This window comes from Carassius gibelio, chromosome A13 (genome assembly GCF_023724105.1).
Source record: "Carassius gibelio isolate Cgi1373 ecotype wild population from Czech Republic chromosome A13, carGib1.2-hapl.c, whole genome shotgun sequence".
Classification (NCBI taxonomy): Eukaryota; Metazoa; Chordata; class Actinopteri; order Cypriniformes; family Cyprinidae; genus Carassius; species Carassius gibelio.
In genome coordinates this window covers 3,498,871-3,570,959 of record NC_068383.1, presented here as the reverse complement: position 1 = coordinate 3,570,959, position 72,089 = coordinate 3,498,871, and the positions used below count along the sequence as shown (strand labels likewise).

The 72,089-nt window shown below is 36.7% G+C and overlaps 1 protein-coding gene and 1 long non-coding RNA gene across 11 annotated transcripts in view; both read right to left on the bottom strand.

Annotated features, from left to right (window-relative positions):
• Window positions 1-14,871, bottom strand: part of LOC128026666 (uncharacterized) — a 23,359-nt gene extending 8,488 nt beyond the window's left edge. Inside the window, exon 1 of the long non-coding RNA XR_008186477.1 lies at window positions 14,653-14,871. This is a non-coding gene — a long non-coding RNA (uncharacterized LOC128026666). The remainder of the gene's footprint in view (window positions 1-14,652) is intronic.
• A 7,822-nt stretch (window positions 14,872-22,693) lies between these two features.
• LOC128025896 (fibroblast growth factor receptor 2) lies at window positions 22,694-70,091 on the bottom strand. Of its 10 annotated transcripts, none has more exons than XM_052612491.1 (18): window positions 69,282-70,091; window positions 66,633-66,892; window positions 57,615-57,881; window positions 56,091-56,165; window positions 52,944-53,113; window positions 51,594-51,717; window positions 47,710-47,900; window positions 47,326-47,464; window positions 43,913-44,109; window positions 42,777-42,916; window positions 38,617-38,738; window positions 35,742-35,852; window positions 35,191-35,381; window positions 34,016-34,138; window positions 32,018-32,088; window positions 27,611-27,748; window positions 26,098-26,203; window positions 22,694-24,443 (listed from the first exon to the last, which is right to left on the bottom strand). In XM_052612491.1, exons 2-18 carry the CDS (start codon window positions 66,814-66,816, stop codon window positions 24,279-24,281), a joined length of 2,514 nt encoding a protein of 837 aa, XP_052468451.1. In that variant the 5' UTR covers window positions 66,817-66,892; window positions 69,282-70,091; the 3' UTR covers window positions 22,694-24,278. The 10 variants fall into 10 exon arrangements, with proteins under 10 accessions (XP_052468451.1, XP_052468449.1, XP_052468447.1 ...); XM_052612489.1 differs by having other exon boundaries at window positions 43,907-44,106; window positions 69,282-70,090; XM_052612487.1 differs by having other exon boundaries at window positions 43,907-44,109; window positions 69,282-70,089.
• Between the last annotated feature and the right edge of the window lie 1,998 nt (window positions 70,092-72,089).

Genomic DNA, 72,089 nt, shown 5'->3' with positions numbered 1-72,089 from the left:
GAGCATCAATATTGGTTAAAAAAAATAATCTTTTTTAAATTTATCTAATTTATTTTGTTTTAATGTACACCAACTGAAAACCAACTGATTTGTGGTATCATAGCACAAATGGTTTACAATGAATTACACAATAATAATAGTTGTGATGCCTTACAGGAAATGCTTGAGAAAAAAAAAAAGATTTATAATTATTAAACTTACTCAGAAAAGTAAAGTTAGTTATCTAAAATCTGGCCAGTGGTGGACGAAGTACACAAATCAAGTACTTGAGTAAAAGTACAGATACGTATAATAGAATATTACTCCAGTAAAAGTAAAAGTACTCCTTTTTCAATTTTACTCAAGTGAAAGTACAAAAGTACTAAATTTTTTATGTACTTAAGTAAAAAAGTACTGAAGGATAGATGTTTGCAATTTTATATAGGCTCATTTTATTTTATATTAGCACATATATTATAAAATAATATATATATATTTTTGTTGTTGATATGGACTACACTGATGAGAGTAATGTTAACTGTGAAGCTTACACTGTGATGTACCTGAGAGAAAACAGAGATGACCATCTGATTTTCACCAGTAAGAACAAAGTATTTTAAAGTTTGTTGTTTTACAGAACATCACAGTTATATATGACATGATAATAAGGCCTGAAGATTTTAAGGAAAATATAATTATATTTTCATAGTGATTTTTTCCTTCTCAAACCTTGTCTGGGGTGTAAAAACACCACTGGCCAAACGGGGTGCATCTCTTCCCCTCTTTGATAATTACTGTAGTTACCATGTTCTGAACATCACATCCTTTCTTTTCTCCCCAGATGTAATCTATATATATATATATATATATATATATAAACAATATTTACTTATTTTCAGTACGGTTATGAATAACGTCCTTAATAACAATGGATGAAAAGTTTAGAGCTCTACTGATGATTAAGTCTAGAGTGTGTCCACCTTTGTGTGTGGGTCCATGTACATGCTGAATCGACAAGTGAAAAAAAATCCTCAAGTCCAAATATTCATTTATCACCAATTAACTGTTTGACAAACACTTCCTGCTTCGATGTCCAGATCTGAATTTAAAAAAATCTCAAACATGCCCCGATGTCCCGATCTGAATCAACCGAGTCGCGAACAGGTTCCGAAGTGCCGATCTGAATCAACCGAGTCGCGAACAGGCTCCGAAGTGCCGATCTGAATCAACCGAGTCGCGAACAGGCTCCGAAGTGCCGATCTGAATCAACCGAGTCGCGAACAGTCTCCGAAGTGCCGATCTGAATCACCCGAGTCGCGAACAGGCTCCGAAGTGCCGATCTGAATCAACCGAGTCGCGAACAGTCTCCGAAGTGCCGATCTGAATCAACCGAGTCGCGAAAAGGCTCCGAAGTGCCGATCTGAATCAACCGAGTCGCGAAAAGGCTCCGAAGTCCCGATCTGAATCAACCGAGTCGCGAACAGGCTCCGAAGTGCCGTTCTGAATCAACCGAGTCGCGAACAGGCTCCGAAGTCCCGATCTGAATCAACCGAGTCGCGAACAGGCTCCGAATTGCCGATCTGAAAACTTCGACCAAAGAATGTAAAAAAAAAAAAAACTCAATTTCTCTAACTCTATACTCTAATAACTCTACAAATCTATGAAAGACTCAGATCACGTGTCTAAAAATAAATCGCTATAGTAAAAGAGAAATAATAAGAGGAGTGATTCCTACCGTTCTGCTGTGTTTGGTCCTCACGCGCGTCTGACGCTCCGCGGCGCGTCTCCGCCCCTCACACGCGCGTTTACAGCGCTAAATTAACCATCTTTGCTAATTATTATACATTTACTTCATTGTCAGCTCCAGGTACTTCATTTATTATTGTTCATTGAACTGTTTGAAACAAAAAAAGGTTGTATTTCAGTAATAATTCTAAATTATCAAAATAAAATATATAAAATAATGGTTTGTATTTTAATATCCTTTAAAATATAATCTATTTCTGTGATGTGCAGCTGTATTTTCAGCATCATTCCTCCAGTCTTCAGTGTCACATGATCTTTAGAAATCATGAAAATATGATGATTTATTATTAGAACTATTAATAGTTGTGCTACCAAATATTATTTTGGGATCTGTGATCTGTGAAAGTGTTTTAAAGTTTGTGGTTTTACAGAACATCACAGTTATATATGACATGATAATAAGGCCTGAAGTTAGGAAGAACATTTTAAGGAAAATTTAATTATATTTTCATAATGATTTTTTCCTTCTCAAACCTTGTCTGTGGTGTAAAAACACCCCTGGCCAAACGGGGTGCATCTCTTCCCCTCTTTGATAATTACTAGTTACCATGTTCTGAACATCACATCCTTTCTTTTCTCCCTAGATGTAATCTATATATAGGTGGTTGAATAAAAATATTTGGACATTATTTATAAAAATTACCTCAAGTTAGCACCAGCAAGCATGTTAGCTAGACATTTAGCATCAGCTACAATATTTACTTATTTTCAGTACTGTTATGAATAAACATTCATGTCTGTCTAACGTTACTCGTCTAGTTAATCCAAACAATATAGATATTGAGTCGCGAACAGGCTCCGAAGTGCCGATCTGAATCAACCGAGTCGCGAACAGGCTCCGAAGTGCCGATCTGAATCAACCGAGTCGCGAACAGGCTCCGAAGTGCCGATCTGAATCAACCGAGTCGCGAAAAGGCTCCGAAGTGCCGATCTGAATCAACCGAGTCGCGAAAAGGCTCCGAAGTGCCGATCTGAATCAACCGAGTCACGAACAGGCTGCGAAGTGCCGTTCTGAATCAACCGAGTCGCGAACAGGCTCCGAAGTGCCGATCTGAATCAACCGAGTCGCGAACAGGCTCCGAAGTGCCGATCTGAATCAATAGAGTCGCGAACAGGCTCCGAATTGCCGATCTGAAAACTTCGACCAAAGAATGTAAAAATAAATAAATAAAATAACTCAATTTCTCTAACTCTATACTCTAATAACTCTACAAATCTATGAAAGACTCAGATCACGTGTCTAAAAATAAATCGCTATAGTAAAAGAGAAATAATAAGAGGAGTGAAGTTTCCTACCGTTCTGCTGTGTTTGGTCCTCACGCGCGTCTGACGCTCCGCGGCGCATCTCCGCCCCTCACACGCGCGTTTACAGCGCTAAATTAATCATCTTTGCTAATTATTATACATTTACTTCATTGTCAGCTCCAGGTACTTCATTTATTATTGTTCATTGAACTGTTTGAAACAAAAAAGGTTGTATTTCAGTAATAATTCTAAATTATCAAAATAAAAATATATAAAAAAAATGGTTTCTATTTTAATATCCTTTAAAATATAATCTATTTCTGTGATGTGCAGCTGTATTTTCAGCATCATTCCTCCAGTCTCAGTGTCACATGATCTTTAGAAATCATGAAAATATGATGATTTATTTTATTAGAACTATTAATAGTTGTGCTACCAAATATTATTTTGGAATCTGTGATCTGTGAAAGTGTTTTAAAGTTTGTGGTTTTACAGAACATCACAGTTATATATGACATGATAATAAGGCCTGAAGTTAGGAAGAACATTTTAAGGAAAATATAATTATATTTTCATAATGATTTTTTCCTTCTCAAACCTTGTCTGTGGTGTAAAAACACCCCTGGCCAAACGGGGTGCATCTCTTCCTCTCTTTGATAATTACTAGTTACCATGTTCTGAACATCACATCCTTTCTTTTGTCCCTAGATGTAATCTATATACATATATATATATATATATATATATATATATAGGTGGTTGAATAAAAATATTTGGATATTATTTATAAAAATTACTTCAAGTTAGCACCAGCAAGCTTGTTAGCTAGACATTTAGCATCAGCTACAATATTTACTTATTTTCAGTACTGTTATGAATAAACATTCATGTCTGTCTAACGTTACTCGTCTAGTTAATCCAAACAATATACATATGTATAACGTTACTGTTAATACACAATATAAAAACAGATGTCATGGTAGCATTTTAATAAAACTGTTAATATTACGGTAGCGGGGAATTTGGACATGCATGAGTTATTTTATTTAATCTGTGTTAGTTTAAGGTTATTTAATTTTATTTTTTAACCTAAAACACAGAGACGCTGATTGATGTGTCTGCGTTTGCACTGGAGCATTTCAGTGGGCTTAAACAGATCACTCTTTACAGCGGATTTAGTTCCCAAACAACTGACAATTTTGACCTAAATATGATTTTCAGTTACAATAATTAATCCAAAATTTCGACATTAATAACTTACTTTTAACAACATCAGACGCACGCTCACAAGATCTGCCGGTTCTTACTTCTGTAGACTCGCACTTAACGGTTCATTTGAATCAGTGAGTGGTCGACTCCAGAACAGCTGCAATCGGATCATTCTAATTCGTAAACGAATCGTTTGGTGCGATTCGCGATCCGATTAAAGTTTATTTTGAAAAGACTCAGTTCGTTCATGATGAATCAGACACCGCTTCTGCGTGTCGGAGCACGTGATATATTATAGGGAGTAACGATATGTTTTATGAAATGTAGTGAAGTTAAAAGTACGATCTTATGCTTTGGAATGTAGTGAAGTAAAAGTAAAAGTTACTAAAAATAAAACTACTCCAGTAAAGTACAGATATTTGAAAAATATACTTAAGTACAGTAACGAAGTAAAGCTACTCCGTTACTGTCCACCACTGAATCTGGCAGCCTGCAATGGCAAGTTTAGGACAGATATAGAGGTGTGAAATTAGTAACCCCAAACCCATTACTAGTTCCGGAGCTCGTGGCACCATCCTGTCTGTGAAGAACGGGCTGAGAGCCGAGGTGATACCATCACAGCAGGACCAGTGAAACACTAGCTCCCCCCGAAAAATGATGCAGAATTCCAGCACACAGGAGCATGAATGATTTGAGAGAAATTCTATAAGCCCAGAGAGCCTGCAGTAATGGGCCGAGAGGAGCAGTTAGTCATGCTTGGTTACATGTGACTAGTTATCACTGCCCTTATGCATATGGAAAATAAAAACTGAAAAAATTAAGTTTGAAGTCATGTGGAAGCATAAGCATTGGAACACTAAAGTAAGTTTGGGTCTCAATGCTCTAAAACATGCTCAGAACTCCTTAGAAGACATGCCAACATCCTCTGGCATCACAGTGGTCAGTTATTCACCAGGGTTATTATCATAAACTAAAACTATTTTAGCAAATAAATAATATAAATTAGAAATAAGGCTGAAATGAAAAACTAAATGGAAATGACTTTATGGGTATAGAATTTAAAACTTAATCAGAATTTAATTAAATAAATAAATTAGAACTAAAAAGTAATATTAAGAAAATATAATACATACACACAAGTATTACAAATTCAATTAAAAATAAAATGAAAATACAAAAATATCTAAATTTTTCATTCAAAATATTATTAGAAAACTATTTAAAAAAATAAAACATACATACACACACACACACATATATATATATATATATATATATATATATATATATATATATATATATATATATATATATATATATATATATATATATGTATGCACATAATAATTATACAATTTAACAACATTATTAGAAAACTATAATAGTATATAAAAATACAAAAATAACACTGTGCAGAAACCACTCATACTTTTATTCGAAAAGTAAAAATCTAGATTAAATGCAGCTGTAATGGTCTGATATTAAACATATTTCTGCTGAAGAATTAAAATGACCAAATTGAGTGATTTTATCTAAAAAGGCTTTTAATGTCACCACAGTTAAATGAGGCCAGTCTGTGGTTAAACCAACTGCACTGTTAATGACTTTAGACTTCCTGAACTCACATGGAAATTACTCAACAGGCAACGAGTGCAATGCCAACATTAACACCACTGTGTGCAAACAAGTACACAAAAACACTACGAAACAGCTGAACTGCTAATTACCTGCAAAATCACACAATCTGTAGCATAAATGTGCATTCTGAAACACATACAGCATGCTACCAAAATGCATTTATTTATTGTCTGTATTACAAAAGAATGCTTGGACGTGAGCTCCAAAAGAGGGATTGAAAGCATGTGTGTGATGTGACTGTATTAAGTCCAGATCTGTGTTTTCTTAGCATGTTTGCATTCATGATTGTGTGAATGAGCGTGTGTGTTTCATTTGTGAGTTTGGGGCACATTTCTCTGTTTGCGTTGGCCATTAGGAGTAAAAAAGAAAAATAACAGCTCTCTTAAAGCAAACACATATTTCACACTTCCACCCCAGAAAGAGATAGAGAGACCAAACAACCTCTGCCATAAATTACGTACACACACATACTTTCTCTTATTTTACTTACATTGTTGTACTGATGTTTGTAATTATGTTTTTCTTTATCAGAGTAATCAAAACAGCTGTGCGACAGGTCTTTGGTGTTGAAGTCTTTATGAAGAAACAACACTATTTCCATAAGAGATACAAATACACTAAAGTGTGCACAAAATAAATAAATGAATAAATAAACAAAAAAGAGAGAAAAACTATGCTTTTTTTTCTTTCTTTCAAATCTCTCAACATGTGGCATCTAGAGAGTGCCAGCTGTAATTACAGTCATTTGTAAAATCCCCACTTCCAGATTTGGTTTCAGAAAATCTAGCAATACTCTGTTTTTTATTTCTCTTAGCAAATCCACCCAGACAATGATGTCTATCAAATATGATTCACCCTCTACAACTTCATATTTACCTAATTTATATTAGTCATTACGAGGATTAAACCTGTCCTACACCTCACAAAGGTCCTTCTGTTTCTCTGAGTGCTGGCAGTGTGTGTGTGTGTGTGTGTTTAGATGGGGCGATGAGTTTGTCAGCAGCACTCCACACACTCCTTCTCTAAACGCTTCAGTTACAGTGAAAAGCTGAGGCCATCAGTAAAGCGCGACGCCTGCGTGTCCACTGTGCAGCAGAGCAGGGTTGTTGCTCATTTATGAGCGTGTTTATTTGTATGTACGCCCTCATGTGTGATCAGAACAGTCTGTGTGGTCTTTGGGGTCGTGGTTTGGCTCTCACTGGCGCAGTGAGGGAAGTCTTACAGCGACCAGGTCTCAAGGGTCTGTGTGGTTCTGGTTCATGCCCAGTGCTCCACGCCAACCCACATTCATCAAGGCCACGGCCCTCAAAAATCTACCCTCTACTTGAAATCACTCACCATTTTAACTAAACAGTATTAGAGTAGTATTTTACCACACAAAAAGAACAATCAAAGAACTATGGTAAAGTGATGGTATCAGATGCTAATTTCATGGTATGATGACACACTGTGGTACTGAATCTAGGATTTATAGATAATATAGAGTACAGTATTATTTCAGCATCATGTACAAAAAAAAAAAAAAAAAAAAAAAAAATTACCGGTAGGTAATTCCATGGTAATATATGAGATACAGTACTATGGTACGGAATTTGGCATTTACATTATATGGAACTTCAGAGAACTTAAGAAAATACATGCTCAAAAAACATGGTGTTGCCATGAGACATTTGCAAAAAACATAGTACTAGCGTGGTAAAATGTATAAAAAAAATAAAATAAAAAAAGAACTTATTATCATGTTGAAAAAGCAACAACATAAAATCTACAGCAAATCAAGTCACATTTATTTATTCATGTCCAACTTTTAATATATCGCTGGGAAATAATAGACAGACAGATAATATAGAATATACTATTATTATAGCACCATGTTAAAAATTGTATAAATTAAATAATTAAAAAATAAAATGAATAGTGCTGTCGGTTTATCAAAAAAAAAAGGGGAAAAAATTCTGTAAAAAAAAAAAAATAGAAATCAGTTTAATCACAAAAAGTATTAAAATTTTTATATTAAATAACATACATATTTAAAATGATTTACTTTTTAATACATCACTGGACGATATATATATTATAGATTATAGTATTATTATGGCACCATGTAAAATAAAATAAAATAGGTAGATACTAACATACTACATGTCCAAAAATAAACGTTTTTTAAATTAAATATTACATTTTAAAGCTAATCAAAAGCTGTTGCTAAAAATATTATAAAACATTCTACATAAACATACTAGCTGAGCTCATCAATCAGCTGAAGTACAACTAGTTGACAGTTTGATACAATTCTAATATGCATGATAAAAAATAAAAGTAAAAATCTCTTAACCTCTGAATTTTCAGCCACCTGTTATATAGAGACACTTTTCACCATCAAATTGAACCCCAGTGAATTAAATCAGTCCTGTCCTAAATTTGGTCTAATTTAATATGCAGTTTCACTCTGATATACAGTACATTACTTTCCAGAATGGGCTGTGTTGTGTTTTTATGAATCTGTCATGGCCCTGAAGCAGTACTCATCGGAGGTGCTGATATATAGAGAGAGGTGAGTCGTTGTGAAACACATGTCCAGTCTGTTGGGTCTCTGGTGCCTGTACATCCACAGGACGTCCAGTGCCCCGCCACTTCCCTCTGACCTGTGTACTGACATGCTCTCGTCCCAACACGACACTTAGCTGCTTAAATTTACAACGCTCTTCAAACCAAGAGACCAACACAATCTCAGCTCTCAGTGGGTGGAGAGGATGAATGAGAGTTCATTCATAAAAACTTCCTGACATAAAACTGTTTACATCCTCAGCATATTACTTATACAGTTACACAAGTACAGCTGAAGAATTCAAGTGTGTTTATTATAGCTCATATTACCACAGTGCATCCAATCAGATTTCAGACCCAGAACTTTATTTTTATCTAAACATTTAAAGCATCTTAAAAATAAAGATGATTTATCACGCTCAAAAGAATGCCGCTGCATCTCAATTACTTTTACTATGCACTAAAATTATTAGTTAAAAAAAGAACATATCTTAAGTATATAGCAAGAAAGTACAGTTGAACTGAGGAAACCAATATTGAACCCAGTTGCGTATAGCATTTGCATAAAGCTAAGTTCATTTTTTTGTTTTCAAAATTAGCTGTTTCTTGACACTTTTCACTAAAATATCACCACTGACAATTTTCAACATAAAATATATAGCCTAGTTCAATATACAGTGACTTAGTATGTACTAATTCCTAACAAACAACATGCAATATAACACATAATAGTGCACAAATCACTAGTTTTAGAGTACTTTATATAGACAGTGAATATTTCTGAATATCACAATTCTGAATTAAAGCACCGTTTCTATCCCATATGACATTTCCCGTATAAACGGTTTTCAAAGTTTGCATTTTGTCATGTAAATGAACGGCCAAAACATATTAAAAAATATATATATATTTTTAGTAAAAACAAATAAAAAATAAATAGTGTAAACACCCCCTAAAAACAACATGCGGGTGAGTAAATGATAATGATGAATTTGTTTAAACTACTCCTTTAAATTTCCTTTACGTTTCTCAAACAAAACTGTCTGTCTTTGTCCAAATCAGATCAACAGTTAATAAGAGCCATGTGGAACAAACTACAAGTCAAATGCTCAGTGGAGAGATATGATGCTATCTATAGTTTTGGGCTGCGTTTTGCTGCTTATCTTTAGACAGGAAATGCTGTAGTCAGAGGACTGACATCACTCAGGCTGGAGTGTGCATGAACACACACACACACACACACACACACACACACACTAACTGAAGGGATCACTAACCAGAAGTCTCCTGTCTGGAGTCTCTCTGGCTCAGCAGGGTACAGCTTTACAGGATTTACTTCAACAGATAATAAATCAAACAGAATTATTCTGAGAACTTATAGGAACGTAGAGTTGTAAATCTGATAACATGTTAGGAGGAATAAAAGATATTAAATTCATGACTTCTCTTTAACCCACGTTGAGGTCAGCCATAACTTGTGCACATATTAGTTACTTATCACTTAAAAAACACTTTTATTCCACCGGTTAATCTATCACTGCTTGAATTACAATATATCCGGCTATGCTGAAGAAATCATTTCACATTTCACATAATCAAGTCTAGTGGTTCTCAATTGGTGTTTCAGTTCTGACAGCAGAGAAAAAAAACAATGCTAAATGCAAGTAACAAATGCAACTACACTGTAAAACACTTTTTTTGAAGTTTTTAATAAAACAATATTATTAGAGTTTAACAAAAAAAACTAATACTATTTCAGTATTTGTACAAAATTTCATGTTTATTTCAATGAGTAACTTGCCATTTCTTTGTAATTATTTGTGAAATTACTAGTCATTTCTGAGCAAAAATCGATTCTCATTCTAGAACTTTTGTAAGTCTCTTTTGATAAAAGTGTCTGCTAAATGCATAAATGGAAATGCTAATTTTTGTATTCGGCACATACACAGTTACTGTATATACAGGATGCAATTTAGTGAAATGTAAAGCTGGTCTACTCAAATTGTAGGAAATATATACAGTAAAATATAAGGTAAAATGGTTAAATTGCCATTAAAACAGCATGAACATTAGAAATAATAAATGACAAAAATAAGTAATTATAATCATAATAATAAAGTGATAAGACAGCGTGTTATCAAATGTACAGAGCAAGCAAAAAGAGCACAACGGACAAAGATGAGAGCATGTTATGAGGCAGTAAAACTACAAAATGCAGTGTGCAGTGAGAATGACTGAAAATACTGAGCATATTCAGGCAATTTGCAAGCCCCACTTGCATAAAGTGTTTATGATTCTGGCTTTGATTATAATGTCACATCAGTATTGACAGTAATTAGGCAGGTCATTAAAAAAGTTTCTCTCAGCCTCTGGAGGGATCATATGATCTCCTTTCTGTCCTGTCACTCTGTCAAAACACATGGGACCTCAAAGTTTCCAAAGTCTATTTACAGCTCAATCACAGAGGCGTCAATAGCAGTAAATCCCACACAACAGAGGAAGATCAACAGGGTAAATCCCTTTCCAGCTGATAGGTCATTGACAAAATAGACATCATTACAAATGAGGTTAACTGAGCAGTAAATGAATGACTGGTAAACAAGTAAAAGGCCCAGACATTCAGTCTGCTTTGAGTATCAAGATCTTAACCTATACAGAACACATATACACATATATACATTTACATTTAATCATTTAACAGATGCTTTTATCCAAAGAGACTTACAAATAAGGACAGTTGAAGCAATCCAAAACAACAAAAGAGCAATAATATATAAGTGCTATAACAAGTCTCAGTTAAGTTAAATGCAGTACAAGCAGTGGTGGACGAAGTACACAAATCAAGTACTTGAGTAAAAGTACAGATACGTATAATAAAATATTACTCCAGTAAAAGTAAAAGTACTCCTTTTTCAATTTTACTCAAGTGAAAGTATAAAAGTACTAAATTTTTTATGTACTTAAGTAAAAAAGTACTGAAAGATAGATGTTTGCAATTTTATATAGGCTCATTTTATTTTATATTAGCACATTTTTTTTTTTTTATATATAATTCTACTGTTCAAAATACCTGGGATTTTTTCCAAAATAACCACTATATGGAGTCATGATATATTTTTGTTGTTGATATGGACTACATTGATGAGAGTAATGTTAACTGTGAAGCTTACACTGTGATGTACCTGAGAGAAAACAGAGATGACCATCTGATTTTCTCCAGTAAGAACAAAGTATTTTAAAGTTTGTTGTTTTACAGAACATCACAGTTATATATGACATGATAATAAGGCCTGAAGATTTTAAGGAAAATATAATTATATTTTCATAATGATTTTTTCCTTCTCAAACCTTGTCTGTGGTGTAAAAACACCACTGGCCAAACGGGGTGCATCTCTTCCCCTCTTTGATAATTACTAGTTACCATGTTCTGAACATCACATCCTTTCTTTTCTCCCCAGATGTATTCTATATATATATATATATATATATAGGTGGATGAATAAAAATATTTGGACATTATTTATAAAAATTACCTCAAGTTAGCACCAGCAAGTTTGTTAGCTAGACAGTTAGCATCAGCTAACAATATTTACTTATTTTCAGTACGGTTATGAATAACGTCCTTAATAACAATGGATGAAAAGTTTAGAGCTCTACTGATGATTAAGTCTAGAGTGTGTCCACCTTTGTGTGTGGGTCCATGTACATGCTGAATCGACAAGTAAAAAAAAGCCTCAAGTCCAAATATTCATTTATCACCAATTAACTGTTTGACAAACACTTCCTGCTTCGATGTCCAGATCTGAATTAAAAAAAATCTCAAACATGCCCCGATGTCCCGATCTGAATCAACCGAGTCGCGAACAGGTTCCGAAGTGCCGATCTGAATCAACCGAGTCGCGAACAGGTTCCGAAGTGCCGATCTGAATTAACCGAGTCGCAAACAGGCTCCGAAGTGCCGATCTGAATCAACCGAGTCGCGAACAGGCTCCGAAGTGCCGATCTGAATCAACCGAGTCGCGAACAGGCTCCGAAGTGCCGATCTGAATCAACCGAGTCGCGAACAGGCTCCGAAGTGCCGATCTGAATCAACCGAGTCGCGAACAGGCTCCGAAGTGCCGATCTGAATCAACCGAGTCGCGAACAGGGTCCGAAGTGCCGATCTGAATCAACCGAGTCGCGAACAGTCTCCGAAGTGCCGATCTGAATCAACCGAGTCGCGAACAGGCTCCGAAGTCCCGATCTGAATCAACCGAGTCGCGCACAGGCTCCGAAGTGCCGATCTGAATCAACCGAGTCGCGAACAGGCTGTGAAGTGCCGATCTGAATCAACCGAGTCGCAACAGGCTCCGAAGTGCCGATCTGAATCAATAGAGTCGCGAACAGGCTCCGAATTGCCGATCTGAAAACAACTCAATTTCTCTAACTCTATACTCTAATAACTCCACAAATCTATGAAAGACTCAGATCACGTGTCTAAAAATAAATCGCTATAGTAAAAGAGAAATAATAAGAGGAGTGATTCCTACCGTTCTGCTGTGTTTGGTCCTCACGCGCGTCTGACGCTCCGCGGCGCGTCTCCGCCCCTCACACGCGCGTATACAGCACTAAATTAACCATCTTTGCTAATTATTATACATTTACTTCATTGTCAGCTCCAGGTACTTCATTTATTATTGTTCACTGAACTGTTTGAAACAAAAAAGGTTGTATTTCAGTAATAATTCTAAATTATCAAAATAAAATATATAAAATAATGGTTTCTATTTTAATATCCTTTAAAATATAATCTATTTCTGTGATGTGCAGCTGTATTTTCAGCATCATTCCTCCAGTCTTCAGTGTCACAAATATGATGATTTATTTTATTAGAACTATTAATAGTTGTGCTACCAAATATTATTTTGGAATCTGTGATCTGTGAAAGTGTTTTAAAGTTTGTGGTTTTACAGAACATCACAGTTATATATGACATGATAATAAGGCCTGAAGTTAGGAAGAACATTTTAAGGAAAATATAATTATATTTTCATAATGATTTTTTCCTTCTCAAACCTTGTCTGTGGTGTAAAATATCCCCTGGCCAAACGGGGTGCATCTCTTCCCCTCTTTGATAATTACTAGTTACCATGTTCTGAACATCACATCCTTTCTTTTGTCCCTAGATGTAATCTATATATATATATATATATAGGTGGTTGAATAAAAATATTTGGACATTATTTATAAAAATTACTTCAAGTTAGCACCAGCAAGCTTGTAAGCTAGACATTTAGCATCAGCTACAATATTTACTTATTTTCAGTACTGTTATGAATAAACATTCATGTCTGTCTAACGTTACTCGTCTAGTTAATCCAAACAATATACATATGTATAACGTTACTGTTAATACACAATATAAAAACAGATGTCATGGTAGCATTTTAATAAAACTGTTAATATTACGGTAGCGGGGAATTTGGACATGCATGAGTTATTTTATTTAATCTGTGTTAGTTTAAGGTTATTTAATTTAATTTTTTAACCTAAAACACAGAGACGCTGATTGATGTGTCTGCGTTTGCACTGGAGCATTTCAGTGGTCTTAAACAGATCACTCTTTACAGCGGATTTAGTTCCCAAACAACTGACAATTTTGACCTAAATATGATTTTCAGTTACAATAATTAATCCTAAATTTCGACATTAATAACTTACTTGTAGCAACATCAGACGCACGCACGCTCACAATATCTGCCGGTTCTTACTTCTGTAGACTCGCACTTAACGGTTCATTTGAATCAGTGAGTGGTCGACTCCAGAACAGCTGCAATCGGATCGTTCTAATTCGTAAACGAATCGTTTGGTGCGATTCGCGATCCGATTAAAGTTTATTTTGAAAAGATTCAGTTCGTTCATGATGAATCAGACACTGCTTCTGCGTGTCGGAGCACGTGATATATTATAGGGAGTAACGATATGTTTTATGTAGTGAAGTTAAAAGTACGATCTTATGCTTTGGAATGTAGTGAAGTAAAAGTAAAAGTTACTAAAAATAAAACTACTCCAGTAAAGTGCAGATATTTGAAAAATATACTTAGGTACAGTAACGAAGTAAAGCTACTCCGTTACTGTCCACCACTGAGTACAAGTAAGGGCTTTTAAATAATATAATAAATGAAAAGAAAACAGATGGAATAGAAAAAGAATAGAGCAAGCAAGTGGTAGAGATAAACAATATCTTACCAGAAACTTCTTGTGTTGGGTCTTTCATTTTATGCAGTACCTCCTCCTAATCTGTATTCATTTCAACTTGATTCATAATTTAATGGCAAGAAATCAAACAACATGGAAATAAAAAGCTCACGTTAATCAAGGCTCGTTTTATCAAACATAATGTTTTTGTGGGCAACAAAACAATTAACAACATAAAACATCACAGGAGTCATTCCAATCCATAGCCAGGATTTCCCTCCAAATGATCTCATGATGTCACTTCCTGTATGATGATGTCATTAAGGAAGCAGATTTTGTTATTTGATACATAATACTAACAGGGTTAAAAGTGATTTTGAAGGAAGAACATAGAAATTGTTTAATAATTAAAACAATATTCACAAGAAAAATTTGTTTGATACCTTTTGATCAGGGGACATATAAAAAAAATGTCTTTTTAAAAATGATAAAATTATCTTCTGTGTTTCACTTTTTTGTAGAACAGGAAACAAGGGGAAATAAATTAATAAGATATTTTAATATTGTTATCTAGACTAGTAGGCCTTTATTAAGACATATTTAATGGGGACATGAAAATATAAAATATATAATATATGATTAGTCCCATCCAATTTTAGGAAATATCAGCATTTGAAACTTATTTAATTATGATTTTTACTGTATTATTTTGCACTGTAAGTCTTTTTTAATTAGCTGGACCAAAAAATAAAAATACAATTATATATATAGCATGATTTTATGATACAGAATCTTGACAAACAGATTTTCCCAGAGTCATGTTGAAATATAATATATATATATTATATCTATATGTCTGGAGGTTGCTAACATGGTCCCAGAGTAAACTGACTTTGCTTTAACACAAGTATGTCATTATTACAGTATCTCATGAACCCCTGCAGTTCCATTAAGAACCTCTAGGGGTTTGTGAACACCTACTTCAGACCCTGACCTAGACCTCTGAAAGGAAAGCAGAGGTGCCAGCGAAGAGAGAAACACACACACACACACACAGAGAGAGAGCCAGCTGCCACATGTCCGCTATTAGCTAAGTGCTGGTGTTTATGGTCTGCACTGTGTTGCTCTTAAGTGGCGATTATGTCACTAACCAGCTCGAGACGGGGAAGCACTTCACACTGGGGTAAACAGTAACCAGGCAATGAAAGGCCATCGACTGCGAGGAGCACGCATGACCTGGCCATTCCCATATGGAAATAATGTCACTCCTAAAGAGCACAACTTCATTGGTTCTGGAAAGAGACCATTTTATAATGTTGAATTAAGAAAATAGATTTGTTGTGATGGACTGATCCCTCACTCACATTCCTCTTTCAATATGGTTCACATTTCTCAACCCGTACTAAATGCACCGTGAATCATCTGTCGTCATAATCATAGACTGCAGACTATTGATCTATATAAACACTTGCATCCTCAGGGGCTTGATTTCTGTCACATTCACAAACTCAGACCATTGACAAAATGAATGCTGAAGCCACAGACAATTGAAAGCGCTCGGCGGAAAACTTTAATTACTCTTGCTCGTGAATCTATGCGACAGACTTCCATTTGCTAACCATTAACTAAGCCAGATTGAGATCATCTTCCAAACCGACGTCTGCTTGTCCTCCACTGAAGTTCAAACCACACAGTTGTTGAGTTGAATGGATTTATAGCTGCTGCGTTTCAGGCTTATCAAAGGAACCGGGGGAAAGTGTCTTACCAGAAGTCGACACTTCTCACCAGCCATTTTATTGACGCATCTGACACGTTTCTGAATGAGACCGAATATTCAACGTGATTTCGTGTGAAACAATAAATGTGAGGCAAAAAAGAGCAGGAACATGCGCTGAGAAAGTAAATAGGGTTGATTTTGATGTGTGTTGACTTTAACAGTCGCAAACATGCATGCAGAATTCCAAATGAAACAAGGAACATTGACGTCGTTGACAGACACAGCAAATGTGTCATCAACATCATAAATCATTTTTGATGAATTTCATTCGTCCAGCACAAACTCTTCAGTTCATGGGCCAAAACCTTTCAGTCCATCAGTGCTATAAAACATCTAGACATTCATAACTTCCATGTCTTTTCACTTTTTCTAGCACAAACGTCTTAAAGCTCAGAGGGGCCCTCGTGAAAAAAAATAAGTGCACTTAATAGTCCTTAATGCACACTTGTAGTGTGCTTCAAATATTAAAAGTCTGTTTTTAAAACACTGTACTTGCAGATAATGTTATATTAATTAATAAAAAATCCACTTATGTGTACCTAAAGAGTTTCATGACTATATTTCTTAACACACTTAAGTACACTTAAAAGTGTATTTTGTAATGATGTCAACTTTGAGTTATTTTGTAAATGATTATTTTAATAATCATTTGTTGTGCTTTAATGATGTACACTGTTATTTTTGTATCATTGAGATTATAGTTTTATAATAGATTGTTATGCAATTATTAATATTTTGAATCAGTTTTTAATTTTTATATAAGTTACACTAAATTAAAATGATAAATGTTTAATTGGCAGATAGCTCAAATAAATCTTTCATTTATTTTATTTTATTTTAGTCAATGTTTATTTTATTTATAGCAATTACATTTTGTTAATGGTTTAAATTTTAGTTTCAGGTTTACTTATTTTAGTACATCAAAGTATTAACCTTGATTTTGATGTGTTGACTAACATACTAAATCACATATAAATTACAATTATATATATTTATACAGTATTATAAATAAATAATTATTCTGTGTGTGTGTGTGTATGTATTTACCGTCATTACAAATATATTATAAGTAATATATTTAAATATATTTATTTAAAAGTATACTATAAATGTATATTCAGCAGTGCACCATGTTTCAAAGATGACTTATGCAATTATAAAATTACATATGAAGATGGGTCACTCTTAAGTTCCATTAATTGCACTTTAACTAATACACTTTCATTTACTTGCGAGTGACATGCAATGAAGTGTCTGTAAACATTCTGTTTGCAGACAGGGTTTTTTAATTTAAAGCATATTTGTTTTGTAATAAATTATGCTAAGTGTACTTGTCTGTGTCCCCCATTCGGTTTGTTTTTCCATCAGTGGTGGTTTCTTGCAGTTAGTGCTGGGCTGGGTTGAGGTGTTGAGCCCAGCGAGGGCCTGGACGTCTGCCTAGAACCACATTCGCTGAGCCTGCGTCTGTGTCAGCCGGGAGCCCGGGACAAAGCACCTTTTCAGCACTCGCTCTCCTTCAGACTCACTTCTTTCCCCCTTCACTTTGATCCAGTAAATTTATAATTATCATGTTTCCATTACATCTTTCATCCTCCACAGACTGATGGGTGAGGATGGCTGTGTTCAAGGCGTACCTTTTAGATCAGCATCACTTCTTTAAGAAATGGTTCACACGGAATGAAAATCCAGTCATTATTTACATTTTTAACCTTATATCATTCCAAATATATATAGTCTTTTTTTCTTTCTGTGGAACACAAAAACCTAATGCATCTCATTTTTACACAGACAATTTATAGTGACCACATCTATCAAGTTTTCTATCAACTTATCCCATAATATCTGTTACAAGAACAAAAGCAGAAAATCATTTAAAAGAAAACGTAAAAAAAAAAAAAAAAAAAAACTTTTATTATTATTCACTTATTATTATCTCAGTTTTAGTTTTAGTAATTTCAGTTTTTCAAATTTCGATTTTAATTTGTAGTTAATTTTTTGCGTGTCATCAAGATCAACATATCCTTAATGATTTTTCAGCTTAAGGGTTAGGGTTAGGGTTAAAAAAAAGTTTAACTTAACAACACTGATTTGTAGCAGACAAAACTGTGAACCTTGGATTCTCTTAAATAAAAAAAATAAAAAAAAGGTGCATGAAACTTTGTTTATTGCAATTTCTGTTTAAATAATAATAAAATAACTATAGAGAATAGGGAGAATATTTTTTTTATAAATTAAAAATGTAAAATGTTATTTATCATTATTTTTTTTTTATTATTATTATTATTATTTATTTATTTTTTTGCATGAATTACTCCTTAAAAGACCTCTCTTTTTTTGACAATTTCAGAACAAGTTACAGTTATTTATTTATTTTTTGGCTACTCTGTTCAGCCTAGGGCACTTGAACAAGAAACAACAGAAAGAGGTAAAGAAAGTTAGGGGCGACTATAGTTGGAAACTGAAATGAGCGTTTCTTGCCAGGACAAGATGGGAGAAGTTCTTGTCCTCACAGGTAGACGGCATTAAGTCACAGCCAGGAAGAAAACTGATTTAATTACATTCTAACCCCAAGACAAGCACAGACATTCCTGAGTGTTTGGAAGGGCAGCTCCTTCAACCTGCAGCCGGCAAGCTAATTATCCACACAATAGACACTGTGTCCAGGTAAATTACTTTAGATATTGAGATTTAGCTGAGGGGAAAATTGCAGGGAATGGGAGCGGGAAGGAGGTCATCCTTTTCTTATATAGTGTTGGATCATCCTTATGTTGCGGATTCTTTGGCTCATCTGTTTTCCTGCTCAAATAAGCAGCTGTCTCTGATCTGTGAGCTACAGACTAATTAAGTCATGCTAAAACTGAAGCCGCCTCGAAGCCAGTAAATATCACTCAAAACATTCTAAAAATAAATAAATAAATAAAAAGTGAGGAATCAAGTACCAGTTTTAATTTTAGAATGTATACAGTACAAAGTGATTTTCATGATTTATGGTTTTGTTTAGAGTCACCAGTGCTAATGTTAACATTAAAGGGGGGGGTGAAATGCTATTTCATGCATACTGAGTTTTTTACACTGTTAAAGAGTTGGATTCCCATGCTAAACATGGACAAAGTTTCAAAAAATAAGTTGTACGTTTGAAGGAGTATTTTTGTTCCAAAAATACCTCTTCCGGTTTGTTTCGGAAAGTTTCTTTCGAGTATGGCTCTGTGTGACGTTAGATGGAGCGGAATTTCCTTATATGGGTCCTAAGGGCACTTCTGCCGGAAGAGTGTGCGCTCCCATAGAGCAGAGACATTCACTGATCAAAGCGAGAGCGAAATCACAAAAGAAGTGTGTTTTTGGTTGCCAGGGCAAGACAACCCTGCACAGATTACCCAAAAAAACATACCTCAACATAAAGCTTTTACATTTCTCTTGGGTAGAAGATCTCTGTACTAAAGGAAAACTATAAACGGGGTGCAAATTATGAGCAATTGGGAAAAGAAACTAAGTGATTTTCTTGAAAAGTGCATAATTTCTGTCACACCAAACAGAATTGCTAAAATAATTATTGTTTTCAAACACGCTCAGTGTGCACTTCCGTCAATGGTCAGGCAAACTGATAGTCCCGCCCCCAAATTCAACAAATGTACTGTTTTTAAAAGACCACAGAGATACAGTAGTAGTAGAATTCCTTTAAAAAAATGAATTGATATTGCTATACTTTCCCCCATTACACTCACCCCCCTAAACCTCACTCCCATCCGGGTCATGGCACCAATGTAACCCCTCTCTCCCATGTCCTCACTGCCACACCTCGTTCTTGTTCCAAGTTTGTCTCGATCCCAGGTCTCTGGCATGGGAGGCAGAAGCACTAACAAGGAGGCTAAATGACTGCAGACTGAAACCTACTCACTGGCCTCCATTACACATATATTTCCATAACAGATATCCATGCGAGCACTATTGAAGTGGAGATTTCTGGCTCAGTTTGAGAAAAATACACACATCTTTTAAGATTATCCTAATGCACTAATTTAGGTTGTGTGAGACAGTCCTCTGAAAGAGTTTGCAAAGATATGAAAGCATCTGAATCAGGTGCCCAACGTGATGTGGTTTACGTTACTGATTAACTTTCTCCCAGCTTCCCGTGTGTTATCTGTGAGTGTGGGTCCGTCTTGCCCGCTCACACCCGACTCATGTTGACATTCCAGAGGACTGGGCCTTGTGCAAACAGCCTCTGACAGATGGAGGCTATGAGAACCAGTAGATTGAGATGGCAGTCAGTGCTCTGATGAGCCTTCTCACGTATTTCAACAGCTGTGAGCTGAAAAACGTTGTGACAGATGCTCATCACAGTCTATCATTTAGGAGATCCTTCTAGATGGTAAGGAGTAGTAATGAGGTCTGAATGCTGCAGTCACTGAAGTTCATGACAGGTCTCAGTCACCATAGTTTTTATTTTATTTTTTCAGATGGGGGGAAGGTTTTGTTCTTGTGAGTGGTGGCACTGGACTGAATGGCTTTCAACTGTTTTAAACTGACAGCCACGAGAAGAAGAAACAAAAAGAGAAAGACCTGTAACCAACAGTATTTGAGAAGGAATGCTGTTTACTACAAATAAAAAGTTATTTCTTTAGTGTCACAATTTTTCTATCAGGTCTTAAAACTGCTCTAAGTGGACATCCATGACAGATGGGGTCCCACAAGGGTCAATTCTTGCCCCGCTCTTGTTTAGCCTGTATACGCTCCCACCAAGTCAAATAATGAGAAAGAACCAAATTGCCTATCACAGCTATGCTGATGATACCCAGATTTACCTAGCCTTATCTCCAAATGACTACAGCCCCATTGACTCCCTCTGGCAATGTATTGGTGAAATTAATAGTTGGATGTGCCAGAACTTTCTTCAGTTGAACAAGGAAAAAAATGAAGTTATTGCATTTGGAAACAAAGATTAAGTTTTCAAGGTGAATGCATACCTTGACTCTAGGGGTCAAACAACTAAAAATCAAGTCAGGAATCTTGGTGTGATTCTGGAGACAGACCTTAGTTTCAGTAGTCACGTCAAAGCAGTAACTAAACCAGAATACCATCATTTAAAAAACATTGCAAGAATTAGATGTTTTGTTTCCAGTCAAGACTTGGAGAAACTTGTTCATGCCTTCATCACCAGCAGGGTGGACTATTGTAATGGGGTCCTCACCGGCCTTCCCTAAAAGACCATTAGACAGCTGCAGCTCATCCAGAATGCTGCTGCCAGGATTCTGACTAGAACCAGAAAATCTGAGCATATCACACCAGTCCTCAGATTCTTACACTGGCTTCCAGTTACATTTAGGATTGATTTTAAAGTACTTTTACTCGTATATAAATCACTCAATGACCTAGGACCGAAATACATTGCAGATATGCTGACTGAATATAAACCTAACAGACCACTCAGATCACTAGGATCAAATCAGTTAGAAATACCAAGGGTTCACACAAAACAAGGGGAGTCCTCCTTTAGTTACTATGCTGCCCGCAGTTGGAATCAGCTTCCAGAAGAGATCAGATGTGCTAAAACACTAGTCACATTTAAATCCAGACTCAAAACCCATCTGTTTAGCTGTGCATTTATTGAATGAGCACTGTGCGCTGTCCAAACCGAATACACTGTATTTTATGTATTCACTGTATTTGATGTAAAATAATTTTATTTTATCTTTTATTTTTTTTTAACTGTTTTAAATTCATTTTAAATAAGTCAATTTTTAAATAATTTCCAAAGTTTTTAAAATTGCTTGTTTTTATTTTTGTTTTATTATTTCTTCATGACTATTTTACTTTCTTTTATACTAAGCACTTTGAATTAGCATTGTGTACGAAATGTGCTATATAAACTTGCCTTGCTCACAAATAGTATGAATACACAAAATAGCAAAATTTGAAATTAAAGTCATGGATCTCAATACGAACATTTATCTAATTCTACTTTTCTAAGAAAAAACTAAAAGTACCATGAGGATGTGAAACCATTATGGAAAACTATATTGATCTCTCTGTTTATACATAAGTAGGTACAACTTTATCTGCATACAAACAGTATATGATGATACTGTGCTATAACAGCTTGTGTCAAAATGTAAACTATGGCTCTCATGTGCATTTAGATATTATAAACATTAACATTATGATTTTCTGTAAAGCTGCTTTGAAACTGTATTGTGGGGGGAAAGCATTATATACTGTACATATATTTTACTTGAATTTGAACATTTCCAAAGACATCAGAAAGGTACTGATCAAATTCTAGAAAGAATTTAGAAATGTATCAAAACAGAGCACACACAATTCATTTTTTTCATCTTTAATTTTACAAATCTGTCAGGAACACTTGTTGACAGCAACCTCAGCTCATTTGTCTGGAAGAAAATGAAACACTTTAATGATTCTTAATACTTTTGAGTTGTGGGTAAAACTGCACCAAATATACTGCAACCTTTTTTTCCAGTATTTCACCTAATTCAAATGCAAACTTCAGTGTGAGTAAAACAACATCCTCTACTATAGAAAAGGGATTAGCTGACAATAAAAATGTATGTTATTTTTGCATTTTAACTTACCATTCACATTTGTATACTTATATATAAAAAGACGTAAGAAATAATTCTTTGTACCACTGAAATGTTATTTTAAATTACAAAATAAACATTATGAATCATAACTGTTTCTACTGTCGTCATTAATATTACCTCTTTATTATTTTGATCTTTTTTACCTTTTGATTCTTTTTTTTAAAAACATAAGTCAATAAATTAACATGCTATCTCTTTCCCTGAAAGCCAATGCGTGACTGTGTCAGCAAGTGAGAGTTGCGCAGAACCCGACATTAAACTTTTCCAGGGGATTTTGTGTGCCTGGTTTCGAACCAGTGCCACGGCTCAAAGTGTCTGGAACAAATGAATGAAAACGGAGAGTTGTTTGGCTTTTAGTCCATGTTGGTCATCTAAATGCTAGTACACTCCCAAAACATGCCAAAGAAAAGAAACACATAAAACATAAACCATATCATGGAGTTTTTAATGTCGAGTCCTGCTATAAATGTGCGAATGTATGTCTGGGAATGTAGTAGAAACATCTAGAGGCATCTAAATATCTTACTCTGCGGGAAAGGGGAGGAATTGTTCGGAAGTCCATACCAAAAATAATTCATTGTAAATATATAATATATATTTTTACATATTTGGATATATTTACAAATATACCAGCACTATATACCATGTATTCATTGTTTTATCCATTCAGGATAACTGCTTAGGCCTTGTATGATAACTGTGTTATCATGGTAAAAACAGACCAGTTCAAAAATCAACCAGAGGCAGTGTTAGGATTTCTTTTTCTACTTCTTCTGTTAGTTGTATGTTTCCTTATTGTACTTGTATCCTATTGTCTCCTTTTTGTCTCTTAAGAGTTCTGTTCATGTGCTCCATTCATTTCTCTTGGGGACACAAAATCCCGGAATGCCAAGCAACGGAATGACGGTAAGAATGTAATAGAACTCCAACATAAACGAGGAATGAGAAATAAACAAACAAAAAAAATCTAATGGTTTGCCCTTGGAAACAGTCACTTTTCTTCAGTCCTCGTCCTCTTCTTAAGAGCTTGGTCATATGTTTTTGTGCGCACAAGTGTGTGTTTTCACAAAAAAAAGCACCTGCGCTTCACAGGCTTCAGGTTCTTTCCAGAAAAGCAGCACTGCTGGCGTCTCAGCCTCCTTTAGCACACTCCAAAAGTCCAGCGGGAGCTTCGCCAGGAGTCTAGAGGCAGCATACGGTTCTGAACGGGTACAAAGGAACTGTGGGGAAAAGTCTCTCAGTCTTGTTGAGAACTGCAGGCGTAGCTTGGATGCGGTGGGTCTGGAGAACGCTGAAGAGGCTCATGTTTTTATGCCTCCGTTGATGTGCTGGTACTTGGGAAGGCAGGGCTCCTCTGCTGAGGGGTCGTGGGAGAAGACCGAATCGTCTCCGGAGGAGCAGGAGCTGCGTGTGTCGGGGAAGCTGGGAGAATATTGCTCCACCGGGGCGCACAGGTCCAGATACTCCTACAGACACAGAGATGAAGCTGTCAGTATAAACATGAGCTGCCACATTTAATGGGAAAAATGAGGGAAATAGGAAAAGCCAATTATATTTCAATTAATCAAATGAAAGACAACCCTCTCCATTAGAAATATAAGCTATTTCCATGGAGAGAAAAATAATAATTTTTAATTTTAATTAAATTGATACACTATTATAGTTTTTAATTAATATTTTGAATTAGATTCTCAAAAATATACAATTTTAATTGTAGTTATAATTATAGAAATGTAGTTGTGTCTATTATTTTCTTTTTTATATGTATAATTTTTTTTTTTTTTATGTTTTATTTCAAATTAAAAAAAATGAAATGCTGCCTTGGCAACTAGCTGAAATAAAGATCAACTTTATTATACATTTTATTTCATTTCAGACATAATTTTATTGTATTTTAAACAATAATTTCCACTGTTGCCTTGGAATATGCTAATAATAAGTTGTCTTTATATTTAATTTTATTTAATTATCTATTCATTTGTATTATTATTTAGAAATTATTTATTTTATTGGTACTTTTTAGGTTTAGTTAGTTTTCACAGTTCTTTAGTTAGTTTTCAGGAGTCTGTGATGAATAGAAAGCATTTTTTTTAAACAGAAATCTTCTGTCACATTTAAAATATCTTTACTGACACTTTTGGTCAATTTAATGTGTCCTTAAAGTAATAATTTCTCTCCTTCAACACAAAAAATACGGAGCCCAACTGTTTAAACCAGCAGTAATACAGATCTACTAGCAGCTTCCTCAAAAATGCAGTGCGCTTAATCAAAGTTTAACCATGCTGGAAAGCACTGTGCCAGATTCCATGTCTGAACAATCGCCTTCTGAACATCAAGTCTAACTAATATTTGCTTATCGAATTTCGGTGAATCAGTAACAGAAGGGACCACACCTGAAGGCTTATATAAATTTCTGAAATACATATCTATAAACATCCAATGCACATAAATATATAAGACCAAAAAATGCACAGAAGGATATTCTTTCCTGGGTCATTCCTCAGACAAAATTGAAGCCATTTTGTCTTTGCGGCTGGTACTGAACTATTTGACGAGAGGAAGAGGGGGGTTTTAGGTTGCTGAAAATGAGTGTTGGATTGAACTCTCGCTGCTCAACACAAGGCAGCTCACATTACTAAAGACCTACACATCTGTGAGCAGTTTAAGACGGGGGGAAGAAAGCAGAGGCACTTTATTACATTTCTAAAGTTTAAAACGGCGAACAAGAGCGGGGCTTTTGGCATCATATCTCTTCCACGGCTCAATCCCCCCTTCGACAAGTTCTGACAGATTTCCATCCCTCAGTCCGCCACACGGATATCACGGATGGCAGCTAGGGAACGGAAAGAATCGTCTAGTAGGGATCCATCTGACAATTGAGCAACGCTAGCACGAGGGCCACTCTTGAAAACCCAAGCCTGGATGAAATTAAGCACGTGCAACTCTCGACCTGTACGCTGACCGTATAAACGGTTTCCTCTCCCTTGTGGATCTTGCGAAATGTTGCGAGCTGGAGTCAGAGCCAGTGTTGGCACAGGTTTGATGGATCCCAGAGCTATAGGGAAAGCGTAATGGTTTCGAGTCTGTTTATGCATGTGTGTGAACGTGTGCACGCCTCACCTCGTTGGTTGCCAAAGTGAGAATGCGGTCCAAGTCCTCGACCAACTGTTTGAATGTGGGCCTGTGAGAGGAGATTGCATGCCAGCAGTCCTTCATCATCATGTACCTTAGACAGAGGAATAGACAACATGACATCATTTGGTTATTTCTAAGCTCTGTTTTGGAAATCAAATGTGGCGCAACCGTTTGTGTAATCGGACATGCTCATGCGAGTACACGTGCTCTAAACTGTGGGTGCGATGAAAGAGAAACAGTGATTCTGCTGCCCACGTACCATCTCAAAACTAATGCAAACATTTTATTTTGGCAGCAAATCAGCATGAAAGCTTGTTAGGTCATCGACATGGTGTCTTATAGGAACTTTTTTATCAATTTAGGTTGGGAAGGAGCTCATTGGTTCCTGCGAAAGCCATGAGAGCACGATTAACAAAATAGTGCATTAAACAAGGTAAATGTAAGACAGAAAAAACTAATAAGAAAAAGAACAGTTAGAAGGAAATTAGCTCAACTAGTACATGTATACACTAAATACAAAAGTCAGAAATATGATTAAAAGATGGTTAGTGGGACAGTAGCTTAACCAGTGCATTAAACAAGATAAATGGAAGAGAGAAATAAACGGAAGACAAAACCTGATTAAAAGGTTAATGGTTAGTGGGATGTCAGCTTACACTAAATTAAAATGAATTATGTAATTAAAAGAAAGCTGAGTGTTGGATGCCAGCTTGACTAGCTTACTGAAATGTTGAAGGCAAAAAAAAAAAAAAAGTAGAAATGATAAGTGGAACAGTTATGGAAGAGGATTAGGGCCAAGCAATAATAAAAAAATAAAACCATGCCGAGAATAAAGTCGTTCAGTTTCAAGAAAAAAGTCATTCAATTGCAAGAAAAATTTCGAGCCAGCATAAATAGCTCACTGAAAAATTTAATTGCAAGACAAAAAATAAATGCAAGAAAGTAGAAAATGATTGGCTAACCACAGAAAAATATGGTTAGCCTGACAATAATTGAACGAGTTCTAAAATGCAAGTAAAATGACAAAAAGCATTTAGTGGAAGGACGTCTTAAATGGTTACTCCACCCCAAAAAGAAAATCTGGTCATGAATCACTTACCCCCATGTTGTTCCAAACCCGTAAATTTAATTTAAGATATTTTGGATGAAAACCGGTAGGCTTGTGACTGTCTGACTGATGACAGATGGACTACTCTGACGATGCTTTTCATACTTTTCTTGATTTTGACAGTGTAACTTACTTGGCACAAGCCTCCCGGTTTTCATCCAAAATATCTTACATTTTGTTCAGAAGATGAACTAAGCTTTTATGGGTTTGGAACGACATGGAGGTAAGGGATTAATGACTACATTTTCATTTTGGAGTGGAATATCCCTTTAATGAACTTCCAGACACTAAATTAAGTCAAATGCGAAGAGATTTTACAGTCTCTATCAGAAAAAGATTGCTATTACAAACAATGCAACATAAAACCTTTGAGAAAACATTGACACTCACAATTCGTTGGTGCAGTTAGCAGGTCTGTCCATGCGATGACCCTCTTTTAGTAGCTTAAAGAGCTCCTCGACAGGTATTCCTGGATACGGAGAACCGCCGAGCGTGAAGATCTCCCACATTAAAACCCCAAACGACCAGCTGAAAGAGACAGACGCACCTTCATCAGATCACCAGTACAACACAAACAAACACTCATGCTTCATATTACACTTTCAATCAGTGTTCTGACTGTAAATACAGTGCGTTCGACAATCAGCATTTTGTTTAGTTATTCTCTATATTTTAAAAACACATTCCAGCCTCTTCTGTGGTACCATCACTTCACTCTCCCCAAAATTTGGACAAGGAAAGCTCTGTGAAAGGAAGCCGTTCCAAAAATCCCAGTTTGATCCATTTACAGTAGTGATATTTGTTGGCTCTAACAACGCAGTAGCTGTTGAGGTCTCAATGCAGTCTTTCTGCGAGCGTCCTGGACTGTGGCACCACTTGGATTCAAAGCAGGCTTCTGTCCTCTATAGAACTCTATAATGACACATATTGTCCAGCCAATACAAACATTAGCAGGACCCTCAGGAAACAAACGTCCAGAGGGCGTAAGATTGTAGCAGCGAATGGTTTTTCAACACATGCCAATTCCATGTTGCTTCATCTAAGACGAGGAAGGGAAATAAAATACACAAATAAATGATAAGAGTTTCCACAGAGGGTTTCTGACCTTTGACATATGAAATGTGAGCTAAAAGCTTCTCAAAATAGAGCCAGAGAGCCTTATCATCTGCATAAGCTTTTATTTATCCTGCCGAGTTAACAAAAGCATTTCACAATCACAAGATATATCGGTTTGAAATCAGTGCATTACACAATTTGCATGAGAAACAGATCTCTACAACTACACACAGGTTAGCATTGAGCAAATATAAGACTTTAGTGTAGTCTCCTGCTTCTGAGAAAAAGACTCTTTAAAAGTGTTTAAAAAGTTTTCAGATACACGAGTTAACAATAAGTGAGATGTCAATATGAACTCTTTAATAATATATCAAATATGAACTCAATATGAATATTTCTCATACAGATTCGGTGGAAATCAAATCTGAGACTTTGGTGCAGTCTCCCGCTTCTCATATGTTTTTCCAAAGAATCAAGCCTTGAAAATGTCTCCAAATGATCTCAGATACCAACATTTGCAATCAATGAGATCTCAACAGGAACTCTTATATTTCTCATGAAGATTCAGTGGAGAGTTAATTGAGACTTTGATGTAGTCTTCTGCTTCTCAGATGTTTCTCCTGAGAAAAAGACTCTAAAAGTGTCTCAAAAAGTGCTCAGATACCAAAATGTGCATTCAAATCTATATATGAACCACCAACATTTCTCAGAAAGATCACAATGAGTTGCTATCCACACAAATGTAATACCTCTACACAACTACTGTCTCATTTCCATTTATATTTATTTCTCCAAATAAATTAAAGGAGAAACATCTGATCTGAGACTAAATACAATCTCATTAGGTCTCCTGAGCTACACAAGAGCAGCCTCTGAGCAACACAATTTCCCTCTGGTTGTACTCTTTTCTGTTGACCCACAGCGGTCTCACAACACACACAGCAAAGCACAAAGGCTCTCTGCTTTCGTTTACTCCTGCGGTTACCCGTCCATTTGATTGTTTATTCAATCAGTGACCCTGTTTGTCATCTTCTGGTTTTTATCTAGCGCTGCATCTTCTCTGACATGTTTGCCAAATTCATCATCTCTATTCAGTCGCCCCATGTAGCCATGACTAACCTCTCCATGATCAATCACTCAAACCAGGAGGAGAAAAAAAAGGTCACTGCAAATACCACTTGAACCCTTGCCCTTCATTACAAACAAAACAGCTGTATACTAGACCTTGCCAATTAGCAATGAATCAATGCCACGTTAAAATTAAAAGGAAAAAATATAAATTCGATTTTGCATGAAGAATATGTTGGAAATGGAAATAATTCCACAATGCATACATACATCTTAATAGATTCATTAATGATAAAAAGGTACAACTATAAATGTAAATAGTAATTATTTTATTATAATTTCCTATTTTTATAATTTAATTATTTATTTATATTTTATAACTGTATTATTTTAGGGTGAAACAGCAACCCAGACATGATCTTGTCAGATTTCATGAGATTAAAATTAATGCTAACTAGGCAGTAAAGGCAAAAAAAAAAAAAAAAAAAGATCAAGTTTAAAGGCCAAAACCTTTCTTTCATCTAATATAGACGACCTTGCATGAGGCCGGATGAACCTCTACCATAAAAGCTAATAATTTATCATGCAGAACAAACAGGAAATTCACACACATGCATCCATGTTTCCATTTTTGCAAGCTCTGCAGCTTACATCCTATTCCCCAGGGGTCTTCTTTGTCAAAACATGCCAATTTTTTTTTATAATTTATGCATTCATTTAATATGATGTCATGTATGGATTGTGAGCCAGTCAGAGAGCTTGAGGCCTTAGCGACTGATGACACATAACTAGCATTAAGCCCCGAGACAAAAGATTTAAATGGCTGCCATCAATAAGTGTATCTTTGCTATTGTTTTAATTTTACTGCCGGGACCACACAAAGAGAAGACAAACATACCAAAGATAATGAAAATATAATGATAATGTGATTACACAACATCTATCATTCAGGGTGGACAGTATGACCACATTCTTTTATGATAATATCTGTTTTTGTACATTCCAAAGCCATTTCATTAAATACTTCACAAATTAAAAATGTGGAACTTGATGGATGCAAACCAAAAGATCAGATTAATACAAATATAAATGTAGAAATGACTTGTGCATGCAGCCAAAACTTTAAAACGTCTAGCAGAGGTTGCATGAAAAATCCAACATGCACCAAAGCGTAACTTCCGTTTCGTTTAATCTCTTTAAGAAACCAAAAAAACAAAAAACAAAACGTGAGATAAAATTGAAAGGGAACAAGCGTGCACTAGCGGATAAACATAAATGACAGGATTATTTCACTCTATGGAAAATTGAAAAAAGGGAAGAGACTTTCAAGTCAAAAAACAAAACAATGAGGTGTAGAAGAGCTGGATGGAGGAATGTGATGGGACGGAGTGAAGGGAAGACAGAGGGCATTTCCGTCCGGGCTCTGGGAGGTGAGAGTCTGCAGGGCTTTGAAGCTGCACAGATTAGTAACACAGCACTGGTCACAAGTCGAGCGTGAAATCTCTCACTTTTTGGTGTAGCGCTGGCTGCGAACAGACCTTCTTCTTTCTACGCCTGACAAAAACACTTCCTTAAGTTTCCATCACCTGTGCTCCTTTTTTTCAGAAGGGAAACAATTCTTGTACCCTTGAACTCACCTGCCAGCAGTTCCTATTCTTTCCCAAACTACTCGCCTCACACAAACACACAGCGGCTGTTTTCCTGCACTCCCCAAACCACTTCAGTGCCCTCTTTCAATTTGTAGAAAGAAAAGCAGCCCTAACAGTATCTTTTAAACCTTGATCCCTAACAACTTGTACAGAACCACAGTGCAGAAATAAGCTATCATCACTTTATGCAAATGAACTGTTATAATTTGCCACACATGTAGCAATACCAGTTACACTGATGTGTAAACATGTTCATATTTACACGATTAAGAAAGTTTAAATAATAACCCTATCTTAACAACCTGAATCCCTGACAATATTCAAGAAATGGCTAAATTAAGAGAAGGCTCTTCTCTTCTATGTGAATGCCACTGCATCGTATGGAAGCCCGTTTCTATTTCTGAGTAAAAAGTAAAAAAAAAAAAAAAAAGAAAAGCTAATTGTGACTTTATCTCATTATTCACACTTTGTTTTTATTTGCGATTGCGAGTTTATATCTCACATTTCTCACTTCTGTTTTCAGAATCGTTATAAAGTCCAATTCTAAGGAAAATACGACCTCTGTTCTCAGAATTGTAAGACAAACTCACAATAAAGAGTTAAAAAGTCAGAATTGCATGATATAAAGACGCAACTGCATGTTATAAAGGCATGATTGCGAGATATAAACTCACAATTGTGAATAAAAGTAAAAATTGGGAGATAAAAAGTCAATCTTACTGAGAGAAAAAAAACTATAAATTTTATTTTTCTATGTTTTTACTATTTCTTAACCCCTCTCTGTTTGTCTTGGAAGCATGTTTGTGTTTTTGCGTCATTAAAATGAATTGCTTGTGTATTCCTCACTTTGGATAAAATTAACTGCTAAATTAATAAGTGAAATTGTAAATGGACTAGGGATGGAGATTTCATTGTACTGTAAACATCAGCGAAAGAGCAATAGAAATCTTTTTCTTTTTCATGACATATCCCTTTAAAATGAAATAGAAAAAAAAATAATGAAGGATGCGAACAGTTGACTTACACATCGCTCTGGTGCGTATAGACTCGGTCGAACAGTGCCTCTGGAGCCATCCATTTCACCGGCAGACGACCCTACAGACATCAACAGGAGAAAAGGTCAAAGACGCTCAACACAACAACACCCAGACACAGCAACACACACTTCTTCACCTTTTCAGCCAGGAATTTCATTAAGCCCTGAGTAGCCAATAATGATTGGCCATTAAATCCTGTTGGGATGTATCGCCAAACTCTAATTTCCCTCAGGAGTCATTGTGCAGTTATAAATTGAGGCTTGTGGAGAAGATACAAGAGTCAATGGCGTTTGGCGTGCTAGATCCAATAAGAAGTGCCCCGAGTTCACAGTCTCCTGGCTCACAGTGTTTTATTTAGACAGAGTTGAACTAGAGTAATTGAATCTAACCCCAGCCATTAATCAGTCATCAGTATCTCTCAGTCTGGGCTTTGCTCATGTTTTAATAATGGCAAACTGTGTTTAAAATATTCAAGGCCAGATCTTGGTGACCTTGATAAGAATTAAGGAATAAAAAAGCTGTACAGATGAATAAAGCAGGGAAAAGTTTGCTTCCCTGTTGTAAAGTCCAAGTTCTAACTGTTAAAGGATAGCAAGCTATAATTTCGGACATGGTTACTGGTTTTCTACTGGTTCAACCAACTCTTAACTAACATGATCTAAATGGTCTGATAGGTTAAAACCAGGCCCACTAGCTGGAAATCCAATTGATCAACCATCTGTCAACTAACCACAAGTAATTACCGACTAGATCCAACTGATATAAAAATGACCATTAGAATCATGCACAAAACGGCTATGAATGTTTATGTAATTAAATAGGATCAATTCTGAAATCAATCCAACTGATCGACCATCTATGCCATCCCACAACCATAAACGACCAACTAGAATCATGCACTGAAAGACTAGAAATGTTCATTTTGATTTCATGTTGATCTTTCGTGAACACTGACCCAATGATCATAACGATGCTATCAATATTCCCACACTCTTCCTCTGCCACGTCCGATGACCTAAACTCTCAGATGAGTGAATTACAGCCTAAACAAGTATCTCAAGATGAATGCCAGTTAAAGCTATGCTAATGTGTTTAGGTTTGTCACTAACATTTCTTTCTCATGAGCTTGAACAACAAGCTTTGGAATAAGAGAAGAGGGCAGGCCCAAATAAGCAAAGAGCCGAAATCACTTTACACGCCGACTGCCTGGGAATCTGCAAATCATGCCAAGACTGGCGAGAGGAGGGAGGGATGTGGCAGATAAACAGACTAGTGATAAAAAAGGAGAAATGAAAGAGAGAAAAGGTAAGAGAACAAAGAAAGAGATGGCAGGAGGCTGAAAGGAGTAGAGCATGAATATGTCTTTATAAAGGATGCTTCAAGATCCAATGAGATCTAAATCAGAGATTTCTAGCCATTTATATGGCTGTGTACACCCAAACACTGACAGACTATATATTATTGAATATATATATGTATTGATTATTCAGTATATATTGAAATAATTCTATTTCAAATAAATTCTTCCTGAAAAAAAGTATCTCGGTTTCCTTAAAAATAATAAATAGCTCAACAGTTTTTATCATTAATTGTAAGTAGAATAAATGTTTTTTGGGCCTATTAAACTGATTTCTGAAGGATCATGTGACACTGTGGTCTGGAGTAATGCATCACAGAAATAAATGATATTTAAAAATATATTCAAACAGAAACAGTTATTTTAAACTGTAATAATATTTAATAAATTAACTGTTATTACTGTATTTTTAGATCACATAAACACGGTCTTGGTGGGCAGAAAATACTTGTTTCAAAGACACGTGTATGTCTTGTCTCGGCTTCCTGTTTAAACATCAACACAACTAAAAGCCAATGGTGTGCCGTTACATGCATTAATAACTATCAGCAAAAGAATGCATAGCGAGATGAAAATCAACAGGAAATGTGTTCTGACTCAATGAAAATCCTGATGTAATGAAACTCACATTTGTGGTCTTTTTATAATAATCTATGTTGTGGACATCTCTGGCCAGGCCGAAGTCTGCAATCTTCATAAAGTTGCTTTCCGTGACCAACACATTCCTGGCAGCCAGATCCCTGTGTATACACTGCAACAGAGATGAAGAAAGATAGAAAGCACATAAATCATCTTGGAAACAGACAAAAATCACACACAGACAAACAACACAAAGGTTCTAAGTTACTTTAGGGATAAACCGCAGGGCGGATCCACGCGTGAAAGTGTCTGAGGCACGATAAGACTTCAGTTCTCCAAACGCTGCATGGATCTAACTGGACGGCTGAATGCTCTTTAAGATATTTTGGATGAAAACCAAGAGGCTTTTAAGAATAAACTGTCTTAGAAATGCTTGTAATATACAATAAACACTTCAATATCTATTCTACATATAGTTTAGCAAAACCATTATCAAGTCTGGTCCATTGGTGTTTTTTACAGAAATGAAGAATAAGCCACTTAAAGGCTTTTTAAAAAAGTGACGTTTAGGGACAGGAAGATGTGAAATCAGATACTCTGAGAATGAAACCGAATAGGCAGGTGTGTGCAAACGAAACCCTTGAATATCTTACAAGGATTCGATGGCGTGAACCCTGCAAACTATCTAGCAACTAGTTTTTTTGGGGTAATTCTCATTTCAGCAGCCTGAGAACATGCAGCATTTTTCCTGGCAGACTGATCAAAAGCTTGCAATTTCCAAAAAGTTCTTGCTATTTTGCATGTCCATTAGGGGTTTAAAAGACAATTAATATTCGATAATATTAGCAATTAAATTCGATTGAACAAAATTTAAAGTGAATTTAGATTACACTAACTTAGCAAAATGTAAAATGTTTTATAATTGATGAACTTTGCAACATTGTCGCTGTTATTGAACTGAATTGAAACCACATTAAAGTAAACTGAGCTGTATAATGCCACTATTATCTTCTGTACAGCTGCTTTTTTGTTTCATAACGTATTATTTTGCTATTTATTCCTAAAAAAATGCTTTGAAATTGAATAAAGTGCTATACGACTTGATTAGAAAGATCTTGGAGATCTGAGGCTGTGACCAGCACCATGTAAAGCCTATGTAAGTGACATTTCTAAATCAGTAAGAGATGTTAATAGTATGCAGATATGTTGTGCATGTGCAGATACCTTCTGTGAGGCTAAATACTCCATGCCACGAGCTACTTGATAAGTGCAGGACACCAGATCTTTGAAGGTGAGAGGCTCATCTGATACTCGGGCTATATCATACGAGTACTCCATTCCTGGGGGCCGCCGGGCCCTCAAATACTCCCGAAGGTTTCCCTTAGATGCATACTCTACTATGACATACAACGGACCTGAGAGAGAGAGACAGAGAGAGAGAGAGAGATAGTGTCATCCCACTGTTCGGATTGTTCACCCAAAAAAGTTGTCCCTCATTTACTCACCTTGATGTTACTCCACACCTGTATGTATTTCTTTCTTTCGTGGAGCACTAAAAATATATTTTGAAGAATATTCATAAACAAAAAGCTCCTGGCAGCCATTGACTTTTATACTATGGAAGTCGATGGCTACCAGCATCTGTTTCTTCAAACTATCCTTGTTTGTGTTCATTGGAAGAACATAGAGGGTTGGAACAACTTGAAGGTGAGTAAATGATTTTTTTTTTTTTTAGGTAGAACTATCTCTTCAGTATGAACCAAACTGGCAATTACCATCCTGTGTGCACGCTCCCAACAGATTGATGATGTTCTTGTGCCGGCCAATCATCTTCATCATCTCCATCTCCGACACCAGGTCAGAAAGATCTTTTTCCGTTGCATCATCTAGAAAGGTTAAAAAATAAAACACAAATAAACAGTGTTTTGAGTACCCACTCAACAACATACACATAATGCAAACGCAGTTTGAGTGGAGTGTTAGTATGCCATCCATGCCAATGCACCCTATATGATTAGACTGGCCGGTCTGGCTGTCTGTGTCCCAGTGTAAGTGTCTGTGTGGTTTAGTGTTACACTGAAGAACCGCCACACAGCTCTCCTTTCATTGCCTCACAATTAAAAAAGTGTTTCTTCCACTTAGAGTAATTACCTTAGAGACAGTCTCCTTTTCATTATCTGCCTGCTGCTCACTAGAGTGAACCTGACACAATCCACTGACCGCCATTCCTGTCTAATCTGACTCCAGTCTCTTCTGCTAAGAAAGTTGTGCACTCTTCCCTCCATAACAGATTCATCAACGTTTCAAGACCTTCTCTAAAAATTGTGTTTTTGTGAACGAAGACAGTGTTTGATACCTTACAGTGGCCCACAAATATGTTTTAGTGTTATTTTAGTATTATTTAGTTTTAGCTTTTATCTGTATATTTTCAATTAACATTTTTTTCAGTTTTAGTAATTAAGCACTTCAACTTTTTTCAGTTGGTTGCCAGAGGGAATTGTTTTTTTTTTTTTACTTTTTTTTGGTCATTTTTATTACTTTTATATATTTATATACAGCTTTAATTTATTTTTGTTTTTATTTTTCAGTTTTAGTACTTTCAGTTAGTCAGTAACTTTAAGATTTTCTATTTTATTTCATCTTTTTTTTTTCAATTACTGAAAAATATTTTTCATAGTTCTAGTTTTTGTTAACAATAACAACACTACTGCTAATATATATATATATATATATATATATATATATATATATATATATATATATATATATATATATATATATATATAAATTCTGTACCAGACTTAGAAAAAATATTTTAACCAATGTTTCTGTTTTTGTCAACATATTGAAAGTCAATGGGGTCCAATACAAAACCAGACCCAATTCTCTGTCACTGTCTGGACAAAGGACACCAAGATATTCCTAAAAATGTCTTATTTTTTGTTCCACAGAAGGAAGAAAGTCATATGGATTTGGAACACAATCAGTAAATAATGCCAGAAAGTTAACTTTAAGTTTCTAAATGTTTTTCGAGGCCAGTAATTAAGCTGGGTGTAAATGGTGAACGTGCTCTTGTTTCAAGCGTTTTCTCCTCAGCAGCCCCGTCCCTCGGCCCTCTCAACATCCTTTAAAACTTCTTTTGAGCTGCTGGCTCCCTCCCCCACTCTCTTCTCTTTCTTTCAGCATGAGGGACTTTCTTTGTGCAGGTGAAGAGCGAGAGCTGTGCAGCTGGTGAGCTCCGGGTCAGCTATGCGGCCTCTTCACCCGAGCTCTACCAACATCACTCAGCACCAACAAATAACCCTCGCAGGCCTCCACAGTCAAGACCTTCTCTCCCACTTTCTCCCTTTCTCACATCATAACAATACCTTAACTAGAAGTTGCACCCAATAAAAACACATTTAGCTTATGTGAAGTAGTTTTTTAATCTGCGACTGGAACGATTCGGGAGAGGCCGTTATGTCTGTATGTTTAATCTGTATCTGTATATGCATGTTTGACATTTGACCAGTTTTGAGATAAATGTGCCCAGAATTGTTTATTCCAAAAGCCCTCAAAACAGGGGTTAATAATAACATTTACATTTTATTTTAACAAAAAAAAAAAAAAAAGAAAGAAATTAATTGCCAATATCCAGAGCTCAAAATGGTTTAACGTATACAAGTATAAATATGTATAATACAATTTTTTTTATATATAAACAGCAGTTTATATTAATTTAATGTATACAGTAAAAATGTAAATTAATATTTTGATACGTGGGTACAAACACACACGTGTGTAATTTAATATAAATAACTAAAAGAATGATAGATTGATATTATTTTAATTATTTTTATACATAATTGTAAAATAAATGATAGATCATATATATATATATATATATATATATATATATATATATATATATATATATATATATATATATATATATATATATATATACATAATATTAAATAATGAATCATAAACACTATGATTCAACAAGAAGTTTCTAGCATGTTGCTGGGATAATAACACACTATTGTTTTTGTTGAAAAATGTCCATCATTTCACTGATACTTTAGCCTCATAGGGTCCATATGACAATATTATTCTGTCTGCATTGTGCTCTGCCCGTCTGTCTGGTGTTTTTGCAAGATTTTTTAGCTTTCTTAGCAACTGCCTTGTCTGGACATGTAGACATTATTAGAGCGTTTGCATTCCATCATCTTCGAACTCTTTGCTTTTCTGCATAAAACAGTCTAAAGAGTCTGTCTGCTGAGCTGGTGTGATATGTAGCTTGTATCTGCTGAGCTTTGATCTTTCACTCGAGTGCCATCCGTGTACCAACCAGTAGTTTTGTGATTCACAACATCAGAGAAGTAACTCCCTTGTAAAAAGCAATGTGAACCATTCAAAAGGTGACACCCACATCAATTTATGAGCTGATGAGGTTAAAAGTCAAGTAATTCCCACAATCCTACATCTGATGAAGCCATTATTGGTGAAATGTTTCAAATAAATTAACATAAATACAAAAATGGACCAGTTGCATATAAAAAGCTTTAGATACTGTTAACATGCAAGTAAACTATGGGTAAAAGTTGATTTAGGACACTGACTAGGGTACAGTTTTACTCACATGGAAACCAATCCATAAATGTTTACCTTTCAGCATCTTGACAGCCACAGTCACGGCCTCTTTAGGTTTGTCCTTGTCGATGCCTAGCGCTTCAGCCATCACAACCTGCCCAAAGCAGCCCTCTCCAAGAGGTTTACCCAGAGTTAACCTGCACAAACCAACACAAACATTACAGAGAAACCCAAAGCTTTAGACAGAAGTTATTTATTCCCATCTGCATCAGCATTTCTATCCATCCAGACAGAAGTTTTCAAGGGTGTTAAGTGGATGCCCTTAGTCTTCCACTGCAAAGCTTATATTAGACATTAGTGAGTGTGACAGCCGAATGTCTGGCTGGGAGATCTAGAGTTACGGTCCTCTGGGGTGAGTAACAATATGCCCTTTGGGGATTTAGAGACTTTCTTAAAGTGTGCAAGAGAAGGCTAGATAGAGGGGTTAACGATTGACTAGTGCGCTCTGGTCAAGTGCAAAAAAGATTAGAGCACATTTCAGGAGAGTGTTGTAACTTATACATCAGTTAGAAGACTACCACCCTTTCTAAAAGTGTTTTATTTCTGTACAGAATTGCAATGACTGTTTTCAAATGCTTGTAGTGTTCAATCAAACAGGTAGTTCCCAGTACAATGTAGATACATACATTAATACATACATACATACATACATATTTTACACACACACACACACATAATTAGATCTCTGTCAAGGAGTCTATTTTATTGCATTAAGGTTTAACAGAAATAATACAAATATATCAATTTCACAAGTAATTATAAGTAACATTAAAATAAACAGGAAGTTATGAGATAAAAAGACAGAATTTTCTTGTAAAATTTTACTCCAGTAATCTTTGTTTTATTCACAACTTTGAAAATATAATTTATTACAGGGCATTAAACAACATTAAAATAATTTATTTAATTTATTCACAACTCTTCCTTTGAGAACAGCTCAAAAATTAGCTTAATTTCATCAAATGAACTTTTGGGGACATTTTCCAGCTAATTTTTCCCTTAATCAGGTCTAGTTTAGATGCAAACACACCCTCACAGATTAAAACACAGTCACACACACTTCATCTTCATCCCTCATGATAACTGTGACATTCAGCCTCCTGCCCTGTCAGTGGCCCTCAGTCAACCTTTGATTGGCAGGAGCTGGGTCTGTCCCCGGCCCCCTCCAGCACTGGGCTATGTAAACATTCACACCCGCGCCGGGGCCGGGGCCCGGGGCCGATCCGAGGCAGTGATAACACAATCCCCCTCTGTGCTGTATGGTCAATGGCGGCCTCTGTCTACTCCAGCCCACCACAGATAATTAATGTTATGTTTATCCTCCACGCCGACAACAAACTCTAACATTCCACAGTTTTCGGCCCAGCACCCTGGGGGGATGCACGTCATGCAGGGATGAAGACGGCAGTCCAAAGCCCCTTTCACACTGCGATTCCGGCAAATACAGGGGTAATGTGTTCCGGGGATTGTTCCCGGGTCGCTAGATTTTTCACTTTCACACACAACCCATAAATGTCCTGTAAAGATACGTGACATCAGGGAGTGACGTGTAATGTACGAGTAGAAAACGCTGGGCACGTTAACTTTCACTGAAGCTAGCGAACGATCTCAGCTTCAGCGCGGAAAGTGAGGAACTAACTGATCTTTGCTTCATTACAGTTACTAGGTCCCCGACCCGGGTTCAATCCCGGAATCAATCCCGGGACGTGTTTGCTTTCACACAGAAGGCGACCCGGCAATGTTCCGGCAATTTCCGGGTCCGACGTTCAGTGTGAAAGGGGCTAAAGAGAAAAAAATTAACTTAATAGCTTAAACTTTGTGCTAAAAGGGGATGGTAGGAATGGACAAAATGTAAAAATAATTTATTAATAATAAATATTTTGTGTGTGTGTGTGTGTATATATATATATTAACCAATTTTTTTGAAAATCTAGAAATTGGTGTTTCCAGTAAAACTTACTACAATATTATGTAGAGTATAAATACATAATTATTTATTATATTATACATAATAAAATGTATCATAAAATATACAAGACAGTTCTTTTTTTAATTTTTAAAGAGTTCTATAATTTATATGCTTCCAGTAAAATATACTATATATAATAAAAAACTATACTGTGTGTAAGACGGATTTTCAAAAAATACTGTATAGTATTTTTGAAACTTGAATAACAGCTTACTGTTTGAATTAAAAAATGTAGACCATGAATATTATCAAATTCCAATAGTAAAACATTTAGAAAAGAGAGAAAGTAAATATTGGGCAATATTGATAATGTTATCTATCGCTTTAATACATTTGTTGTTGGAATGGTTTCCAACAAAATCTTTCCTTCCATATGTCTTGCGTTCCTCTAAAAACACACGTCTTAGCTTGTCTGCCCAAAGGCAGCAATTCCTTTAGTGGGTGTGAAGTTAAATACATAAAACAGTGCTTCCCTTCACCTATAGAATGAGCATTACTGGTCATAAGCTGTGAGCATGTAAGGACTGATATCCACTAAATCACGAACAGCTTAATCCTACAAAAACTGAGCAACTCCACCTGTACTTGTTGGGTTTCAACCATTCATTTAATAAATAAAGACTTGGTTAGAGTTTAGAGTTGAATATTGGCATGTTAAACTGCTTACAAATCAGCCCTGAGACAATCAAAGTACAAACAGACTCCTTTTTAACCACCATTTTCATTACAGATTGCTTAAACAGGCTTTCTTAGTCATTAATTAGGAATCTGAACAGTTTTGGCAACACCACGAAAGTGGATCCATTGTAAATCTCCAAATGATACCGGAAGCATTTTGTAAATATTAAGCATGAGGATTAAACATTAATCTGAGAGTCTGAGTTCCTCTCGTTAGTCACATGATCAGCCGAGGTCACAGAGTCAGAAGAGGACGCGTGATGCTGACAGAAAGTTATCTGGTAGCCACTTGTATCTAAGAAAAATGTGTGTTTGGTTTCTGGAAGAAAAATAAAGCTAACCAACAGAGGCCTACGTTGTGTTATGAATGATTGATTCTACACTGCGCCTGCATTAACCACAGGTTAATAATTAGACATAATGGGATTGTAAGCGTATAAGAAGATTAGCTTCACATCACAATGATTTACAGGTGGAAAGGGTGCTATGCAGATTATACAGTGAATTTAATAACACCTACAAAAATATATTTCAATAAATAAAAAACAAGAAACATTTTAGCTGTGTACATATGCAATTACATTTGCTTCAATAAAAATGAACGAAACTTTATAAAACTTAACGTAACTTTTTCAGAAACTATCAAAAATATGTCATTACAAAAGAAGAAAAACTGAAAAAAAATGAACTCAGTCGCACAAATTTAACATTCTTTTATTTCAAATATGCTTCATTCTTTGTTAATGTTTTTCAAAGCTTCGTTTTCACTAATTGTGGATTCTGAATGCATTGCCACCGATTTCTCTTACGCTTTGCATTTTTTCGTTTGGTGTTTTGACACAAACCTCTCATGGGGGCGGGCTTAACAGTGATCTACTCTGATTGGATAGTGAGCTTTTGATGGACAGGTGCTCTCTGACCGGGAAGTACAGACGCCATTCAGTGGCGTGCATTTAGAATCCACCATTTTTAGCAAAAGATATACCACACCAAGCAATGACTCATTTTAATCTGTGATTTTAACTAAACAACTGTCAGGTTTTGTTTATGTTTGGAAGGTTAATGGGTTGCCATGTCCACTTATTATTAAGCATCTTTGGGACTGTTATTTGGGCTCGGCTCATTAAATTATACAAAGTTACTAAAGTAGGCAAATCGCTATATTCTGCTATGTGGCTTATTCCTAAAATAACACGTTTGGATTTGAGATTATTATGGCCTTGTTCTTGTTTGCCGCTTTTTTCTAGCAATATCTGACAACGCTAATGAGTCACATACACTGTGATTTCTTGCACCTCACATTCAGAAAAGACACAACTCTGATATGCGTTGAAATTCATCATTAATAACTAGTTGTTGTAGAATGCATTTGTCACTCTCGTAAAACCGAACTGTGTGTACAAGCACTAACAGGTGAACTGACAATCTAATTCAGCCCGAGTGTGTGTGTGACCTTCCTGAACCAGGTGAATTAGTAGATTAGTAGAGTCTTGTAAATGTTTAAAAAGTGAAACACAAGGATGCTCACTTGTCTCGGGAGAACTCCCAGCGCGGGTCCTCAGGGAGGTCGTATTCTGGAATGGGGTCGTCGTGGGCGGAGCTACGGCGAGTGGTGATCCTGACCAATGGCGTGCTAGAGCTCATGGAGGAGCTGGAGTCAGACGACACCTGCAAGAGGAAAGACGGATGGCTGATCACCTGAGTCTTGGAGACAGCACCATACACTATTAACACCTATGTGTGTGTGTGTGTGTGTGTGTGTGTGTGTGTGCCTTGAGCAGCTTAACATTAGAAATACAGTAAGCTGTGACTTATATGGTACAAAAAATAGCACAAAATCTAATGCAAGGTATCAGGACTTATTGAGCCCATGCAGTCCTTTTAGGTTTTGTCAATTTTGTGAAAATGTAATGGTTTCAAAGAATGTTTCCAACTTACCACCATATAGTATATCTTCAACTTCTCAACAAAAAGACTTGACATGTTATTAAAGAAATTGTTATGTTATACAAAGGCACTGCTGTAATAAAAAATATTTAAATGAACAAACTTTTCAAATATTTAATCTAGAGTACTAGATCTTTGTCATTCATATATATACACTATAAATCAGCATGACGTATAATCATTGTAATCATATAAACTATAAATAGAAAAAGTCATTTATATAATTATCTTCTGAATTATCTTGATAATCTTTATATAATACATAAAATACATTTTAATGTCAACATGTTATACCAATAATTGAGATTATTTTAAAGATATAATTATGTATAATATCATTTTATATAAAATATATACAATAAAATAAAGCATCACATATAAAATATAAATATAAAAAGTCATTAAATTATGTCATTATCATCTCAATTATCTTTATACAATATATGATATTGAAACATTATGAATTAGTACATCTAAAAAGAAATGTAAATATTACATGTAAAAAAAAAATCACACTATTTAAAGAAACATTTATGTCTATAGCTTAAATGTCCATGACAAGTTAAATGCCAAAATGAAGTTGGTTTGAATCACTATACATTAATCTGCCATTAAAAACTCCTACTAATTCTACACTTCGAAGGCAAATGATTCTCGTGGTAGTGTGAGTGTATGTGTGTATAAGATCTCTAGAACTCTTTATCTACTTTCTGTTACCTGGCGGCGCAGAGGGATCTGTTTGGTCAGCTTATGCACTGCCGGCTGACTGCCGAAATCAGGCTTCTTAGCCGACGTCCTCATTCGACAAACCACCACGATCACCACCATACAGGCGATGAGAAAGACACCTATGCAGTAGATGGCGATCTCCACATAGTCCGGAGGGTACTCCTTCCTGGGGATGTCCGGCTCTGCTGTAGAGTAACGAGAAGAATCGAAAAAGAATCGGACAAAGAAGTGAAGCGAGGAACACTGCACCAGAAACCTTAATGTTGCACACAGCACAGTTTTAAGATGGTTATGAAGGACATTAAGGTTTCAGAGCAAGATGTTCCACCAGTGATAGCAAAACAGAAGAGAAACAGGTGAAGGTGACAAAAGAATTACAAGAAGAATCAACACACACACACACACACACACACACCTTTGACATAAAACTATTCTCAAACTATTAAATGTTCTCCATACTACTTTCCTTCCAAGCAATAAATAACTTATAAAGACAGTCTGACCAGTCTGATTATATTTAATATTTCTCTTCCTTATCTCAGAAAATGTTTCATTTAAGTAAGCTATAAAGTGATTTTGAAGAGCAATTACAAATTTAGAGACTGTATTAATACAAGTGATATTTACGGTTTCCTCGAAGAAAAACCGGAGGCTTAAGCCTCAATTTGAACTGAGATATTAAAGAGATCTCCTTTCTGATCTTCTTTCCATTTTAGCATATTTCCTGACACTCAATGGCCCCTGCAAACATACTCGCGCTCACTAAATGGTTAACATATGACCACAGCATTAAAGTACTTCCTGACATTTAAGGTTCTTCAGAAATGCACAATTCACGGATACGATTGACACACAAACACACATACACACACACTAGCCTCACCGCAGACCAGTAAGTGGTGCCATTTGCGGTCAAAGATTGCATCTGTTTCCTTGTCAGGAAATGGACTCTTATTAAAATGCAGTAAGGTGCACGCTGTTGCATTTTGCATGTCTTGTGCACAATGACAGATAGCCTTTGTGTTCATAAAACTATGCTGAATTCACTAATATTCATGTATACCTGTCCAACTTATATATATATATATATATATATATATATATATATATATATATATATATATATATATATATATATATATATATATATATATATATACACAGAAAGATCTAAATCTAGTCGTAAATCACACTCAAAAACACACACAGGCACTGACACTGAGGTTGTGAAGTGGCTCTAATATGAGTGGCTCATGTGAGAAAGTAAGCAAATCTTGGGACTTTCTTTAGAGAAGAAAACAGTTATTAGAGCCGAATGGAAAAAGACTTTGAATCATATAGGAATAGTTCATCAACATTTTATCACCATTAACACCCTCATGTCATTTTAAACTCGTCTGACTTTCTTTCATCAGTGAAACTGCTCTTTTTCGTCCAATGGAACAATATGGTGACCAGCGTCAAGCTTCAAAATAAGGCATTTCATATAACTAGTGTGATATATTCTGAGTCATATGATAGTATTGTGCAGAGAACAGAGTACAGAACATATTCCCCATGTCTCTCATTCACAGTTTCATAAATTCTTTCATATAGAACTGGATGTTTTTTTTCATTTGGCGCTCCACAGAAGAAAGTCAGTCATACTTTAAATAACATGATGGTGAGTAAATAATGACAGAATTGTAATTTTAGACAAACTATTCCATCAAAACACGTATTACCAAACATGCAACCAATAAAATGTTAGTTGGGAAGAGAAAATGTAAAATAACAGGGATCTTGAGATACTTGGGTGCAATTTTAGACATTTTCAGCCCAAAATATTATTTCATAACTCTTACATTTAATGAACAAATTCATTATGATGCTTTAAACGTTCAACAATAAAGAACGTTACATTTTAGGGGAAATGAGTACCAAGGTTATTATTGTTAACTAAAACTAAAACCATTTAAAAAAAAAATCTCACTTAAAACAAAATAAATCTATTAACATGATAAAACTCTATAGAACTAAAAATGACAAAAACACAACAAAATTACAGTATTTTCCAGACTATACGTCGCACTTTTTTTCATAGTTTGGCTGGTCCTGCGACTTATAGTCAGGTGCGACTTATTTATCAAAATTAATTTGACATGAACCAAGAGAAATGAACCAAGAGAAAACATTACCATCTACAGCCACGAGAGGGCGCTCTATGCTGCTCAGTTCTCCTGTAGTCTACACTGAAGACATAGAGCGCCCTCTCGTGGCTGTAGATGGTAATGTTTTCTCTTGGTTCTAAATGAATGCAACTTATAGTCCAGTGTGACTTATATATGTTTATTTCCTCATCATGACGTATTTTTGGACTGATGCGACTTATACTCAGGTGTGACTTATAGTCCGAAAAATACGTACTAAAACATTAAATTAAATAAATTAAAATAAAAATCTAAAAAATGAAAATTTATTCAAAATATTAACAATGATATAAGGAAAAATACATTATTGGAGCTGTAACTTCATTATTTTTCTTTGTGAAATATTACCATCTATCATGATACTAAAATAACAGTCCCAAGTGCCTCGTGGTCCCTCTCAATGACCATTGGTGCGATATCAACCAATGTAGCTTTGACTTAAAGGAAGTGTAGAGGAAGCAGTAGAGGACGAGTGTATACCTGGAAGCACCGTCAACCAAGCAGTGTGATAGGAGATCCCAATAGAGTTACCCGCCAAGCACGTATACTCGCCCGCATCCTGGAAAGTTACATTAGGCAGGTAGAGCACCTCGATCTCTTTGTCCGTAGTGTTCACACCTGCCGTCTGAGAGAAACAAAGGAGGAAACAAAGGAGAAGAGGAAGATGGGATGTAGATGAAAGAAAGAGAAGAAAAGAAAAGAAACAAATCAGACCCATAATACCAAGAAGAGAAAAGATGATGTTCAGTGTTGTATTTCTCATCTACACATTACAGAGATGGTAGATGTTCCTCTTCAGGAGAGAGGATCGTCAAATAGGAAGGGCAGGGGAAAAAATGAAGGCCGAAATCTTTGTACCAACACAGGTGAACCCAGCGGATCCTCAAGGGTTCATGCAAACACAAGTGAAGATCATGGAAAACAAGCCGCTGCCTCTTTGCCAAGGAAGAACCGAAGTGAAGCGATAAATGAAAGAGGAAATAGTAGGAGGGAGACTTGACACAGAACAGAACAGAAAGACAGTGGCAAGGACAGACCAAAGGCTTGTTTCCATGGCTGATTGGGGACCTGGAAAGATCCACCAAAAAATAAGAAAAACCACACCATAACAGCTCAGCGAAAATCCCAGGATCACCACGACGGCAAAAAAAAACAACCCAAAACACCAGCAGAGGGGCAGGGGACGTTGAAGGCCTCGTTCTTGTTTTTTACCTGGAAGGACAGTAAGCCAACCGGACTGGCTGACCTGACCGATATAATTGGACACTCGGCACGTATATTCACCAGAGTCCTCTTCCGTGACGTTGGTGAGCACGAGCACTTCCACGTCCGAGCTGTTTATGCCCGAGCGCTAGGGGGCGCCGTAACGAGGGACAGAAACACACATATGGGAGCCTGTTATAATCTCTGGTTCTCTTTAGGAGAGCAGAACAAGGAGCACCACTCATTACATGGCATAAGAATATATCCTGCAAGAATAAAGTGTTTTTGTATCTTCTCATTCTTTCTAAAGGAAATCAGCTGCATCGAAACATTCCTGTCCCCCTAAGAAAAGGACAAAATGTGTGAAAAACGGAAGCCTAAATAGCCTAATACCTTCAACACCCTTACGTAAGGGAGCCCGTCAGGACCGTAACGGCTGCCGTTCTTCACAATGTGCTGCAGCCACTGGATGTGAGGTTGAGCATCACTGTAAACTTTACAGACGAACTTCGCGTCCTCTCCGACTTGCACAGTGACGTTGGCCGGCAGACCTGCCTGAAGAATGGGCCGGTGAGGAGAGCGCTCTGATAGAAAGGAAGAAGAATGAACATTAGTATATTCATATTTACTAAGGAAACTACAATTTGGGTCGGTACATATTCAAAACATTGCACATTGCAACACATTGCAATTTAAAAGTTTTCTATTTTAATTGGTTTAAAATGCTATTTGTTCCTGTGATGCAAAGCTGAATTTTCAGCATCATTATTCCAGTCTTCAGTGATCCTTCATAAATCATTTGAATATGCTGATTTGCTGCACATTTCTATTATTATCAATGTTGAAAACAGATGTGCTGCTTATATTTCTTTGTTGTGGAAACCAGCCCAATCTGCCTTGTAAGACAGTAAAGATGAACATACGGTGTTCAGATCACCACCCTACTGTCCTAATAGGCTGCTGTTAAGACTTCACAAACAGAGACTGTTGCGTTATCTCTGCTGATAAGGACTGAACAAACACAGATGAAGAAGGGCAAGACAGATGTACAGTGTACACCATGTATCAGCTGCGGTTCCGGCAGCGTTGGCGTATCAGGAACCTTCTCATTTCATTTCCTTTTTCCCATTAAAAATTATCTTACAAAATAAGAATGCTTTTTTTTTCTGTTTGTTTTCCAAAAGCCACAATAAAAACCAAACTCGTTTTGATTATCTAATACACATCAACTTTAGTAATTAAGGTGCCTATAATTAAAAAATTATATATATTTATAAAAAAACACTTTTTTTTAGATTTCATTTTTATTTTATTACTTTAATATGTTTTTATTTTTATTTTAGTTCATGTTTTAGTAATTTGGTTGTGTCTTTGTAAGTTTTATTAGTTAATAAAATAAATATGCCTAAATATATATATTTTTTTTTTATAAAATATTTTTTTTTAGTTATTTTGGTAGAAAAGAAAAAATAATAAAAGAAAATATTATTTTTTAAATATTTTTTTTTCCTGGAAATGTTTATTTTATTTCAAGTAACTATTTTATTTCAAATAACAATTTTTTTTTTTTTTTTTTTTAATGGTTGTAGTTTTAGTTAACTATAATAATCCCACTATGGATGCAGTAAGAACTATTCTATAACGTTTTCCATAGAAAAACTAAACTAAGCAGTCTAAACCATACTACAAACACACACCTCATTGTCTTAACAACACAACATTACTCTCACCCTGTAATTCTGACACGTCTCCTAGTTACCCCGACATACACAGACACACAAGCATGATGTCACACAGGAGATGTGGAGAGATCAGCCTTCACAGACAAGCAGCAGAGGTTTGCGGGGGATGTAAGAGGATTTAGGACTGAGAGGCACAAGAGGGGGCACAAGAAAAGCTCAAAACAATGGTGCAAAGAAGAAAGAGGGAGCAAAAGAGAGAGGGGTTGGGGTCAAGGGATGCAAAGGATAAAGGATGCCCAACAGATGGGCAGTGAAAAGAAAAGACAGACAGATGAGAAACAAAAAGGAACAGAGACAAACTTTGCTGACACACAAACATCTAAACCTTACAAAATCTCAAAGTCTTCCTTTGGAGACGCTAGCAAGTGTTTCAGATTGATTGTGTTAAGGGTTGGCTTTCGAGAACTGGTTTCAAATTTCCAAGGCTGGTTGATTTTATATGACAAGTGATTTTGATTACGTTTCTCGATTCATGTGTGTGTGTTTTATTTTGATTTTAACCATTCAAGCACAAGAAGATGCAAAAGTGAAACTCAATTTGGCATTTGCACACATTTTCTCCAAAGCACTCACACAAATAGCAGCCTTATATAGTGTGTGAATACTGAATTGAGCTTTCTTTCACATCGTCTTGCGCTTGAACAGACAAATACACAGAATTACATCCAAATATCATTGTAAACACAGCTCGTTTTGTCTTAAGTGTACGCAGCCAGCATTTTAGACTGAAAACACATGTGTAGAAGTTATAGGGGATCTGTGCTTAAAGTCTTAAAGTGACAGTTGTCTTAATATTCCTGTTGTCATTTTTGCCATTAATGTTAATCAAAGATAAAAACTAAAAAATTTGCTGATCTTGCATCCCAACGCAAGACTGTTGAACTCTGGATAAACTCCTGATTTAGCATCCGTGGACCAAAAACAGTGAGGGAGGGGTTCCTGGGGTTGTGGCACGGGATTGGTTGAGAGAGAAATCAGGAGGGATATGAACTAAGTTACTGTGCCAACTAGGTCTGGTGGTTTGAAACATCGGTCAGTAGAGCTTTTGCTGTAAGGTTTATAATGCAAAAGATGTTTTTACATGGAAGTAGTACTTAATGTTATTTACATATTACCAAACATGACAAAAAGCATGAAGAAATGCAAAAATATGTGTACCAAACAAGTCAAGATGAGACAGGACATATTAATCTTTTAACAAAAAACACTATATTATTATATATACTGTTACTATGACTTAAAATGACTGTGATTTACTGCCAAACTCTAATGCCAGCAAAGCGTGAGTGGAAGTGGATGGTGACTAGAAGTCCTAGACTCAAATATTTATATAATACAGTATGTGCACAAATTGGTAGAAGAAGCTATTGTTGGAAGTGATCTACAGTAGAAATTTCTGGAATCTGGCTGACATCCACAATAAACAGCGATAATTAGAGTATTTCTGGCTCTTTTAAGTGTCAGCGCTTTGTACTTAGTCCAGCTTTGTAATGCAAGCCAGGTCAGGCTGGCGCAACATTCATTGACCTGTTCGAAGGGTCAGCGCGACTCCAATTCCGGCACAGGGAAAAGGTTTTCTCTTTTCTGACCTTCTTTTTTATCATCTTGTCATTTTCACTGACTTTCCAGGTAGGATAGTCTTACATTAAAGTGAAAAACAAAAGCATTATCCCTCAATCCTCTGCCTCTTTTCTCTCCTACTTTCTCTGATGAGAGTATTAGACTGAGCCAGACACAATAGGGCTTTACGGCCTTGCAATAAAACTGAAAAGAAAAACAGAGACTTTCTGAAAGACTGCTTTTACTTAACCCAGACCAGGGGCCCTAAATAGGGAGCATGTATATGTGTGTGTGAGCCTAGCATGTCTGCATGTGCATGGGAGCGTGCATGCAAAAATACAGCTTGGTTTCTTAGCTTCAGATGGGGCAGGTCTACTCAAACGATAAACTAGTGTAGACAGCTGTGAATTAAAGGGACAGTTCACACCAAAAAGAATGAAAACAAAGCCTTCCAAATATTTTAAAGCTGGATTATAGACATGTTCACAATACATATAAGAACAGCATGGATATAAAAGACTTGAAATATAGCTTCCATGTCATATTAAAATGATTTCTGAAGAATCATGTGACACTGAAGAATGGAGGAGTGATGCTGAAAATACAGCTTTGCATCACAGGAATAAATGACATTTCAAAATATAATCATTGTGAAATATATTGTAATAATATTTCAAAATGTTACCAAATTTTTAATCAAATAAAGACATTCTCTTAACATAGCAATCAGTCTGCTAATCAGCTATGCTTATCGGCTACTGTCTATATTCTCACAATGGCCAAACCTCATCTGTCTTATTGGACTGGCCAATATATAGACCAATCACTATGTAAATCCCTGCTCTATTGTTATTTTTAATATGTACTCTCTCACAAACTTCATTTGCTATGCTGTCCACCCAAAGATACCCACAGCAGTTTTATATGCCAGTGTCCAAACCAGCCTGTTAGGAAACACATGTAAACAGGACTCACCTACTACATCCAGTGTATAGGTGTGATTGATGGATCCGTAGGCGTTCTCCACCACGCAGGTGTAGTTTCCTTTATCAGAGGGAACCACGCTCTCCATGATTAGAGTCCAGTGCTGGAGCCGGAGCTGAGCGGGACAAATACAAAAAATACAAACTTAGTACAACAGAACACATTCGGAATAGTTTAGTCACTTGTTTATGCGACGTTCCCAGTTTGTGAATCGTATAACCAAACACAGCTGGTTGTTTTTGTTATTCTCAAGTTCATCTCAAACTAAACTCCAGGTTTAGTTGAGCGTCCATCATCCTTCATTTCACAACAGTTGTGTGATGTCTTTCAAAATGAAGGGCAAATCTGACAAAACAAACAACAGAGAGAGAAATTGTCCCAGAAGACTATGGTTTTTTTGAGCAAGAGCACCATGGGAAAACTAATATCGCCGTGCCGACAGATGAGCGAGCCCCTGCCCCCACCCCAGGAATGCAGCTCTCGTGACTTCAGGCCACAAAAACCAGCGTCTCTTCCATGGAGACTTTCACTACTCAACCCTCGGCCTTTTGAGACCCTTCAAATGACCACAAAACCCACCTGAGGCTATCTATAAAACATTTTAATAAGCTTTTACTAAACATAATGTAGAAACTTGAATTTTCTGTATAGCTGTTTTGCCAGGATTTGGATTGTAAAAAGCGCTATAGAAATAAACTTGAATTGAATTGAATATTAGATCTTATTTTGACTAAAACCTGCCCTTTAGGCAGAAGGTGGAGACTTTTTTCATGAAGATTTGCTTTGTATATTCTAAAAATGCAATAATAATCCGGTTTATTGTATTTAACTGCAACTAAAATAATTCAAATACATTTCCGTTACAATATAAAACATAATATATATATATATATATATATATATATATATATATATATATATATATATATATATATCTTTATAGTTTTGCCTGTGACTACTGTAAATGGTAACTTGAGTCTGAATTATTAAATGAACGAGTTCTTGGTCCTGTAGTTAGACACTGACTCATATCTGAGTCTTCAGATCAATCGAGCGTGAGCAGCTCAATCATTAGTGACCTTCTGTGTGGATCAGCTGTGTTTTCAGAGAAGGAAGAGCAAACAGACACTGATCGGGGTACATTGGCCAATCATCCTGCACATCTATTACACTTTAACCAAGAGCCAGTGCTTCACCAGCTGTTTCATGCTAACAATTCTGACTCATGTAAATCTGCATGTATAAAAAGATGTACTCTTTGAAAAGCACTAGCACTTAAGCATTTTTAAATTTACCATGATGAGCGCCATTTCTCATCCAGCATTAGTGAAGATCTCTTACCTTGTAACCACCCATGCGATCCTCCTGTTTGAAGGGTTTTCCGTTTTTCAGCCAGCGCATTCCAGGCTTGGGATTTCCCGCTGCCGCGCACCGAAACTTCACAGTGTTGGCCGCAGGGACGGCATGCAGCTTCTTCTCCATCTTATCCGGCGAGGTCCAATATGGTGCCACTGTAGGAAAGAAGAAGCAATGACAACCATTTGCATCATCCAATCATCAACAAGAATCACACACTAGCAGTGCACTTATATATATCTTTGATGAGTCGAAGCTTTTGAGATTACATGGAGCTTTGATATTCATCACATAAAACCTCCATGCAAACTTTCAGAGATCATATATCAGTCCTTGACATCTACAGTGTGTTTTCTATATCTATGTTTATGGAAAAAAGTAGAATCAAAGCCAGAAACAGTAGTTTATGGATTGTACAGTAGACTGAAGATGAACCAGTTTTGTTTTTAGCTGAAGATCAGCATTAGGTTCATATAACAAATACATTCAAAATCAAAATTGCAACATGACCTCGTGCAACTGCTTAATCAATGAAGGCAGCAACTGGAAAAATTGCAATATATATATATATATAGAAATTAAATATATAAATTAAATAAATTAAAAAGCAAATAACAAAATTACTAAAATTAAAATAAAAAACAAATAGCACATAAATAATTCCAAAATGACACTGATTCAATGACACACAAAAAAATGCAATGAAATGGCAAATCAATCTGAGGTCCATTCTGATTCAATCCCAATATCCCAAAAGAAATGCATCATTGCCAAGAGACTGAGAAAGCAGGCGCCTGTCTGAAACTTAGCAAGGGGAAACAGGAAGGCATGACCACGGATGCAAATCGAAACAGTTATTCACACTCGTAGCCCTGCATGACTGCACCGCCCATCAGCTTAATGGAACCCTGCAACTCACAGTGAGCGGCTTAAATAAAAACATATTCCCATTTGCTCTGAAAACACACAAGAGAAAAGAAGGATAAAACAAGTTGGTCCAAAAGCTCAGCAGCTTGCCAAAAAGGAACTGGACCATCACATCCAATTTCTTTTGTTCGACAGACATGCTAACCGGAAGGTTGCAAACGACTTGATATCAGACGTGTAAACAGACATCTTCCCCTCAGCGTGAAGGCATGCTAATTGGTTTTCAACTCAACCCTTTTCTTCAACGTCTATCTCTCTGTCTGTTTTCTTTCTTCACCAACCAACTTTTTCATCTCATCTCATGGGAATTCTTTCATAACGGTCATTCTCTTCAACCTCAATGCCCTGAAGTCCAACAGACTACATGTCTGTAAGCCAGACTCCTTTTGAGAAAACTAAGATGGAAATGACTCTCAGACAGTTGGGCAGTAGGGATGGATGTCCTGGGCAACCCCAAGACAGGTGACCTCTAGTGAAAGATGGACTGACCATTGAACCTTTATTGACATTTTTCTTTAAAAACTCTGGGACTATCAACAAATACCACTGGTATCTGCAAAACAATCGGTCAGTAAACAGAAACACTGAAACATCCCAGCAGCCAATTCCATCATATTAAGCAGAGAAAGAAAAAGAAAAACATGCAAACCAGACCTTTAGACTTTAAACAATCCCAGCGTTGTCTACTCCAGCACACCTCACATGCAGACAAAACCTCTCAAAAATAAACTAAACTTTCTCATGAGAGGGGAGGGGGGATTGATGTTTTTGAGACTGCTGTTGTTGAGGCCCCCTTTGCACAGAAATATCAAAGAGTTCGGAGTGGTTCAACAGGGCAGAAATCCAACCCACTGAGCCCGAAACCACCCCAAGCATAATGTTAAACACCCCTCCATCCCAATCCCAATCCCCCCACACCCACCTCAACTCCACTCGTACACGGCCAAAGGCCAGACCTCCAAAGCATACACAGAAAAGTGTTGGGGCAGATCCAAACCAGAGCCCATTAGCTGGAAGACCTCGCTCCACCCCTCTTTCCAACAACTCTCTTTAATATACCATTTTGAACAACTCAAAACAGACTTTGTTGGGTATGGCGCTCATTTCAGCAATGGAAATGCAGTCAATATCCTTTCCTCACCTGTCAAGGCTTCTCCTGTGCATAAAGTTCTCAAAAATGAGAAGCATTTTGTGTTAACCGTGACCAAAAATAAAAACATAGATTGCTGAAGGAATGAGTCCTGAAACTGGAAATAAGTTACAATTCCATCGTCCCAAAGTCAATGGGTTTGTGGCCTGAAATAAAGTCTGTGGTTAGTACTAGCGCAATATATTGTTGTTTTATTTTACAACATATAATACATTGGTTATACCCCACTCATAATTTTAAATCTTTTATGCATCTTGAAAAAGTAGATCAAGTGGCTAAATGAGACTCCAGGGGTTGTCTGAGACATTAAACATCAACATATCCAACAGGAAAACTCATGAACTCACTTATATAAGATGAAACTGATTGTTGGAAGTGTAAGAGTGATGATGATGAAGTTGTGTGACTGTAGCTTTAGCTTTTAGCCATTGTATTTAGGCTTCAAAATTCACATAAGTTGTGTTCATTTGTAAATATTATCATGATGGACAAAACATGTAAGAAACATAAACTTATTTTCCACAATAATCTCAAAGCCAATGGAAAAATCCTGGGTTTTTGTTGAGGAAACCAGTTGACTTCCAGGCTTGCCAACAAATACAAGTCATCCTTGCAACACTCGGATTATTAACATCTTTGGAATTTCTCTTTTTTTTCTATATTTCGTTACTATTTCACCTCAGGTCTTTCCCTGCTATTCTCAATTCTAAACACATCCCTTAGCAAAAAATTACAGACCCTCATGGACCTGAGAAATGGAGAGCACAAAGACACAAAGAAAGAAGGAAGGAGAAGGCCTGGAATTCTGGGAATGTGTCTGTGCTGGAATTCTTGGTGACACACTGAACATCAGGCTCTGCTGCAGGCCTGTCCTATCAATAGAGTCTGGTTTCACTAACAAAAAAAATGGCACTAACAAAAAAAAACTAATACCTTTGCCAATATGACAACACTACAGCAACCGTGCTGCATCTAAATTCAACATCGGAAATACAAGCGGATTTCATATGGTACTCTGAGCCAACTGGTGTTCGGTCCCCGGTCCTGATACTCACGTATTTGTTCACCGTCCACCCCGACATCGTCCGATCGCTCCGTGTCGTCCTCATCGTCACCGGATGAGATGGCATCTGCAGAGAGTACCGGGAATACTGTAACCGTGCTTTGTTTCTCCTGCCGTCGCAACACCCTGACTTCTGTGCTAACAATCACTAATCAAATATTTGCTTTTTTGATGCATTAAAGGTGCAGTATGCAATATTGACAGCTAGTGGCTGAAATGAGCACTGCAGTCCAAATTCTAAGTATTACTTCTCCCGCCTCCATCTCCTCAGACGCGATGCTCCGGCGGGTTGTCAGATTAAGGACACTCAACAGGAATGAACACAATTAATTAACAATGGAAGGCAACGTGCCTTACACTGTATGTTTATAAATGCTCCATCCACATTTTAATATGCCTCTGATCATAGAGCTTTTTAGATGGATGCCGAGGCTATTTAGGTCGGGTACAATCTACGATCTCCGAGCCAGTCTGTTTGCTGCCTTCCATGGCTTCGATATACTGTGTTTTCCACCAACCGGCAACCGTCTAAATAATATTGGTTAAACTAGCAGTGGGTGGAATCACACAGACCAAAACAAAAACAGACATTACGACATAGAAGGCACATTTTCAAAGTAGAATAACTGGCTGTAGCATTGCTTTTAGGAGAAAGAAAATAATGTGAACTTAGCATATTTCCTAAATACCTGTGAATGTATAATTGTGTATATATGGTGATTTTAATTTATTTCAAAAATTACATACAGCAACGTTACTACAGTAATAACAGCATTGAGCACAGCTCATCAAATCAAAAAATTTTTAGAGTACAATTTTAGAGTACCTTATTTACAGTATTAAATTTACTGTCTGGAGTCTTTATTTCTAAACTCAAGTCTTATAAAATGTGAAACTGTTTTAGCACTGATGCCTGGCTGACTTTGTCATTTATTTGTTATGAATAATCATTGTGTCCATGCAAATCCACAGAAAATAAACAAAGGAGATGAAGTACCTTTCGTTCATAACGAATTCTGAGGAGAATATATATATTTCTATATATTATTTTTAATAGATAAATATATCTTTTATATAAATAAATTTATATTTAAAAAACATATATAGCAAAAATAACTGTAATGTGTCATCATTTAATGTTACTGTGAGATAAGATTGTGTTCAGTAGCCCAGAGCAACTATGAATGCTAGTTAAAAACTGTCAAAAATATTTTAACAACGTGTTAAATCAGACAGACAAAATGTCTGTATAACACAATGACAAAAAGTGTAAGCTATAAGCTAACATCAACTAATAGAATCTTAATATTCATTTTTACAGAACCAACGAATGTTCAAATCTCAGGACGTAAATCCGAATGGTGCATGCAAAGTAATTTTAATGACTACATTTCCACTTCCTTGCATTGTAAAGTGAGTTATGAATGATTGATGATGATGAGTGATGAAGACTCATCCACGGATATCAAAGTCTCATTCAGCAGATGGCACCACCTGTGTTAGACTGGTGTCTCACCTGTAACGTTTACGATGAAGCAAAGCATGTCGCCGGCCAGCGAGCCCACGGCACTGCACGCGTACAGGCCCGAGTCCTTAGGGGTGGCGTCGCGGATCTGTAACCACTCCTGATCTATGAGTGTGCGGTTGTCAGGGCCCAGCGAGGAGCCGTCTTTGGTCCAGACGATGGTGGCCGCCTCGGGCAGCGGGCAGTTGAGCTTGAGCAGTTCACCCGGGTGCACCGAGCACAGAGTAGGCTTAGAGTTTTGGTTTTTGGTTGGAGGCTCTGCAGAGCGAAGGGGAAAAGAGAGGAGGGCAGGAGAAAAGGGGTGACAGGGTGCACAGAGAAAGAGAAAGAGTGTAAGATGAAGAACACTGCACCAAAATAACATCCCTAGAGTGACTAGTGTGGAGAAGAGGCTTCAATTAAATGAATAGTTCACCCAAAAGTCAAAATATCCCAAATACAGACACCTCAGAGCATCCCATTAGCTGTGAAGCATGAATACAGAGCATTTCTGGAAGCATGTAGCTGTACCAGTGGGAAAAAGTGTGGCATTAGCAGTAAGCTGAAATAAAAGAGGTGCCAGTCGAGAAATAGAGTTCAATATTTGTTCATTTCATAAACAGAGTCTGTCATTTCAACCTCGACCTCACGCATTAGAATTAAGCCTGTTATTGCCGGTTTATTCCATTATCTTTAATTATGCTCTACAATAACTATATTGCCTAGCCAAACGCTCATACGGAATGCCAAATGGCCTCAAAGTGAGGCACCTAAAACAGGAAAATCAAAGGCTTGATTTGAGATTGAAATAAGGTGGTTTGGGCATTAAGGAGAAAAAAAACTTAACTTAGTTAACTTTGCAATTTATTACATAATATAATGTTTTATCTATTTAATTATAAATTCTAAAGTACATACTTGTAATTATATATATAATATACATATATATATTGTTGTTTTAGATATTTGTAAAAAAAAAAAAAAAAAAAAAAGTAATTAAATTTGCATTTGTTCTGTAAATCCTACACCCATATCAGCTGACCTCTATTTATGTGAAGCAATATGTGATCAAGCATTTAAGCAAAACATACCAACTATATCCATTTCAATTCACCTGAGACTGCATTGAGAGCAAAGCCAAGATGAACAGAAATCAAACGCCCCAATCAGGTCAGAATGAGAAGCAAAGAGTGAGGATTTCAGGAAAGTTATTCTATCCATTTAATTCACTTAATCTTATGGGTAGAATGATAAACCACGAAAAACACTGCACTGCATAGTAACCACACTTGATGCAGATACACAATGACTCAAATGAGGTCGAAACTGCCTTCAAAAAAAAAGCCATCAACACTTGCTAATACAGATGGTAACTGTACAATCTGTATGATACAGTTTGAGAAACACCAGCACAGATATTAGATTTTTGGACAATTAACATAGCTGTATGATTTAACCCAGACCACAGAAATTCAATACAAACCACAAACACATTCAGGGAAAACCTGGACTAATTGCTCAATAATTTGGCCAGTACACCATGATCCACCTCCAAGTGTAAGAACCACTAATAAACTTCTGACACTGTAAAAGATCCCATAATTCTACAGTACAAACAACAACTAACTGCATCTAGGCAGAAACTATGGATTAAGACAGACTAAACAGCTTACTAAGCATGAAAAAGACATAAACTTTGAAAGTATGGAAAAACATGATCAGACTTGATCAGCGGCGCAGAGACAGTCCCAACCTTTCTCGTAGTAACACACCTCTCTTCCTGCACATTCTTGTCCTATTGTGAATGTGTATGGTGGAGTGAACTACTCACCACAGGAAGGGAAAGTCGTATGACTCGCGTTCAGTCCTCGAGGGGTTTGGAGTGTGCTTGAAGGTCTAAACTCTCTCCCCAGGCACACTGCCCTACACACGTTTAGTTCCTGTATTGTTCCTTTTTTCACGAGTCCGGAAACAATTACCTTTTCCTTTTTGTCTTTCGCGACGGTGCGGCCTTAGAACGAACTCTGATCTGTTGATTGATGGGACCGGTATTCATTGCCTTGCTCTTCCGGAGGCCTCAGTTTGTCCAACTGTTATTTAACTGTAATTGGCTGCGTATTTCCCTCTATTGTACGATTAAAGACGAACTGAAAAAAAAAACGAGGCCTGCTCCCACTCAAGTCCTGTTAGAAAGCCAACACATGTGGATCAGTTTTTTTACATACACACTTAGGAAACTCTGCAGCATGTCCAGTGGACAATTGAGCCTCACTAAACTTTTAGTATGTTAATAGTGAACAGATAAAATGCTGAGGGGAGTTGAATTAAGCAGTGCAAAAGATTAAGCTGTGCATGCTGAAAGCAGAAAGATCCATGCAGAAAAAGGAGACAGAAGAGCTCTCCAACTAATTATTCCAAATTATTATGGTTTATACATGTATGCATTTGGAAGACAAATTAAAGCTCATTTTAATCTGACCTTTCTTTTTGTTTTAAAAGTTAAAATTGGATGTTGCTACCATCATGTTTTACCAGTAGTGCTACAAAGAAAAGAGAAACCAGCCAGTTTCAATCAGTTTTAGTTGATCAAATGACTTTGTCGACATTTAAAAACAGCTTCATTATTCAAAGGTTAAGAAAGTATTTCTCACAGCACCACGATAAATTCTGTCCTGTTCTGGCAGAGAGGAACTTGATGCAAGCTCAACCTCTTTAAACATTCGACATGCTTTCATTCTCTTTATTCTTCAGGTCCAGTACATCTGTTCTTTACCATCAACACCACCTCCTGCTCCTCTGATTTGCTCTTTGACCTTTCACCTCTCACCCTGCCAACTGACCCCCTGCCGTCCACAAGACACAGACCCTCCACAAATCCACAACCTGTTGACATCCTGAAAATTCCAGATATTGCTTCTGGGGAAAGGTCAGAGCTCATGATGTTTCGTGATGCCCCACCCACGCCCCCCCAAAAAACATCTTAATTAATCGCACTACAGAGCCCAGTGCAATGCTTGCTTCCAATTTTTGCGCAGTCCATTCAAATATTTTTTTCTGATTACGTAATAACATAACGAAGCTCCCTGTCACAATTCAAATTACATTCAAAACTGTTCAATGCACACAATTTAAACAGTAAATATTTGAATGTGCAAAAGCACCAAACAAATGTTTCACACAAACTTAAAACATTCAACAACATTCAAAATTATTGAAATTAATTTAGATTAAATAGGCTAGAACATGGGGATCAGACTGTGGGTGTTGGATAATAAATATATTATAATACAATTAAAATAACCAAACAAAAATGTAATGTTTTAATCCTCTAACATCCACACCACTTAGGCTTGGCTATACTTCACTTTCAGGATTCTGACAGTGTGCGCAGATGTCTCGCAGACACTTCTGATGACAACCCCCCCCCCCCCCTTCCCAATGTCATCGTCCATCGCAATGTTTCATTGTAGACATCATCCAATGCCAATTTGGTAGACATCGCCCAACCCTAATCAAAGCAACATCCTACTCTGCAACACTTAACATCTTTCCTAAAACTGGAATAATAGGTGAAACACATGCAGGGGAAAAAGCCCTCAAACTCAAATTCTGGAGGTGTGACTCTGTCTGTTCTCCAGTGTTTTGATGAGAAGGCTATTGAAAAGCGTACTGTGAGTGGCGGTTATTATCAAACGTTCCGTCAGGAGTGACAGATACCGACTGTCTCACACTTCCCGTCTGCTTCACCACATGTCATTTGCGCCTCAGCTAGAACAGATAATTAGGCTCTCGACCAAACTGTGACAGGATCCAGTCTGTCCAATTCTCACACTATCATCCTTCTGTCTCCGTCCTCTTGGTGAGATGGAATTGAGACTGCTGTGTGCTACACTGAGTGCTCGTGTCAGTCGGATGAGATGTGAGAAGAAACTATGATGAAATCGCTCTCTAATAACAGATATATACACCTTAATTCCACTTTTTCCAGGATTTCCCAACCAGGGAGTTGCAAACCCCCAAGTCTTCATACTTCAAGGTACTATATTTGTTGATGTCAGATGCAGTTCCATTACATGAAATTAAATTATACTTAAGAATCAAATAATCTAATCTAATTCTTTTCAATCTTTTTATTTTTATTGCATTTTGTTAAGAACGGTCGTTTCCCTATTCCTGATAGTTTTTGTTCATGCACACATCGTAGTTTATGCCAAATTTAATTTAATAAAAATGCATAATTTTGAAATCAAATTAAATCATCATTTCCATTATTTGTTTAGCCAAAGTTATTCATTACACACACACACATACACAAAAAACGTCAATGAAATCAAATCTATTTCCATTACGTAATCTTATGGCCAGAATTGTTCATTTACAACAACACAAAGTACTTCAATAAAAAGAAAAAACATTTTTTTAGCATTTTTCTAAAACAGTTTGCCCATGCAAAAGTCATTGTTGTTGCCAAATATAATTTAATAACAATGCCCCAGTCTCACAATTAAATAATTAAAAAATCTAATTTACTTCCATTGATCCTATGGGTAATTTTTTTTTATTATATTCAATGAAATGTAAAAGATTACTTAAAATCAAACAAAGTACTTACATTAAAAAAAAAAAAAAAAAAAAAAAACCCTACATCAGAACAGTTTTTGCCCATGCATAAGTTGTTAGATGATATTGGGGTGAATTGCTATGCTGTTGTGTTTCTGGTACTACAGGTGGTTGCTATATTGTTGCTAAGTGGGAGCTTCCTGGCTAGATTCACCTTGAACTCTTGATGACATTCTGGACCCTAGATATTCCTCAGGTCCTCCTTAAAGTATAATAGCAAACCATATTTGCACACCTGCTCTCAAAAAAAGGACAAAAGGTGTGGGACGAGTTACACTCCAAAGTTTAGTAGTTAGAGTTAGGGGTCTGTTTAAACAGTAGTACTGGCGCTTACCTTAGCAAACACTGATAATTAGATCACAGGGCTTTAGCAGACAACCCATCCGCCCCACACAAGTAAACTTTACCCAAGCTGCACATTCACCCTGTTGTCCTTTCACATTCCCCTCCTTGCTTATTTTCTCACCCTTCCCATTTTCTACACCAGTTAAATCCCAACACTCTTCAATGGCCACTCCTTTTCTTTCCTAATCACAATCTCCTTTCAAATTGTAATTTCTGCAAGCTTTATTGTTCTGACAATGGCATGCCCAGTCAAAAGCACAGACCTCTCAGGGGCGCCTACGGCAACACAAGCATGGACAAATCTCATTGGCCAACTTTCCCTCCAAACCCTCTGGAGTCACATATAAACACTGGAATCTGGTGGTAGATTTGAGCAGACCGCTAACTTTAAAATTTGTGGTCTGATCTGTACTGTTTGTGCTAAAGGCATGAATAATGCATCAAATGGAGCTTCTTGAGGAAAGTTGTGGTAGTTGGTTTCTAATGGATTAAATTAATAAAATGGGCAATATAAAATAAAAAAGTTCCCTGTTCATGACCTTAAATGTTACTTATTTATGTCTTGGGCCAGTAAGCAACCACCTAGCAAGCACCTGATATAGGCCTACTCAGGAAACCACCTACAAATGTGCTAACAAACAATGTTTCCATTACCCTTCAAATGGTGAAAATTGACATTGCGATTTGAAAATACAGCCTAATGGAAACGCGTTAATTTCATAAAAACTACCTAATATTACAAAAAGTTTTTACGCTTGCATGAGGTTGTTTTTCAGGCTATGTGAAAAAGAAATAATTAGTAAAACTGCAATTGAAACATTTTGTCACATTTACAGGTCACATGGTGTATGTAAAAAGTCTTATGATCACCCTTCAATGTACTAAAAGAAATGTACCTCCAAGAAACACTTCATCATACATACATATATATATATATTTTTTTTTTTACTAATATGCAGCATATACAGCACACATGTATAAACAAAAAACACTGCAAAGGTTGACAGCAGCCAATTGCTGTATATAAATATTATGGGGGGGGGGGCAGTTTAGTTTGTTAAGTAGAAGAATTAAGTTTTATTCACCCATGAAAACATAATAAACAAATGGTGTGAGCTGGCACTTTTATTATGACTCTTAGTATAAACAGTGCATGATTCGCCCAGGAAACCCCCTTCTGTATGCAGGTGGTCAATTTAAGGCACGCTTATCGAGAGGCTGAGCATCTCTCACACTTCTGGTGTTACTGGTTTGGGTATTGTGACTGTTATGAACAGAAATGTCTGGGTTGCAAGAAAAAAACCCTCTGGCTAAAAAAAGCAGAGAGAATGGAATTGGGGACAATTCCAATTTCAGAAAAAAAAAACTGATGACAGGAAAGTCAGCGAGAGATTCGTTTGGATCTCCAGCCAATGTTTTAAACATCATCAAAGCTCCATTTGAATGTGTCTAATTCTGTCCAAACCAACATGGCACACATGCACACTAAAACCCTAGAAGAACCACTCCAATGACAATAAATAAATCACACAATCCAAATAACAATGATCCAAATCAAGCTTGTGCGATTCCACATTTTCCACCATTGGGTCAGCCTGGCCATACCTCTGGTTCCAACCACAAACCTTATGGGGCGTCAGGGAATAAGAGAATAAAGGGTGAAGATCTTCAACTATTGTGCTCTAAGCCCCGTCAGATTACATTTGATCCAAGTTTGCCTTCCCACACTTTAACAATGTGTTGCTTTCCTACCTCTGAGAAGATCACTTGCTTCTAAAGAGAAGCAATGCCTGCTCACAATAAAACTTTTTAGGTTAGCAACATCGCTGATTCAGGAAGATAATGGAATATATTTTATGTAATCATATTACTCTCCCTTAACAGAAAAAAAAACAGCTCTGTAAAAATTCTAAACTGATATGCTATCTTAAACAATTACCCCTCCCAGAAACACAACTGAGCCCTTGGTGGGCTTTGCATGCATCAGGTGGGTGCTGTTGAAGTTTCCCTCCAGGGGTGGGCGTTTAATGGCAGGCTTTTTTGTTGTTTTTGAATTGATACATACACAGTTTTTTTGGTACAAAAAGTAAACATGTGTAGCACAACCATTCAAATACTTGAGTTGCGTCTCTACCACAAGAAACTGGTGTGGTTAGAACTCTCCAAATTTCACCAAAACCTCTCTCCCAGCCTTTCCGCATCACATGACACCACTTCAGCCACCTAATCCTCCGTCACATGACCTCTCATAATCTTCCATCATATGATAGGAGAGAAAAGTGCAAATCGTCTTATGAAGTTCCACAACATAGACCACTTAGCATTAGAAGATGAAAAGTTAAGCATCTGACTTTGGACAAAGGATAATGCGATATTGCGCAATAGAACGTCTTTTGTATTTGAGATGCTAAGCGATGCTTTACTCTTATTCACTTCCTCATTTACTCACCCTTGTGCCGTTCTAAAATAAGTGTGGAAAGAAGACATTTCCAAGCTGCTCTTTCAAAGGAGATTCATGGTTAAAAAGTAACATAAAAGTAATCGATACAAGTCTACTCCAATTTTCAATGAATAACAACTTAAATTTGATTGTTTCTCACACAAATCTATACCAAAAGTCTAAGAAGTTTAACATTTTGGCACTTTTTTGTCCTTTTTGGTTGATGGAGTGTCCCCAAAAGCTGTTGATCACAATAAGCTTCCATTTTATTGAAAAGAGCACAAATCCTTCAAAATGTATTATTTCGTTAACTTTGTAAAAAGAAAAGTCCTGCATTTTTGGAACAACATAAGGGTGAGTTAATAATGACAGAATCTATATTTTGGGTGAACTTTCGCTTTAACCCTGCTATGGACCTCTTTCAACCCTGAGGTCAAAGGGCATCTGGACAGTGTTGGTTGGGGGGGTTGGGTGGCTACTTCCATTGATTGTGTTTGACAACCCTTTAATTAATATAGTGATTAAAGCCAGAAGAACTAAAGCAGGCTTTTCCAATGCAACAGTTCTCATTACCTGCTGCCCCAAACAAAACGAAAAATCACATCAATAATCTCAACTGCTAATGGCAGAATGTGGCAAAACTTGGCCAAGATACGCCACTGGGAATTCACCACTTCAGAAAGTGCCAAAGAACCAAATAAAATGAGTGTTTTTACTTAGAGTTAGGAATGAAAATGATGACAAACCACATCCCGTTAAAAGGAAGTCAGGAAACCTCCAAAAAGAGCAGAAAATCTCGTTTCATTTTAGTTCAAATCGGAAAGCATATAAGGTTTATTTTCTTCCCAAACAAACTAATACGGGTTGGTTTGCATCTGCATGCCAAGCAAGCAGGTATGTGTGTGGTCCTCAACTCTGAAAAACATTAAACTCAGACAGATGGAGAGAGAGAGAAAATATGGGGGGAGAAAGGAAAAGAGACGTTATGAATGGAACCACAAAAATCCTGAAAGCGACTCTTTTGAAACGAGCTGTTGTTGAGTATAGCATATGAAAAATAATTCCATACATTATTAAACCTCAGGGTTCACAGTTCAAAGACGCCAGATATATGCTCAAACCGCTTTCTCCACATAATTATCAGCATTTCAAAGGCGTGCTCCATGCAAAAGAAGTACTTCCTAGGGTTTGCATACAGCTACTCATAAAACCTCCAAACCACACATCACTGCAAACCAGCACCTCCTCAGAACTTTCCTGGCTGTCTTGAAGGGCTTAACACAACCGTTTATGAAAAGTTAAATCCCAAAAAATCTGCACTAACTAATGATGTATGAAGCCATGAGGAATCCTACCTATACCATGAGAAATTCCGTGCACCAATGTTTTGTTTCAACCAAAATTCCTTAATTTCCCAAGACTTCCCCCAATAAAAACTAAATATTTTCACACATAGGTGCAGCGGCATAGGAAAAGAAGGTTGTTTTTTATAGCAAATAAGCAGTAAAGAAGCATCTGTTTTTTTGTCACCACTGAAGTAACGAGAATTCCTAACAAGATCCTGCTGGAAAGACTGGGAATGTTTCTTGAATGATATTCCATTGCTCCTTTTTCTCATTACTTACCTTCACGTTCACTTATATTCTCCACCTTTTCAGCAATCTTTGATGATGGCCTTGCCACAGACACCGCTGCCAGGGTCAAAAGTAGGAGCGCACCCAGAAGCCACCCTCGGGTGGACATCCCTTCAGCAGTGGGTGTGTCTCCCCATCCCCCCCTCCTCGGCCTCCCCCTGGACACGGATCCCATCTGAGGGGCTCCACCAAACCATGAACTGCAGGCTGTATGGTCGGACACTCACTGGAATTCCCACCAATCACCTGGGCTGAGGAGGGCAGGAGACAGGACAGAGACACGGGAAAGTGATCACCAAAAAAAAGAGGAGAAACAATTAGAAAAATGTCCTTCAAGATGCCATACACAATACATAAAACACTCCATAGCTATGGCCCTACATATTTAGTGTGAATATTTTAAATCAGTTGATTCTGAAGCACAGCTATCTTGCAGAGTGCGTAGGCCTAGTTATAAAAGAGACAGTGTCAAAATGCTGTTAAACGAGCCTTGCCATAGACATACCAAAGCTCTGATTCTTTAGACCTACCAACAGTCTGACACCTACACACTAACCTGACAAAACACCTCCATCAGCCACTGCCTCAAGAGCTACCTGCAACTTCAGCTAACTTTCTAAAGAACTGATAGACTAATCATGTAGGAGATATACATAACTATTAAACAGTGATTTATTTTATCAGGACTGCAAACCATCTAACTAACAAACTATGGATATATTTCTATGCATTTGTTCATATACATTTATGCACTTGGTAGACACTTTTATCCCAAGCACTACATCTACATCTACAAAAACCAAGATACATATATCTATCTATCTATCTATCTATCTATCTATCTATCTATCTATCTATCTATCTATCTATCTATTTCATTCTTATTGTAAAAGGAAACAACTTTATTGACAGTTTAGAACTCATTTGCACAAACAAAATTATGATTTCATGCATTCAAAACAAGACAACGGAAAAGGGATTGAAAACGCGGGAATCAGTAAGTCTGTCACGTCACACTCTGGAGATCTGGCGCGTAAAAGCAATATTGATCTCTGTGGTCGTGCGCGTGCATTTATAGCAGGCTTCAATGCTTGAGAGATGACTGACTGCTGCTGGTGGGGTTCCTCCACAGAGGTTTTTTATTTTTTTCGTGAGCAATGCAGGATTATAATGCTGTAACACGAGTTCGGACACGAGCACTGTAGTTTATTCTCATATCTAATCATGCGCCATTCAATTAGATTTAATAGGTTTGATAACTGGTTCACACGGGGATCGCGAGAGACATGTCTGCTCATGCTAGATAGAAACAGAGCAAAGCACCGTCAGTGCTTACCAGGTTTGCTGCATGAGCATGATTTTGAAAAAGTTCCCAATGCAATACATGACGTCATCTTTAAAGAACTTTTCTCACGAGAACGTTTTCTGTGGCATATAACGCGTGCACACTTAATCTGAAGGCATTACTCAGCATCCTATTGACATTCAAATCAGAAAGGATTTAATTTCAATGCAAAGAAAAACCCTAGTGTCCCTCTGGAATCAGCTGTTCTGTGTTCTTTGATTTCATTTGAATTGTTACTTGACCTAATCGAAGACCATTAGAAAACACAAACCTAATGAGTTTATCGTGAGTTTATTACTGGACACTAATTTGGTCACTTTGTGAATGGACAGACTGTATCATTGGATCAACTTTAATTAGTATCTAAATTAAGATTACAGCTGATTATTGATTGATTTTTGCAAACAACATTCTAGTTTATTTCAACACAGAGCTTTGCTCTGTGAATTTATCACTAATAAGCAAGTATCCAAACTTATTTATCATGGCAAAGAAAACTTTCTAAAGCAACCTCATGTCAGTCGGTTTCATTTTTATAAGAGCTTCCTGTATCCACAAGATTTCAGGGCAGGATGGGGATACTTTAATTGCAACTGTATGATGATAGAGGGAAAGAAACCAACAAATAGGCCAAACTGTTCCTGAAAAGCACAAAAAATGGTTGCTTTTAAAATTCAAATATAAATTTACATTTGAATCGATTGAACAGTTGTAAAAATGTGCACGTTTTAAATGATTGCAGTATATTATAAATGCATTATCTGAGCTAATCTAAGTGGTGATTTTGAGTGGTTTTAACCATTCTGACATTTTTAAATGACATTTTCCAATACAGTGAAATTATAAGCACAGACCCATAATTTTACCTTTTGTAAAAATAAAAAACTGTTTAGTTTTATATATAAATAATAACTGTTTATATATATAAAATAGAGCAAGAAAATATGCAAACACACACACTGAGTGTGCATACATTTTAACTAAGTGAAAATATTTTGTTAAATAACCTTGACAAAATTGTCTGACAAGGCCATCGCTGATGAAAAGAGAAGTTATGACATTTTCAGTGAACTCCACGTAACTTCAGAATTAGCCTAGAATATATCCAAATCTGTGCTCATTTAATTTAATATTTATTCGTATGCAGTGGTTAAGATACATTTGCGTATTGCAAAAGCTAAAGAAACGATAATTAAACATGCGTAAAGTCGCAAAAAAAATGACAGAACGTTGCATTTCCATAAAATACGAGCAAACCTCCGCTTAAAATATCAACAGAAACACAAGTAACTTACAGAGAAGGAGCTGATAGTGGAGTTCAGGATCCGCATATGAACAGGGAGCTCATGGGCCGAATCCAGACAGGAATGTGACCAAACTATTCCCTATTCCCAAATCCAACGGGGCACATACGATAGGATCGCATGCCAATAGCGAGCCACCGATAGTATCCGTGCGTGTTTGTGTAAATCCTTCCAGGAAAAAAAATGACGCGTCCCAGAAACTTTTTTTTTCGTCTGTAAACCAAGTTGTTGCTTCACTAAACGGCTCGTGCAAACGCGCAGCAGCCTTCAGCTACAGGAGATGCGACAGTGCAACAATCAGCGAATAAAACATCCATCCCAAAATACACATCCAGTGACATGAACGCAGTCTCTGAGGATACTGGCTGTTCTCAGACGCTTTGTCAGGTTTACACTGATTTTTTTCTCTCTCCTTCCAACCCCCTGAAGAAATGTCACTCCCCCCTGAAACCCGAGACGTTTCCTGGCCGATAGTTTTTGGACTCGGTCTTTCTCCTCCAATCACAGACCTCAGAGCTCGAGCTCCCTCCGAGTCACTCGACCAGTTCTGCGCAATCCTGCAAAGTTTGTCCGGAACTGGGGGTCTCTCTCCTCCCCTGCACGAGCTCCAGTGCTCAGTGCTGCAGAATGCCATTCATTCACTGCAACTGCGCCACCTAGTGGCAGATCTGACGGATCATTAATCCTTTGGGGGTCCCAGAGACCCCAGGGCCTTTTTAAATTGCATGCATTCTTGACACTATCCAATTACATGGATTTGACATTTTAAAACATTCTGTTTGACAAAGAATGTCTGTAAATCAGTGGCGCGCACAGGGGTCCGGGGGGCTCGAGGTCCTGCCCCTGCGGAGGTCTGCAGCATGCCACTGCTGTAAATGTTAACAAGTTGCATTGTGACATCTTAAAGATTCATTCAGCCTTTTAAGTTGGGATATGCTTTTTTAAAATACAATTATTTAATGCTGATATTTTCACTTTTCAATAACTAGTTTTTACTGTACAAAACCAGTACAAGTAACAGTTGAAGATCATTCACTGCTGACAAATCTAACAAAACAGAGATTAAAAACATTCTGAAATAATTCAGATTGAAAACTTTTTTTTTTAAAGAATTCTTACCAAGGCTGCATTCACTTGATCAAAAACACAGTATAACCTTTGGAAGTATTATTTGAAATATATTATAATCAGCATATTATCATCATAAGACACTGACGACTATAGTGATGATGCTGGAAATTCAGCTTTGCGTCACAAGAATAAATTATATTTTACAAAAATATTCAAGTAGAAACAGTTATTTTAAACTTTAATAATATTTCCCAATATTATTGTTTTTATGCATTTTTTAACAAAATAAATACAGCCTTGGTGAGCATAAGAGATTTCATTCAACTATTTTTACTTAATTATTCTAAACTTTTGACCATTAGTGTGTATTTTTTACATTTCCTTTAAGACTAAACCAAAGCCTCTTAACAAGGTCTTAAACACATCAGCCTCAACTTAAAATAAAGAAATAAATAAAAGTGGTTATTTTTTTAAATTGAATATTTGTACCAATCAGTATTTTATAGCTATTTTATTTTTTATTTAATTTTATTGGATATTGAAAGAAGTGGGCACTATAAACCGTCCTTCATATGCAAAAGAGCTGTGTAAGTTTAGTGAAAGGTTTGGAAAGACACGAGGGAGAGTAACTAATGACACACTCTCAGAAAAAAAGGTACAAAAGTTGTCACTGGGGCGGTATACCTTTTCAAAAAGCACACCTTTGTACCTAAACAGTCCATATTGGTAACTTAAAAGAACGTATCATTACCTAAAGTGTACATTTTATTACCTAAAAGGTACAAAAGTGTACCTTTTGAAAAGGTACCGCCCCAGTGACGGCGTTTGTACCTTTCTTTTCTGAAAGTGCAGATTTGTTATTTCCTTTAATCTCCATGTAAGCTCCACTACATATCATCCGTACTGTTGCAAACAGAGCCTGTCATTTTCCCAGCATTACTAACTGTGCCCTCACGCAGCTCCCCCGTGGAGCCCTCTCTGTCCCAGCGCTCACACAGGGACGTTCCCTAATCAAGAGACCGAGGGGCACCCCCGCCGCGCTCCACACTGTCCTCTCCACTGGACAGGCCCTTTTCACCGACCCAAAGGAGAAAACTACATAGTTATGGAGGAGAGCAGGATTATGAGAGGAGGAGGGGACTGTGGCGAATATGCCTTTGCCTCTTGCTTTTCCTCTCTCCTCTCCACCAGGCTGCCCGAGCCTCCTGCTTTTTTTCCCCCTTCCTCATAAAAGAAACGTTCCCATTCACTCTGAATGAGCCAGCTAATAAGGCTGTTAAAGAAAGCGGTGAATGGGGCTTTCGATCACGGCTTTTCTTTCTTTAGCCCAGATTCTCTCGCTCACTCATACACAGTGAAGCCATCACACACTGCGATGAAAGCGGACAGTTTGGATTGCAATGAGAGGGAAGCTGGAAAAGGAGGGGGCAGGCCACAGGTTTGGGGTGTGAAATAAAAGGTGAACTATACAGTCTTTCACCCGCTTCCCCATCATCTGTCCCGGCCAGATTTCCATTGTTTTTATGGCTGTCTTACAGGCCTGCCACATTTAGCAAACACATTAGGGCAGCTAGCAAGAGTCAGAGAGAAATCCAGTTTGTTTAAATCACAAACAATATCTGATGAACTTTAATCTTTGTACTAACTCTGTAATATTTGTACTGATCATCTGCAAAATGAGAAAACATAGAAACAGTAAAGACAATTATAGAGTAAGACCACGGTTCA

Bases quoted from the DNA above. Each gene is read 5' to 3' on its own strand.
- LOC128025896 (XM_052612483.1), bottom strand. From the start codon at position 66,816: ATGGGATCCGTGTCCAGGGGGAGGCCGAGGAGGGGGGGATGGGGAGAC. The intron at 47,901-51,593 runs GTGAGTCCTGTT...CCTTTCTATCAG, and splicing joins CTATACACTGGATGTAGTAG to AGCGCTCTCCTCACCGGCCC. The intron at 44,110-46,593 runs GTATACACTCGT...GTTACTCTACAG, and splicing joins TTGGTTGACGGTGCTTCCAG to CAGAGCCGGACATCCCCAGG.